The sequence below is a fragment of the Sceloporus occidentalis genome, unplaced genomic scaffold (assembly GCF_023333645.1).
Source record: "Sceloporus occidentalis isolate IW3139 unplaced genomic scaffold, rSceOcc1.0.p SCAF_4, whole genome shotgun sequence".
NCBI classification, from domain to species: domain Eukaryota; kingdom Metazoa; phylum Chordata; class Lepidosauria; order Squamata; family Phrynosomatidae; genus Sceloporus; species Sceloporus occidentalis.
Window position 1 is genome coordinate 186,597,736 of NW_028316984.1, and position 72,089 is coordinate 186,669,824.

Below are 72,089 nucleotides of genomic sequence, written 5' to 3' on the forward strand. Positions count from 1 at the left end.
AAATAAATAAATAAAGTGTTGCACTACAGCACAGGTATTGGAAATCTTATCTTTTGGACTTTAATATGCAAAGGGGTCTTGTAGCACCTTTGAAACTAACTGTGTGAAAGAAGTCGTAGCATCAGTAGGCTTGGTCTATGTCTTCAGCTGTCCGCAACAGCTCACACTACAACTTCTTTCTTTCACTTAAGTCTCAAAGGTGCTACAAGATCCATTTGCATACTGATATTCCAGACTAACACAGCTATGGAGTTTATCATGGAAGGCTAAATGCCTAAATCGCATGGAAAAACGGGATTTAAATCCAGGAAAAATCCCACAAAAGCAGGATCGTTTTCACACTCATGAGGAGCATTGAACATTAATGCAAAAATAAACCGCACAGAAAGTGGACAAAATCGGCCATTTTTTAATTTTATTTTCAAGAAAATCCAGAAAGTAAAAAGCAGCTGATTATGTCCACTTTCATTGCAGTTTATTTTCACATTAATGCTCATTGCCCGCCACATCATGTGAAAACGATCCCTCTTTGGCAGGATTTTTTTCACTGTCTGTATGCAGTCATATGCGATTTAGTGTGAAAATGATCCCGCTTTTGTGGGATTTCCTTGTTCTAAGTCCCATTTCTGCATGGGAAAAGTCCTGTGGGATAAACTCCTATGTCTTCCCTTTAGGGCTTTTGTTGTGAGCCTTCAGGTCCTTTCTGACTTATGGTGACCTAAAGCAACCCTATCCAAGGGCTTTCTTGGCAAGATTTGTTCAGAGGGGGGTTGCTTTTGCCTCCTTCTGAAGCTGAGAGAGTATGACTTGCCCAAGGTCCACCCGTGGGTTTCCATAGCCGAGTGGGGATTCAAACCCTCCTCTCCAGAATCCTAGTCCTACATTCAAACCACACTGGTTCTTACCTTTTGGACTAACCTCCCAGGTTGGAGCATTGGATTTTAACTCTGGAGACCAGGGTTAAAATCCCTGCTTGAACATAAAAACCCAGTGGGTGACCCTGGGCAAGTCACACTCTCTCAGCCTCAGATGATGACCCTTTCAAATGCCCTCTGAAGAAACTTGCCAAGAAAACCCAGCGATAGGTTTGTCTTAGATGCACCATAATGCAGTTTGACACCGCTTTAACTGCCATGGCTCAATGCTATGTAATTATGGGATTTGTAGTTTTGCGAGTGATGTACAAAGGGCAAAACATTGGGAGGACCAGAGTTGGAGAACCACGACAGAAACAGAAACGACTGGAAGGCACACAATCATCACAACAACAGAATCCCCAGCCACTGGCATTTTGTGATGGCTGTGTGCCTTCCAGTCATTTCTATGGTGGTCCTCCAACTCTGGTCCTCCCAATGTTTTGCACTTAGTAAACCAAATTGGGGGGATTAGAGCAGGATGACCAGATGTCCTCACCACAAAGGAGGACCAGGCACTGCAAGAAGGAGGACATCCCCCCAAATGAAGGACATTCCAGAATCAACGCTTAAAAAACCCACTCATATAAATGTAAATCCATGCTCTTTAGTGTTTTAACCTTTTGAAACTGTTTGTTTTTTAAAACTTTGTATTTTTTAGGTTGCATTTTACCTTGGATGGTTTTAAATTTGTTAGCTGTCTTGAGTCCCTATGCCGGGAGGAAGGCTGGATATAAATAAATTGAATAATAATAATAATAATAATAATAATAATAATAATAGTAATATACTCATCCCTCCACATTTGCCGGGGTTTGGGGCACAGGATCCCTGTGAATGTGAGGGGGAAATGCAAATAACTTCCCCAAAGTAAAAAGAAGTGTGTTTTGTTTGCTTTTGGATGAATGTCACATTATTTCTCATTGACACCAAGGTGTCTGAAAAACAACCCACAAACGTGAATTTTAAAATCCCATTTCTGCATGGGAATTAACCAATTTACCTCTGTATGATAAACTCCTTGCTGCTCTCTTGGGGAGAGGGGAGTTACTTTCTTTCAGCCATGCATTATTATCATTACATTTATTTTATAGACCACCATAGGCTTTACATAGCGCTTTACAATGCAAAACAATTTTTAAAAAACCAAAAAAAGCCTGCCTATGTGTACGATCTAACCCTCCATGAGGAGATATAATTTTTTAAAGAAAAATATACTAAAATTACATAATAGTATAAAATAGTGCAAATTAACACAAATCATTGATGATCACATCATAAAATTGTGATGTTAAGAGGAGAGTTGATCAGCTTCCCTGAATGCCTGGGGCTGGCTCATCATCCAGACTTCACAGTGGTCCTCAAAACTCTGGCCCACCAGGGGTTTTGGAGTGAACTGCAACTCCCAGAATCCTCATGGCTGATAATCTGGGATTCTGGGAGCCTAAATCCAAAACACCTGGAAGGCCAGAGGTTGGGAATAGAGCCTGGGCCCCATTCCCATGGAGTTGCTGATGCCCTTCTTTGCAGCCTCGGCTTGGAAATTCCAAGGTGAGAAAACTTCTCTGCAGATCCTCTTTGCTCTCTTGTCAAAATCTGGTGGAGTTTCCAAAAGTAGGCAGGAGAAATGCAGAGGGGGGCAGGCCTGGGCACCCTCCTCCACTTTCTCCTCCTCCTCCTTTTCCTCCCTCCTTCCCTCCCTTCTTTTTCTCCTCCTCCTGCCTGCTATATATCCAAGAGCACCAGCTGAGCAGAATTTCAAACGCACACTTCTTCAAACTGAGACCAGAGAGCAAGACTGTGCGTAAAAGCGCAAAGGCAAGCCTGAGTGCCACCCAGACCTGAGCCAAAGCCAGCCAGATTCTGTAAGTCCTTTTGGGGTTCCCTCTTAACCCTTTCTGGTCCCCAAACAACCCTTCCCTGTCTCGCCAAAAGACCCCAGTGCTCCAGAATGCAGATGTTGCTTGTTGTGGTGGTTGTTGTGTGCCTTCAAGTCCTTTCTGACTTACCTACCCTGGGTTTTTCTATGCTGTGGAAATAATGCAGTCTTACCCCATTTTTGATTGTCATGGCATGAGAAAGGTAAAAGATCTTGCAAAATGGCTGTTGTGTGCCTGCAAATCCTTTCTGACTTATGGTGACCCTAAGAAGAATCCAGTCCTGGGTGTTTCTACACTGTAGATATAATACATCATTTAAACTGCCCATGGCTCCAACTTTCAGGATTCTGGGATTTATAGTTTTGTGAGGCACCAGCACTCTTTGACAGAGAAGGGTAAAGACCTTGTAAAATTGTTGCTGTTGTTGTGTGCCTTCAAGTCTTCTCTGACTTATGGCAATCCTAAGGCAACCCTATAGTGTTTCTTTTCCTTGTTTTTTGGTTCAGAGGGGTTTTTGCCATGGCCATCCTCTGAGGCAGAGAGAGTGTGACTTTTTGCCCAAGGTCACCCAGTGGGTTTCCATGGCCGAGCCAGGATTCAAACCATGGTCTCCAGAGTCATAGTCCAATGTTCAAACCTCAATACTATGCTAGGTCTTGTATGATGCATCTACACTGGAGAAATCATGCAGTTTAACACAAACAAACAAGCTTGATTTATATACCGCTTCATACCACCTAAGCAGGTCTAAGCGGTTTACAACTGTAAGCTAATTTGCCCCAACAATCTGGGTACTCATTTCAGCCACCTCGGAAGGATACAAGTCTGAGTCAAGCTTCAGCCCTTTTGCTGGTCTTGAACTTGCAACCTTGTGGTTTTGAGTGAGTGGCTGCAGTACAGGCATTTAATCACTGCATCACCATCTGATGGAATCCAGGGATTTGTAGTTTGATTAGGTCTTTGGCCTTTTCTACCAAAAAAAAATGCTGGTGTCTCACTAAACTGCAAATCCTGGGATTCTATAGGATGGAGGCATGGCAGTTTATAGGTAAGGACATACAATAGATTATACATCAGTAATATATCAACAGAGAGCCAGCATGGTGTAGTGGGCTTTGAGTGTTGGACTATGACTCTGGAGACTAGGCTCGATTCCTAGCTCAGCCATGAAACCTACTGGGTGACCTTGGGCAAGTCAGCCCCATGGGGAAGGCAATGGCAAACCTCCTCTGAACCAATCTTGCCAAGAAAAGCCCAAGATAGGGTTGCCATACATCAGAAACGACTTGAAGGCATCCAACAACCACAAAATATCGATAGCATTTTTAAAAATCAAAGCATATTTCTAGTCCAGCTACCAGTTGTAGCCCAGCACTCTCTGTAGAGCTCCAATTTAGGGAAAGAGGCAGAGAAGAAAGTTGCAGGGCAGACCTGCTTCAGACACAATCTTCTCTGATCAAACACTTTAGTGACCACCCTTATCAGTGGTGAAAACATGAGAAGCCCAATTGTGGGAAGGTACCAGTTTGAGCAGTGCGAATGGGTTAGGTGTGTGCATGCATGACATGCTTGCTCTGGGGTAATATGAGAATTAACAGAGCCAGAATGTATTGTGTTTCCAATGATACTAGATAATAGGAAAGTTCTGTCACACTTAGGTGCTGAAATATATTATGCCTGCAGAACTGCAGAGTGTGTCTCTGTGTGTAGGCCTGGACATGGGGCGATCATGACCTTGGACAAAGTAGTTTTGAAGCCAAACACTGAATGTGTATTGGGAGCACCTGAACTGCAAGACTGTGTTTATATAGCAGCCTAGCCAAGGCCACATGAGAATGTAAAAAATATAACAAGTTCTTCTCTGTGGTGAGAGAGATTGAGTGTGTGAGAGAGTGTTTTTGGTTTCAGTTTGTTCCATGAGCAATGTAAGTGCTGTACTTAGGGTTGCCATAATGGAGGACCTCCAAACCGGGACAAATGTAGGACCAGGTTTGAAAATGTAGGACTTTTTAAAAAAATTTCCTGGCTAGGAAATTAAAAAAAAAAAGTCCTACATTTTCAAACCCTGTCCTCCTCCTCCCGGCTTCGGAGGACGCCTAGGCCGGCTCCCAAGCCGGGAGGAGGAACGGGGGCCGCTTGGAATCGCGGCGATCGCCGCGGTGCCAAGCAGCCTCATCCTCCTCCCGGCTTGGGAGGAAGCCTAGGCCTGCTCCCAGGCCAGGAAGGAGGCGGGGGCTGCTCCTCATCGTGGCGATCACCGCGATGAGAGCAGTCTCCGCTTCCTCCCCGGCTTAGGAGGAAGCCTGGGCCTGGCTCCCAGGCCGGGAAGGAGGCAGAGGCCGGCTCCCATCGCGGCGATCGCCACGATGAGAGCAGTCTCCACTTCCTCCCCGGCTTAGGTGGAAGCCTGGGCCTGGCTCCCAGGCCGGGAAGGAGGCGGGGGCCGCCCCTCATCGCGGCAATCGCCGCGGTGGGAAGCGGCCTCCTCCTCCTCCCGGTCTGGGAGGAAGCCTCAGCGGGTTCCCAGGCCGGGAAGGAGGCGGGGGCCCGGGAGGGAGCGTCTCCGCGGCTGGAGCTCCAACCGCGGAGACCCTTCCCAGGCCTCAGCAAGGCCTTGGAGCCACCGCGGGGGCTGAGGTGGCCGCGGTGGGCGGGGCCGTCCTGGTTTGGGCGCCAAACCGGACCGGGACCAGGATGGCACTGCCCAAACCAGGATTGTCTCGCCCCCCGGCGGGATATGGCAACCCTAGCTGTACTGTATATACTTATACAGTCGGCCCTTCTTATACACGGATTTTTTATACACAGATTCAAGCATACATGGTTTGAAATGGCTTGGCTCCAGTTTACTTGAAGGAATGCCTCCTCCCATATAATCCTTCCCATACACTCTGTTCTTCCGGGAAAAATGTTTACAACCAAGAAAGACCAAACTGGTGGTGACCTCCCAGAGATCTTTTACTGCTACGGCTCCTAAAGCTTGGAATGACCTGCCAGAAGAGATTTGCTAATTATCCTCATTGGAGGTTTTTTAAAAAGTGACAAAAACCTTTCTCTTCCAGCAGGCCTTCCCTGAGTGATAACTGCCCAGAACCAATTGCACCTGTCCTTCTTACTATATCTCCTCGTCATTCGTGGATTGTAGAATAACCTTGTAGTATTGATATATATTTTAATCATGTTTTATTATGTCAATTTTATAGTTTGGGAGAGAGGGATGGGTCAGGGTTTTGTGGGTTTTATTGTTTTTGTATTGTGTATTGCATAAATTCTATTGTTACCCACATCGATCCCCAAACGGAAGGATCGTTATTTATTTATTTATTCATTTATTTATTTATTTATTTATTATTGAAAATGTTCAAAAATGTATAAATTTCAAATATCAAACCTTGATTTTCCATTTTTTATAAGGGACACCACTTTGCTATGTCATTATATTTAATGGGACCCGAGCATACATGGATTTTGTTATACATGGGGGATCTTGGAACCAAACCACAGCGTATAACAAGGGTCCACTGTATGCTCATGTATAATTAAGTCAAAAGATTATCCCAAAAAACCTGAGTTGACTTATCCATGGGTCAATGTAGGTATTTTACTTTCACTCTCATTTAAAAAGGAACAATCTCTAGGTGAAAGGCAAGAGTGTCATCTGCCCTGGAATCACTGAACCCACTCTATGTTTTCATCCATCCAGCCTTTAGTACGAGCACAAACAGTTTTGCCTGCTAGAATTTAGTAAGTTCTTTGGCATTGTTTTCCTTTGCAACAGCCTGTGTTAGATGGCCCTACGGTTTACTCTTGAGGGCACGTTTTGGGACCAAAATCCATAATTGTGGTCACAAAACCTGCCCTCGACTTATACATGAGGTCAACTTATAGTTGAGTATATACGGTAATGTTTGTCTCCTGCCTTCCTCTGTAAATAAATCCTTTACCGCAGCAGCTGGCTTCCACATTATATAAGTATTCCACATTATACTTAGAGTATCCAGAGGATCTGTTTGGATAGTAAGGACTTTATCGCACAGTTTAAAAAAAACAAATTACTGCTGCCATTCAATTCAAATTCAGGATACATCCAGGTTTGGATCCAGAGCTTCCCAGCTTTGCAAATCAGCCAGCTGAAGTTGGATTCTAGCTGGATGTTACCCAGGAGGCACCTACCTGGCAGCGGCAAAAATGTGTGTGATAAAATCTGGATGTATCCTGAATTTGAATAGAATTAAGCAGCAGTAATTCGGGTTTTTAAACTGTGCGATAAAATCCTAAATCATTCACTCTGTGACAAGTTCTGCCTGTGATGATAATTCAGAAAAAGCAGAACACCACTTAGGCTCCTGTGTCTTGAATCAGCCAACAGTCTAGTTGCTGTACTCCAAAATAAAAATAAAAAACAAACAAACCAATACCCCAAAATAAAAGAAAACCAAAGTAAAATAAATACTGCACCCACAGAGCACTACATGGGTCCTAATTACTGTAATCTTGTAGGATACATGTTTTGATATCCTGTGGATACTGTTGCAGGGCTAAATCAACAGATTCCAGTTTTGAATTTTGCTCAGAGCATAATTGCTCAGTATCATCAAGGGCATATTGCTGTTTTAATGAGTGGAACTATTCCCCTTGCAGCCTCTCATACACTTTGAATGTGATTTTACATTAAACCATGAGATCTTTTCCTTGCAATACTAACAAGTGCTTATGAGCCTATCTCATTGCCCTATCCCCAGCCCCTATCACCAAAAAAGGGGTTCAACTCTGAAGGCACATAACAACTCAACAAATGCACAGTAGGAATGATTACTAATGACACAACTGCCTCTGCATCATGAAAACCCTTATTGAGAACTTTGAACAAATGGTGTGGAAAATAAAATTCATAGCTTGTAGGGGCTCAGATTGTAGCATTTATATCTAGAATCAAGCAACAACTCAGGGTTTGGAAGTGGACACGAGGTTTGCTGGGGGATGGAGGTGACTCAGCAGTTGGATTTCTGTTATTCCCCAGGCTGTAAAAATTATTATCTTGAACACTTACATGCAGTTCCCGGCAGCAAAGTCTTGTTGCTATACTCCAAGCTGGTGGTGTCAATGATGTGCATTTGCAGAGGAGCGGAAACCACATTAGAGGGGTGAAGCTATATAGACAGCTTTCTTTTTTCCAGTTAACAGGTCCCATATCACTGCATGACATCACACATGTGAGATGCTGCGGAGAGTATCAAATTTGTTTCAAGGCATTTAAAAGAGATATTTTTAAGGGTTTGGTTTTTGGGTTGTTGTTGTTGTTGTTTTGTGTGTGGTCCATTCACCTAATAAAAATAAGGGCCAGAATACTTTGCTTGTCTCACAAAAGCAAAACACAGCTGAAATTCAGACACAGTTTAATCAAATGGTTGCCATCCAGGTGTTTGTAGGACTGCATCTGCCATCACTGCTAGACAGCACAACATCTGGAGAGCCACAGAGTGATTTTCCTGCTTCTGCTCCCAAAGTAACCCCCAGAATAAAGGATGCAAGAAACGCAAAACTACACAATGCTCAAGCAAATTAATCAACATGCAAAGCACCCACATAGATTAAATTATTCTGGTAACGTGGCTTTTTAGAAGAACTGTGAACATTTTAAATGCTTGCAAAAAGCTTAAAATAATGTTTTCAAATGTATTTCTTGATGTAAGGGAGGGTTTTCCTCAGGGATATAAATCTGACTGGTTTGTGACCCCAGTTACATCATAATGAAAATGGAAAGAGCTATGTGGAAGATTTCACAACAGCTCTGCATTATGTGCTGTCTTTAGTCACTGATATTTCAAACAATCCCATTGATCTGGTTTGACTAGAAATATTGAAACAGCATAATCCAGTTTAATGACAATCAGTGGGACACTACGGTTAATTTTAACTGGATTGTGTCTTTGGAATGTGTTTTACTTTGGTTTTGTATGTTTTAAAATTTTAATTAAGATTCTTTTCCCCCTTTTTATTTGCATGGCACGTGGTGGGGAAAATAGTGTTTTTCTTTCAGACTTTAAAACAGTGTGGATAAAGGCAGACTTTAAAAGCCCTTACAGCTTTAAAATTGAAGTTTGAATATGGTATTTTAAAAGTATAATTTGTTTATACATTTGTTTAGTTGCATAGTTTTCTTTTCTTTTTTTTTTCAAAAATAGACTGGTTAAAACTCAGTCTGAAGTATGTTACACTTACACTTACAACTTCTTAAAAGTGATTCAATTGCTTATCTTCCAACTGTCCTGAACTGGCAGGGACAGCCAGGATTAATCCTCTGTCATCCCAGTTTTTCAGCTACTTTTAAAACATCCCAATTTCTCTCTCCTCCCCTCACTTACCACCTTTGTCCTCAGCTGATTTCTGTTGCTGCAAACTAGGTTCAAAGTGCAAAAGTGGTTTGCCCTCAATTAACTCAGCAGAGGGAAGAGAAAAGGAGTCTCGTCCTTCCCAGTAGGCTCAGGCAAAAGTAAACTGGTGCAGCTGCTCCCAGTGTGTGCGTTCTTCCTCATTAATAACTTCTGTCACCTTGACCACACTCTGATGCTTTTTGTCCATATGTGTCCTGGTTTTCATCTGTGAAATGTTGAAGGGTATGCAGTGGCCCTTTCTCAAGTTAAAGGTTTTAGTAAAGAACCAGAGGAGGAATTTTTTAAAAATCCCTCTGTAGAAGAAATGTAAATATGGCTATATTATGATCTTTGGTCTGGGGCCTAAGGCACTCATCTCCTCCCAGTCTCTGCCACATAGAAATACTGTCCTCTGTATCATTAGGGCAACAACCCCATGCATATTTGCCAAGGAGACAGAACCTGGGTGATGTAGTGGTTTGAGTGTTGGGCAAGGACTTTGGGAGACCAGGGCCTCATTCCCACTTACAAATAAATTGGTTTGCAATCGATGGATCTGTTTGACAGGGGAGCATGGTTCACACTACATGTGTGAACACACTGTTACACCATTAGTGTACACACTACACAACATTTGCCCTAATTTATAAATAAAAATTAAAAAAAAAACAATGGAGACAACTGCATTGGGAGCCAGACTATCTCTTTTGACAGCCATCTCTCACAGTGCTATACAGATAACTGCAAAATATCTGCACTGTACAAGAGGGTTGAAGGTGATAATTTCCAGGTTTGTGTTGTATCCTCCTATTTTTATGCTCTTCAGTTGTCTTAGACCTGCAGTTAGCTTCGTCCTCACATTATTCAGGTTTGTTGTCATTACTACTGTTGTTCTTCTTGTGTGTCTTCAAGACAATCTGGAGGCAATCCCATTACAGGATTTTCTTGGCCAAATTTATTCAGATGAAGATTGCCATTGGCTTCCTCTAAGGCTGAGATAATGTGACTTGCCCAAGGTCTCTTTCCATGGCTGAACCAGGATTCAAACTCCGGGAGCAGCCAGAGTATCTTGGCCCCAGAGCTGCTGCAATCTCTCCTGTTATCTGGGGCCCTCTGTTGCACTGTTGGGTGGCTATTTGCACATGTATCCCACTGTGTTGTCAAGTGTGGGCAGAGCCATGGCAAGCCACTCACTCGGAAGTCAAAATGAAGCATCCAGCATCAATTACATGGCTGAGCACTAGGAGGAAGGCAGGATATAAATAGTCATCATCAACAACAACAACAATCCAGAGCAAGCAACTCACCACCACAGCAGCAGTGTTGCTGGGCTGCACAGAGAAACTGTTTTAAACAGCTGACTAGTGTTGCAACAGAGGAAGATCCAGAGCAAATGATAAGGTTTTTTACTCCATTACAAGGGGGGGAGTAGCACTGCATAACAGTTGGAGCATTCGACTACAGCTCTGGAGAACAGGGTTCGATTCCCAGCTCAGCCATGAAACTCACTGGGAGACCTTGGACAAATCACAATGGGCAATGGCAACCCTCCTCTGAACAAATCTTGCCAAGATGATATCACCGCCTTAGGGTCGCCATAAGATGGAAATGACTTGAAGGCACACAACAATAGCAATACCCCAGATCCTTTTTGCATTTTCAATTCCCCCTCAGCTGGCTGTTTTTCATCCAGCATGCATTCATCAAATCCTGTACCCAAGTGTATAGATAATCTGACAACTGAAGCAAGACTTCACATATTTCATGGAGTGGTTGCAGTCCATCAAAGTGTGTGCCCAACAAAAATTGTTAGGTCTAGAGGCCAGGGTTCAATTCCCTGCTCAGGCATGAAAACCACTGAGTGATCTTGGACAAGTCACACTCTCTCAGCCTCAGGGGAGGCCAGTGGTAAACCTCTGAACAAATCTTGTCAGGAAAACCCAATGATAGGGTCGCCATAATTTAGAAGTGACTTGAAGGCCAACAACAACAACAAACAGTGCCACAATACATTTTGATGTTTGTTCAACAAGTGTCTGGCATGGCTCTTCCATTCCTGCCTGGAAGTTAATACAAGTCTTTGCTGTGGGAAAGTTCTGTGCTCTCATTTGTCTCTAAATAAAATACAGATGGGTTGCATAAGGAAAACAATTTGGTTTAGGAGGCACTGTGGGATTAAGGCAAAATAGTTATAGGAAAAAAGAAGGAGAAAAAGAGAAACAAAACAGAAAGAAGAAATGAAAAAAATATACCTTCTTACAGGCTTATCACACTTGATGAATCCAGCGCAGAAACAGGATTTTAAAAGTAGAAAAGAAACTGCAAATGCAGGATGTTTTTCAGACGCATTTGCACCAAAGAATAATAATGCAAAAATAAAGTGAATTGAAAGTTCACAAAAACAACACCTTGTTACTTTTGGTGTTGTTTTTGTTGACTTTCTGTTCAGTTTGAGTATTTGCGCCAAAGAGCAATAACACAAAAATAAAGTGAATGGAAAGTTGACAAAAACAACACCTTGTTACTTTTGGGAAGTTCCCAAAAGTAAAAAGGTGTTGTTTTGTTGACTTTCCGTGCATTATTGCTGTTTGGAAGAAAAATCATCTGAAAAAACCTCCCACATTTGCAGTTTTTTCCTACTTTTAAACCCCGTTTCTGCCCGGGATTTGTCTAGTGTGATAAGGTCCTTAGATCATGTTATTCCTGGGATGGTGAACAACTCTGCAGAGAGTCTCACTGGGTTCAGTAGTACTTACTCTCAGGTTACCAGCTATATTAGGCAAAGGAATCATGATGCCATCCAGATGTTGGTGGACTGCATGTCTCAGTAGCCCTAGCTAAGAGTGAGGAATGCTGGGAACTGCAGTCCAACAACACAATTCCTACCTCTAGTTTATATTGAAAATTTACATATTTCGTATGCCTAATAAATAAAGAAATATGCAACATGCTATTGAGATACATTTTAAATCAGCTTTTCCTACTTCTTGCCGTGGTTTGAATCAGCTTTTTACTGCTGGCCATGGTTTAAAGTAAATTGTCATGATTTAAATCACCTCCTCCTGTTTTCCAAGGATGTGTGTGTATTCCTGTAAAATAAACACCAAAATTAGATACTCATCAGATAACACTTCCTAAAAAGTTTGTGTAATGGGGATTCTGGAATGCAGTTTAAAAAAAGACATGTTTCATCCCTTCCCCATAATTCTTTAGTAACATTTTGAACTGAGGGGGGATACAAAACCATTGTTTTGGAAGTGTAATTAGTATGGCATTAAGAGATATATTCTTCCCTTGGGGCCCATGGCTATCAAGATTTCCTGTTTCCTTGTTACCATTAAAATAAAGATACTGAGGTTCTTTTTCCCCACTCACACCCATAAATAAATTATTATCCCAATACATGTCTAGTGACAGTTCAGATGGCAAGGTGGTTGTCACCCACATGTCTCTGAATCATTTATTTCAGTTTTTCCACCTCGCTGAGAGCATTCAAAACAAGAACTGCCATTAAACCTGTGACCAAAGTTCAGCTGACACCAATAAAGTCAACTCCTATCAGTACTTTGTACAGACTGAACAAAATGCAGTCTCCCACACTCTTCTCCCAAACCAGACTGCTGAATTTTGGTGGCACAGGGGAAACCCCTTTAAAACAAGTGTTTCCTAGTTGTTTTGAGACTGGGCAGCCAAATTCTGGAGACCTGAGGACCAGTTTCCTGCCCCCATGATCTACCTCTAACATTTCACAGATGAAAACTGGAACATATGTGACCAAGCAACAGCTGAATGGGTTTAAAATGGCAAGAGTTGTTCATGAAGATGAACCTACAAGGTAAGAGAGGCTGCAGCAGTTTGCTTTTGCCTGAGCCTACTGAGAAGGACATGATTCTAGCCCTCTTGTCCTCTCCTTCCTGCTGAGTTTACAGTGCACTTTGAAAGTCACTTTGCAGCACTTGAAGTAAGCTGAGGACTTAAGGGGGGAAGTGGGAGGAAAAATGAGAAAGTAGGATATTTTAAAAGTAGCTGAAAAAGTGGGTTGACAGAGGATTAATTGGGACTGTTGCTGCCAGAAGGACAGTTGCATCAGCCCTAAAAAGGAGAGGATCAGAAGTGGATGTGGCCAGATATACCCACTTTTGGTGAGCTAGGGCCAAGGCTTAGGAAGGTCCTGTTGTTGTTTGCCTTCAAGTTGTTTCTGATTTACGGCAACCCTATGGCTTTCATGGGGATTTCTTTGCAGATTTCTTCAGATGCGGTTTTCCATTGCCATCCTCTGAGGCTGAGAGCATGTGACTTGCCCATGATGTTCCTGTGTTGTTGTTGTTTCAAATGCTGCAGCAGGGAATTGAACCACCCTGATCTCCAGAGTCATAGTCCCAGCACTCAAACCACTACACCACGCTGCCCCCCCCCCCCCAAGGAAGGTCCTACACCTTGTTTTAATACCAGATTAAAATTGAGGGTTTGAGGGAAGGTGATGGAGGCAGTTTAGGAGTGTCCCAGGTAGTTACAAAAAAAGCCTGTGGCAGGGATAAATCCAACCTACAGGACACACTTTGTGTTCCCCTCTCATAAAATTTTGGTTTCGTTTGCCATTCCATTTTAGCAACAAGTTGGAATGCTGTGCATGTACATGTGTGCAGTCTGGACCTGCTAAAATCACCCATCCCTGCAGCTTTGGTCGATAGACATCTAATCTCACAGATCTATGAATAAACTGTGAAGTGTAGCTGAACAATGAAGGGTTAAGCTAGCTGGCTTATTGTATATATTACCTTAAGCAGCATAAACAGGAGAGCTGAACGATTCAAAAGTCTTTGGTCAAGGACAAAAGTGAATTAACCCTTCAGTTTCCACACAGCCAAATCCTCCTGAAGAACTGTGAGCTGAGGAGTCAAACAAATCAGTCAAATCTTTTGAATACCAGCTAACAGGATTGTTCACATAAAAGAAGGAAGCATATACACAGAGTCTATATGTGGCGCAAGTACTTTGTTTCCTAATCCTTCTCATGTGCCACGACATCAAGTTCTCCAAATCTTATGCCCGCCAGTCACCCTGGAAAGGGGACAATTTGGGATTGATCTTGGCACCGTTTCACACTACTCAGTTATAGCACTATGATTCCGCTTTAACTAACAAGGCTATGGAATTGTAGATCTGTAGTTTGGTGAGGCGCCAGAATTCTCCGTAACCCCCAATATTTCGCGGATGAAAACCAGGATGTGTGCAGACAAGTAACACCAGAGTGTGGTCAATATGACAATAGTTATTAATGAAGAAGAACACATAAGATAGGAAAAGCTGCAGCAGGTTGCTTTTGCCTAAATGAACAGGGAAGAGCAGGATCCCACCCTTTCTTTCCTCTGCCCCAGCTTGAATCAATTCATGCAAACTGCTTTTCCCATTTTTTGCAGCTATGGAAGTAACCTAAGGACAAAGAAGTAAGAGGAGAGAGAATCTGAGACATTTCTAAAACATTTGAAAAAAGTGGGATAGTAAAAGATTAATTTGGACTGTCCCTATCAAATTATTACAATTAGGGGAAATATGTCTCTGTGGCTAAGAATTCTATATGCCTCTCTCTAACTACAAACCCAAGGTTTCTATAGGACACTTCTAGGACAGTTAAAGTGGGATCATGCTATAATTTAGTAGTTGTTGTTGTTAAATCATAAAATAACACAGAAGTCAATCATCACTCACTTATTCCTGTTCCATTTGCAATTCTCTTTCTCAAATCCTTGACTTCCATTCTAGTAGATCCTGATGAATACAATTGTATTATCCCTTGTCACATTTTTACCTTTGACTCTATCATAATTTTAAAGATACTTGCATATGTATACTATATATTCTCTTTTCTGTTACATCTTTTACCTGTAAAACCAGCAATAGCAAGCTCTCCCCACATATTACTTAAATATCTCATGACATGTTCCCAATCATTTACCAATTTGCCGAAGCTTTTCTCCTTCAGAAGATGAGTTAGCTTGTCCATTTCATCCATAGCTATTAGTCTCACTGACCAGTCTTGCTTTGGTGGTATTATGATGTTTTTTCCCGTTGGGAACATGTATCATCCTGGCTGCAGCCATCATGTAAAATATAATTCTTTCATTTTGATTATTGATTTCATTATCAACTATTTCTTTTTGTCTTAGTAGTTAAAGTAAAATTATAATGCTGTAATGTGTAAGGGGCCCTGGATCCATCTTTGCCTGGAGCATCTCTTATCGACTTCCGTTGATGCAACAACTAAACTCATTTTGGAACAGGGATAGCCTAGTCATCATGATTCATGCACTGGCAACGTCACAACGAGATTATTGTTAAGGCATTCTGTATGAGTCCGGCCCTTTTTAGTAAAGTCTTTGGTCAAGGACAGAGTGGAATTAACCCTTCATTTTCCACACTGATTGATACAGCACATAGCAAATTGGGTGCTTGGTGGTGCAACCAGTTATATGCACATTACACCTGTACAGTGGCATAGCTTGGCAGTAGGTGACCCATGTGGAGTAAGAACCATCTCACTGCCCTCCCCAAAAATTGTCAATGCTCTGTTTGACATGTTTGTTGTTGTTGCATGCCTTCAAGTCATTTCCCACTTATGGCAACTTATCATAAGGTTTGCTTGGCAAGTTTCTTCATAAGGGGCTTTGCCATTGCCAACCTCTGAGGCTGAGAAAGCACAACCTGCCCAGGGTCACCTACTGGGTTTCCATGGTCGAGACAAAATTCAAACCTTGGTCTCCCAGTGTCTTAATCCAATGCCTAAACCATTACATTACACTGTTACTCACTTATTTTCTCCCTGCTCCCACTACCACTTTGATTTCTTCTACCTTTCTGTCTATCACACCAGTTCCTGGGGCCATTTCATAGTACAGGTATAGCATTATGATTCCAATTTAACTGCCATGGTTTCATCCTATGGAATTTTGAGATTTAAAATTTGGGGAAGGATTATTTAGAATTCTCATTCAGAGAACTGTAGTGCCTCACCAAACCAAATCAACAACAGGATTCCATAGGATACAGCCATGATAATGAAAGCTGTAACTCAATTCTTAACCATCATGATCCCATCATGCCTAACCATTGGCCATGCAGTCTGAGTGTCATGGAAATTTTTGTCCAAAATCCATTTGGATGGACCCAGTTTTGGGAAGGCTGATGCATTAAAAATCATGTCATATTTTAAAATGAAACATTAATTAGGGCAGCTTTTTAGTGAAATAAAATGTAAAACAACTGGTTCATTCAACTCGTATTGCAGTCTTACAAATGCTTGCTGGGGAGTAAGTCCCACCGAACTCAACGGGGCTTGATTCTGTTTAAACTGTGGTGCTGATTATTGCAATGTGAATATCGGAGTCCTGTTAGAAAAGGGTATCTTTCTGTCAATGATGAATATTATTGGTACACTCTTAAAGCAAAAATAGCCTGGCTTTGACATTGTCTTCTTCAGGAAATTAACTTTTGCTCCTCGTTGGCTGTTCAGTGATATATTTTTCTGCTTACTCAGTGCAAATCCTTCTTAATATAATTTGCAGGACCAAAGAGGAAGATGATAAAAGCAATGCCCTTTTTCTATAGCAGTCCACCAAAACCTGTCAAAAAAAACAAGGCCAGGCAAAACGGGTCAGCATCATCTGAATCAGATCCTGACTCTGTGTCACTAGAATCTTCCACAGAAGAATCTCAGTTCAAAGGCAACATGAAATCGGGAAACCAGAGACGGGATCCAGAAGAGTTTGGGAGCTGTCCGCTGCAAATCACTGGAATAGTCTCCTGTAGCCCTGAAGAAAAGAAGCATAAAGGACTCAGGAAAAAAATTGTCAAGGGTCTACTTCACATAACTGGTGTGAAAAGCAATGAAAAGAACAAATTTAAGGAGCCTCAGAAGGAAGAGAATCATCCCATTACAGGTATAGAAAAATAGCATTTTCAACCATTTTCCAAATATATGTATATATTCTTCACGTCCTTCCTCAAGCTGGGAAAAGTTACTTTGAGGACTGTAACATTTTGGACTACAACTCCCACAATCCCCTGTCAGCATATCTAGGAGTCATGCTGGCTGGTGGATTCTGGGAGTTGTAGCCCAAGAAAGTTTCCAAGCTCTGTTCTGCCTCTCTTATTTATGTTGGAAAACCAGATCTGAAGCGATCTCAGCAGATAACTGTCTGGCTTCTGCTTGACATTCTCTAGTAAGGTGTTCTTACTCCTCTAGGTAAGCAGTTCAATTGTAGGACTCCTCTTATCACCAAAAATCTTCAGAGCTGACTGATAGCTGCCATGGCAAAGTGAATCCACTCTGGGTTCTATTACAAACTGTTAAGGAGCTATCCAGAAGACTAAATCTATTTTGGATTGCTTCTTTAAAGTTTGGGCTAAAACCCAGAGCAGATTCACCACCCCACTGACACGAAAGCCACTAATTACTGCTTCTCTGTATCCACCTTGAAATCCTCCAGCCAGTATGGAGTTGCAGTCCAAAAAGTAGCTTTCCAAAGCTCTGCACATAATGATATAAATAAAGATCTCACTTCAGTTACTAAAGTATACCTGATGAAAAAGCAGATTTCAACCCTGCCTTCCCCGCCAAAAAAAATTGTGCAATACAACTGACTTCAGTGCCATTATCATTCCACTGTATGTTTCCAAACCCCAGAAGCAGCCAAAGATGTAGCAACAAGGCAGAGGAAGTACACAGTATAATAAGATCAGAGCATAGAGCAGGCTACAGACTTGTTTTTAGGGGAAAGGGAAGACTTGAAAAAGAATGGCAGTTTTGATGTGCTCCAATGTACAGTACTTGTATCATGTGCTTTGTTTCTTTCTGTAATTAAACCCAGGCTTGTAGTTATGATGTTTTTGATTATCTCTTGGGTGGCCTGTAATCTGAATAGCAGTGGCTTGCTTTGAAAGAAAGATCCAGCATAGTTGGAGTGCTGGACTAAGACTCTGGGAGACCAGGGTCCAAATCCCTGTGTGGCCACGGAAAACTGCCAGGTGACCGTGAACAATTCACACACTTCAACCTCAGAGGAATACACAGGCAACCCACCACTGAATAAATCTTGCACACATGAAAAAGATAGGTTCACTTTAGGGTCAATTTAAGACACAAAGGCACAATGCTCTGCCCAGTTCAGATTGCAAGCTGCTGATGGATCATCAGTAAAGGAACAATGTGCATGTGATTTTACCTTGTGTAAAATACTTCATAGCTTCCCTTCTCTTATGCAGGGGAATGTATGCAAAAGAGTTCCTTGTGTATCTGAGCCTGAAGAAGAGATGGTGAAGAGGTGATATGATGCCCCTGTTCAAGTATTTGAAGGGATGTCATATTGAGGATGGAACAAGCTTGTTTTCTGCTGTTCCAGACAGAGAATAGGACCAAGAACAGTGGATGCAAGCTACAGGAAAAGAGATTCCACCTCAACATTAGGAAAGCCTTCCTGACAGTACGAGCTGTTCGACAGTGGAAGACACTCCCTCTGAGTGTAGTAGAGTCTCCTTCCCTGGAGGTCTTTAAACAGAGGCTGGATGGCCATCTGTCAAGGGTGCTTTGATTGTGAGTTCCTACAAGGCAGGGAGTTGAACTGGATGTTCCTTGGTCTCTCTTCCAACTCCATGATTATATAATTCTATGTAGCCAGGTTGTGGTGAGGACAGGGGGAAACTGGTGTAATTGGCCCACGTGGACTTGCCCTACGTTAGCAAGGCAATGAATTCACTTGTCGTCCAAAAATGGATGTTTCGTAGCATTCCTTGAAACAAGGGCACAATGCAGATATCACTTATTAATACTTCAAAGAATGACATGACTTCTCCCATGCTGATGGCCTTCCTCATTCATTTAGATCAGTAGAAATATTGAAAATGTTGAAGCAGGCTATATTTTGTTGGGTCTTTTGGCTGCTACATCACACTGTTGACTCAAGTTTAGCTTATGGTCTGCCCCTACATTCTTTTCACATGTACTGCTTTACTATTTTAATAGTAAATGTTAAAATTATGCTTAAAATATAAACTGCTTTGAGAATACTGGTGTGGGAGGCATGGGATATATTGAATGAATGATTGAATTAATGAATAACATTTAGATTAAAAGTCTGTTGGAGGTACCATGATGTCCTTCTTCCCCCTTTTTTTTTTACCAGCTGACCAAATCAGATTGCTGATTAAGGACCAGAAATTCATTGAAGCTAGTGAGCATCTCCTTGTCATAGAGAGAGCAGCCAATGGTGATAATTCAGACGGCACAGCTAAGGAGGAAAAGCTGGATGATCAGGGTGAAATTGAAGATTTGTATGGTCTTTTGAAACAAGAAGTCCTCACCATTATACGCTCTTCTATCAGCATTGCACAGTCTCAGCCAGAATTACTGCAGAATGCAGTAGGAGCCGTAGTAGACCAAGTGAAGGAGGATGAGAGATCCAAGACAGAAGAAAAGATATTGGGAAAAATGATGTGCTCCCGACCCAGAAAATGGAAAGAGGACTGGATGGATTCAATCCAGGCATCTGTAACCGAGCGAATGCAAGCCCCTCTATTTGATGGGGATGCCAGCCTCTCTACCACTGCTCACAGTTTCCTTCACATGGGGAAGACAATGAAAGAGGATCTTATCACAGTGGTGCAAAATATTAAACCTCATTACCCTGAGCATTTTCAAGTGTGTAGCACTTATGCCAAGTTCTACCACCACTGTTTTGCCTCTCAGCTGGAGACGATTGCTCAGTTTGAACTAGGGAAAAAGGACACTTACCTTCTCCTTTCCTGGGTGCAGAACATCTACCCAAAGTAAGTAGTGATTTGCTCTTGTGTACTGCTACAAGTCTTGTCAAAATGACTGTACTCTGTGAATGGAGTCTGAACTAGCCAAGAGCCATCTGAGCTGCCCCTTAGACCAGCCAAAGCTGTGTTGAATCCCAACCCCTCCCAACCTAGAGATGCTGGAAATTATTTACGACTACAGTACATTCATCTTGGCCTAATTTTGGGCCAGCGCTGTGGCTGTGTCCCAGGACTAGAGGAGGTTTGGATTTGGTGTAACTCAGCTCCTCATCACTCACACCTTCTCTTGTCCCTCTGCTTAGCCAGCAAAACAGTTCTGCCAGGTAACAAAACATGATTCTGCCAGCAGGATAGCTTTTCTGCTGACAGGATAAACCTGTACATAAACCTAACCCCCCTATTGCCAACACATTTTTAAATTAGGAATACAGTGCTTTAAAAAAACTGGTGCTGAAGTGGGGCACAGTGCACATGTACTTGCATTGGAGTGAAGTGGTGTGGCATGATGGTTTGTGTGTTGGACTACAAATCTAGGAGGCCAGAGTTTGAATCCCCTCGGCCATGAAAATCCACAGGATGATCTCAGGCAAGTCACATCTCTCAGCCTCAGAGGAAGGCAATGGCAACCCCCTGAATAAATTTTGCTAGGAAAATGCCATGATAAGTTCACTGTTGTTGTTGAGTGCCTCCAAGTCATTTTTGACTTATGGTGATTCTAAGGTGAACCTATCATAGGGTTTTCTTGGTAAGTTTCTTCAGCAGCTTGCCATTGCTATCCTCTGAAGCTGAGAGACTGTGACTTGCCCTGTGTATTTGCACCAGCATGTCAATAAGCATGTGTATCTGCATGCTTCATGATACAACATGTACAGCTTCACTTCTACCGCCTTGAACTGGGTGCAGACATCACTTCCTTAGATCTAAGGCACCAAAAGGATTCTGACCAATGTGTTTAAAAAATGTTATAGGTAATACTAAGCTAGAATGACCAATAGACTAAGCTTGCTATGTTCCATTGTTCAGCATGGTCCAATGCAATATTCTGCTGATTGTTCTAACACTGCTGCACATCTGGATGCCTGACAGTGAAATAGTTCTGTCCATATTGATGTGAAGGGGAATCATTAAGAAAATAACGGTAGTGGCATGATGGCATGTTTAATTTCATGACACCTGAACACAAATGTGCCACATTTCAATGCCTTTTTAGCAAGCAGAACAATAACAGGATGTCAGTATTATACAAAGGGAAGCAATTTTTTTTTTTTTTTTTTTTGCATTGACTTTAAAAAGATCAAATTTACGGTTCCCTTTAGATGAACTCCAATCTTCTATCAGATTTCATGCTTTGCATTTAGCTGTCTTAAAAATTCCCTTTAAATCCCTTTCCCACCACTATTTCAACAACTGAGACAAAACATTGTACTTGAATTCCCACTGAAGAACATGCCAATGTCAACTATTTGTTTTAGAACTGTGAACAAGCCAGAAATGTAAAATATCAAGTATGAAATCTGAGTGGTTTTCATGCTGTATCCAAGAGGTTTTTTTTTTTTTTTGGGGGGGGGGAGTTGGGGGGGTATGATTTTACAGTTAGTCTGTTTCCACATCTGATTTCTATTGGGGATTTTAGGAATGTGGCATAAGAATTTGGTGTTATTGGAAATGGTCCTCTTGAACTAAGTTGCATTTCTTCTTTGGTTATTTCAGTGACATCAGACATCACCCTGTTTTAGTTAAAGAGCTGGAAGGAGCCAATCTTGAAAGCCTTTTACCATCTAGAGAGATCAAACAGCTTGAAAGTACACACCTGGCTAATGAAGTGGTGAGAGAGCTATTTGTTCTTTAAACTAGTGCTTTAAAGTTTGTTAAGTCACATTCACACATGAGCTTATACTTAAATATCCAGATGCCATCAATGTAGCTGATGTTTCTTCTTCTTTTAAAAAGGCGGTTTTGCCATACAGCTTTATGTATATGGAATACATGTAAGGGAAGGGAAAATTATGAAATGTGAGAGGGAACTGGGAAGTAGCTGGCATTGAGCAAGCTCATAGGCAGCTTGTCCAATTTCAGCAGAAGGACATTGTTCATGAGGAGAGATTATTTGCAAAACATTGCACCATCACAATTTGAAAATGCATGGCTGATATTCTCTCGACCACACAGAAAGCAGGGGTGTTTCTAAGGGGTCCAGAGTGTGTGTGAAGGCTGACACTCTCTCAGTGGAGAGTGTCAGCCTTCCAGTGCGAAATATACTTCTGTACCTCTCTGTGGGTAGACAAGACTCCTGGAGACCAAAGGTCTTGGGAGGGACCAGACCACTTACTCACAGGTGGCAAGGAGGGCAGGCAGGATGCTGAATGGCACCTGAACCCTCTCAGGACTTGCAAAGAAGACTGGGACAGTCCCTTCAGGTGCCTTAGTCCACCAGTCAGCAGTGGCAAATAGATCAGAGCCTTTCTCTTCCACAGCGAAAGCCTGATCTACTCCTGTGGGACCCTTGGCCTGGTGGACCCTTAGCCTGGCTGAGTGTGTCCTATGGAACCCTTGGCCTGGCCCCTGAGCCTGCTGAGGGTTACTACACTGCGGTGGCACCTTTCCTAGAGTTATCACTGTCAGAAACTACTCACAAATGAGCTTTTCCCCAGGGCTGAAGAATGTTGAAGTGGTATCCACTACAAATGCTCTTGATTAGAAGCTTTGCACTGACAATGCCATTCTCTCTCTCTTTCAAAACCTTGTCAGAGGGACTTCTGAACTGGTATTTCCAGAACTGGTATACCTTTACCTTCTACTTAAGAAGATAAAATAACAACAGAGAGAGAGAAAGAGACAGAGAGAAGAGAAATAATAGATAAAATTAGATGAAAACACAAACCAGTGTCTAGCCAGCAAATAAAACATCAAAAAGGAGCCATAGCAGCCAAAAAAGAAGGCTCAAACCCATCAATATTGTCCATATGAAAGGCTGAGCAATTAAAACCACATCTCTGGCCTGTTGAAAAGTTTAATAAAGTAGGCTCTGGGCAAGGAACTGTGTGGAGGATGATGTATGGATGGGATGCCACCATGGAGTACAAATCACTGTCCATTTGGCTAAACCCTGAAGATACGGGCATTGAAAGGAGAACCTCTGAAACTGATACAAAATGGACAACTTCAAATAAGAGCAGGTGATACAAATATATCATATTTGATTGTTTACCTGCAAAAGAAGAATGAGGGATCAAAAAATCAAAATTGTATAAAGTTGTAAATAAACCAAGATTGATTGGAATATGATTGGAATATAGAATTAAAATATTATTCTAGTTAGAATTCATTTCAGTATACTAAGAGACTGGGAAAATTAAGGTGTGAGATAGTACTGTAATGGTTAATCAGGAGAGCTTATAAGAAAAAGGAAGAAGGTTTGAACAAAGTCCAGGAAGTATATTTTGTTCATTTATGTTGTGATGTACATTGTGATATGTAGTGTTTATGTTTTGATGTTGTAAAATATTAGGAATGGGGTTAGGTAGTAGATCTGTTGTTATGTGTTAGATGATAGGTGTTACGACTTAGATGTTATGTTATATAACATGTATTGATTTTAATACTACCAATAAAGTTTACTAAAAAAATATGATAGAATCATAATGGGGGTAGGCAACTATGAAGTGGAGACATTCCTTCACAAACATGCACCCTGAATCAGCATGACTGGAGGTGACACAATATCAAGGGTTTTTTTTTTGGGGGGGGGGGGTATTTGTTTGTGTGAGTACTGCAAGCCCTTGGTATCCACCATGGTTTGTTCTAGAAATAAAGAAAAAACCCAGATACCAAAATCTGTGGATGTTCAAATCCTGTTAAATACAATGGCATTGTAATGGTTGAATCCATGGATAAAAAGCCATGGATTTGGAGGGATGGCTCCATTTTGAGTTTGGGTATCGCTGAGTAGTTGATGGCACAGTTACCATTTTTTAGAGTATCCTGGAGGGCTGCAGAAGCTGCAAGACTCATGAGCCACATGCACCTTACAAGCTTCATTTCCTCCACCTCTGAATCACAGAATTAGAACCTAGGTAGTTCTGCATGCATAGAACGTACTCTCCGTGTATGGCTTCTTCAGTGAGTGGGAGAGAGAAAAAGAGAGGAAGCCCAAACAGGGACTTGAACAGTGAGCCTCCAAATTCTTCAGATGGCTTTGACTCATCTTTTGATTGCATTACAGTGATTTAAATGTAACTCCAGCTGCTAATCTACATTTTCGGGTTTTCTCCTTGACCTGTAAAGGAATCTGTTAAACGCTGGTTGACTCAGTGTCTGAAGGTAGAAGTCTTGAGATGGACTCAAGAGGTGGAACCAGTGAAACTGGATGGTTATTTTCATAGTGAACTACCAATAGATGTCATACAGGTAATAAAATATCCTTTATTCTTAAAAACAAACAGATAGCTATACATAGCTTGCTTAGCTTCCAGTTTCTTTTGATTTTTATTTATTTTATATTTTACTTTATTTTGTAAATATGGAAAGCCAAAGGTTAGGCAGTTTGATTTTTGTTTCATTTTTTTTAAAGGACCTTTTAATTTCTCTTTTAATTCACAAATGCATGTGTTTCTGCTTATCTACATGAGTTTTTTTTAGTATGGGGCAACCACTACTTTGAATGTATTTTTTGCTTCCAAACTGATATGTGCTCAACCAATGACTGCAAAAGTTCTAGCTGTGGGATTCAAGGAGCTGTGTTTCCAAAAAATAGCTTTTCAGTCTCTGAACCCAACCGCTTAAGTTTGCTATTAGAAACAGGAGATTGTCAGATGGGGGAGAGAAGTGAATCTCATCCTTAACCTGTCCATGACAGCAATCAACGCGAAAAACATTCACACATTCGCACTGATCATGTCAGTGAAGTGGATTTGTATTAGCGCATTCTTCCATTAATACAAAATGAAGGATAAGGACAGAACTTCAATGATGGGGCAATGACAGGATAATCACAATATCATGTGAAAGTATTTTGTGCAATCACAGTCAATTGCAGTTTAATAACAGGACACTGACGGGAAACGTGTGACATCATATGAAAATCTTGTTGCTATAATCGCGAGAAATAACGGGACAAGGACATCCTGTCCCCTGTCTGATAATCTTTCTGCACTGCAGAAATAACAAAGTTTCATACCACTTTAAAGTTGTAGTTTTGTAAGATATTACACTTTCTCCGTCAGAGAGCTGTAGTGCCAAAAACAAACTACAAATCCCAGCATTCCATACTATTGAGCCACGGCAGTTAAAGCAGTGTTAAACTGCATTATTTCTGCAATGCAGAAGCAGTCAATGATAATTGTAATGTTTATGGAATAATAATAATAATTTTTTTTATTTGTATACCGCTATTCCAAAGATCATAGCGGTGAACAGCAAGTAAGCTAATTAGCAAGTAAGCTAATTTGCCCCCAACAGTCTGGGTACTCATTTTAGCGACCTCGGAAGGATGCAAGCCTGAGTCGAGCTTGGGCCCTTTTGCTGGTCTTGAACTCGCAACCTTGTTGTTTTGAGTGAATGGCTGCAGTACAGGCATTTACCCACTGCGCCACCAGGGCTTTTGAGTCTTTTGCTTTCAGGATGATATAATGCTGATTCTTTCATATATTTTTTTATTATTATTTTAGGCCATCTATGGTGCACGAAAGCGTGCTGAAGACATTACCCCAGAGCTTGGCACAAGCATTTCAGCCTCACTTTTGTTTGAGCTCCTGGGTTTTCTGCAAAGGTGGGACAGTAGGTTGTTGCATTTCCTATCATGACATGTTCTGACTGTAAGGCAAACTTAATATTTTTTCTTACCCACCTCTCTCTGTCTATCCCTCTTTCTCTCTAGCTACAAGAAGGATCTGGATATCTTTATTAAGGAAAACAAACAGCACCCCTATTATGAGGCTACCATCATGGCAAACATTAATAATTCCTTGTGTTTTCGGTAAGGATAGAGCAATGGCGACTTTTTTTTCAAGTACTTAGAAGGCTAGATAATGTATGTACATAATCATTTTATATGGGCTAAGCAAACGTCCTCTGAACAAATCTTGCCAAGAAAACCCAGTGATAGAGTCGCCGTAAGTCAGAAATGACTTGAAGGCTCACAACAACAACAAAGCAACCTGGGGTCCACTCACATCATATGGATCAAAACTCTCATAAGCCCCAGCCATCATAGGAGTTGTGGCAAAAATATTTGCCGGGGTGGGGGGGCACAATGTTTTCCAATCCCTTACCAGGTTTCTTGCTAATGAGAGTGCCGTAACTGTCTTCCAATGTGAATGTACAAAAGAAGCAAAACTTAATTCAGTGTAATAATAAAAAGTAAGGAAAACATAAGAAGCATCCTACTGGATGAAACCAAAGGCCTTCCTGTATGGCAGGGGATTGGACTAGATGCCAGCTCTAAGATTTTATTATTATACCTGGTCTCATGCTCTCATCACACAGTGCCCAACCAGTTGCTCTCTGGGAAGCTCACAATCAGCACATAAGAGTCAGTCCCATATTTCTCATGGAGAGTATCTCAACCAAGCCAATTTTTCTGATTAATGATGGCCACTGCCTGTACATAAATAAATGAGTGTGGTAGCCAAATACAAGACATGGGAAGTTTTGAGTTTGTTCCCAGCATAAATTTAATTTGAGACCAGGTATACACAATCCATGAGCCAGTGTGGTATAGTGGTTTGAGCATTGGACTATGACTCTGGAGAGCAGAGTTCAAATCCCTGCCATAAAAACTCACTAAGTGATCTTGAGCAAGTCATCATCTCTCAGACACTGAGGATGGCAATGGCAAACCCCTCTGAAGAAATTTGCCAAGGAAACCCTGTCATAGGTTTGCCTTAGGGTCTCTCTGCATAGGAAACAATTTTAAGGCAAAACAACACACACAACATACACAATTTCTGCTGTTCCACAGGTCAGGTCTCAGTTGACATGGCTATAACAAAAACATGTGTTGTTGTTATTGACCTGTGCCTTCAGATTGACTATAGCTTATAGCAACTCTTTCATAGGGTATCTTGGTGAGATTTATTCAGAGGAAGTTTGCTATTGCCTTCCTCTGAGGGTTGAGAGAGTGTGAAGATCAACCTGTAGGTTTCCACAGCTGAGTGGGAATTTAAATCCTCATCTCTTGGATTCCTAGTCCAACACTCAATTCACTGCACCTCACTGACTCCCCCCAAAAAGAATACTAAGTAATAAAATGGTGGGGTAGCCATGTTGAACATAAGACAAAACACAACATCCAGAGTCATTGTTGTGTTGTGATAAGGGATGGAAACAAATTCAGTTGATGAAAGCACCCAGCCATCTTAAAATCATTTGGAGCAAGGGAGATGTGGCTTGAACTTTCTGTCTGCATAAATCAAGGATGGGCACCCATAGGAAACTAAAGGCCACATTAATCTTTCTAGGGCCTGTTACAGACTGCCAAAATAAAGCTGCTTTGGAGGTATGCTATTTAAATGATGCATGGGTCCTAAGAGTCCGGAGGTCGCACCAAAGCCACACTCTATTCCTAAGCACTGGAGTGCTGCTTTGGTGCAGCTTCCGGATTCTTAGGCTGCATGCATCATTTAAACAGCATACCTCCAAAGAGACCCGAAGCAGCTTTATTTTGGCAGTCTGTAACAGGCCTAGGAGATCTTGGAAAGCAGCACAAATTGTTTTCCTCCAAAATACCTCCAAATGCCCTCTAGGGAAGTGGAGGGTATTTCTGCCATTTACTTTTTTTTATGGGAGGGACATTTTAGATTCAAGAGAGACCTTGTTTAACAACAGGACCTAGTGAAAGTCACCTCTTGTTCCTGATTTTCTAATGGCCTGGGGACTGTTTTAATGGGGTTTTTTTTTTCATTTTAATTCTTTAAAATGTTTTAATTTTTTTTAATGGCCTGGGGCGGGGAGGGGGGGGAAAACATGGCAAAAATGACTCCTAAGCACCCTGAGGACATTTGGAGGGGAGAATTGGCAGTCTCTCTCTGTGTCATCTGAAACAAGCACGATGCAGACTTGTGACTACCGTAATTACCCTTACTCTTCTTCCCTTACATGATATTCCTTTATACAACAATTTTGCCTCATGAAGAATCCAATAGACTTCAAAAGCTAGCACCTTCCACTTGATCCAATAAAAGTATCATCACATTGGGTTTGTGATACAAAGCAATGGGTTTTTATTATTTTTTTACTTTAGCATTGCAGACATTTTGCATTTTGTAAGCTGCTGCAAGCAGAGTGTGGAAGGCATTTTAAAGTAATTTTACATGGGCGGGAAACCCACCATCTCTTTTTTGTTTGTTTGCATTTTTTAGGACTCATGCTGAAGAAAGCACAACATCAGCACAAAATGACATCAAAATGAAAATTTTTAACACACTTAATGAAATCCAGAATGCTGGGTTCACTGTGCTCCTTCAAGACTTATTTCAGGAGATAGAGGTAATAATCTTCCTAATGTGCCACATACCTCATTTCAAGACATTTTGTTACCTGAGGCTAAGGACAAAGTACAATACCTGTTCTTCTGCTCCTTTGACCTACTGACACTAATCGGACTGATAATCTAATTGTACTTCAGTCCTGCTAAAAGGAAAACATTTTCTGAATTGCAGTTTAAGGGCAGTATGCTATGCATAGGTTAACAGACATTTGACAGTTATTTTCCAGCAGAGGGGAATTGCTGGATGGTGGGTTCAGGAGAATAACAGGGGTTGGTGGTGACTCTGATGTTTCCACTGTTCATCCAACACACTCTTGGATCTGTGTCATACTGCCTACTTGTAGGATTGGCCTGTTTTTATGTTTACTTTGGCCAAGAGCCTATATCAGGGTCAGGTAGCATAAATGGTCACATGTGGAATTATGCATTAATTGTGTTATACCATCCTTGTGTTGAATAGCAACATCGCACAACTGAACTGAGACACCAAATGTGGAATTGAATGCACAACCAAATGTGCATGCACATCTGTGCACAATGCATATAATCATAGAGTCGGAAGGGGCCTAATGGGCCATGAATCCCAACTCCCCACGCAATGTTGGATCTCCATTATTCCCAAACTCTGGTCCTCCAGGTGTTTTGGACTTCAGATCCCAGAAGCCTCATACATCTTGGCCAATGGTTTGGGTTTCTGGGAGCCGAAGTCCAAAACACCTAGAAGACCAGAGTTTGGGAATCACTGAGCTAAAACTCAGGAAGTGAGTATCCAGCCTCTTTTTGAAGACATCCAGAGAAGGAGATCCCACTACCTCTCTAGGCAACTGGTTCCATTACCAAATAGATAGCACTAGTATCTATCCTCCTGTAATTAAGACCATTAGATCTGGTTTAACCTGTAGTACATATGGCACCCACAATCAATATTTAATAGGGGAATTTTATTAGCTCAGTGAAAGCTACTGAGAGGGCTTGGACAATTAAAAGCAGGGATCAAGCCTGTGTATACCAGTACTGAGAAACAGAACGCCAGAATGCAGGGTCCAAATGTAGTTTTATTTGCAAAAAGAAATCACCACTCATACAAAAACACACCCATAAGAACTAAAAGGTGGTAACAGTTAGCAACTTTAGGGGTTATAGAGGGTAATAATGTACCAATTCTAGAATTGCAAAGACTGGACAATCAGTGCAAATGTCTCTGGGCAATGGAATAATTCCTCCAGAGGGAAATATGCTCAGACCTTTGTTCTTGTGCAAATACCAGGTCTATCACTCACTATCACTCCTATTAATGAAGGGATTGTGCAGATTCCAATCTTGATTGATACATACTGGCCATGTGCTCTTGATCTTCCCCCATGCTGAGTCAGTCAGATCTCCTTATGTGGTCACAGATATCCTTATATGGTATGGCTAGCTTCCTGCATTGGGGGTGCTTTCCTGGCTACAAGCCTAAAACATCCCTTTTGATATCAACTTGATATTAAAAAAGAAGAGGTGGGGCTAGACCTTGGTTTAATAATGTACATACATATTAATATGCAATGTATATCTATATTTCACTTTGCATGCTTAAACTGGATGTAGGTATCCCATTCCTGTAAGGGATATATCCACTTTTGTATATCCACATCTGTAGGGGAACTTATGACACCCCATCCGATTCCAGCCTGTGTTTTCAGCATGACAAAACTGTAACTGAGATTCCATCTGATGCTAATGGAATGTAAATTCCACAAGCATAGGACAACGGTTGCTAGCCAAGCAAGTAACCATGAGGCAGTTCTCCAATTAATGTCTCTTTGAGCTAAAGGGCAGAACTGAGTCTAGGTGTCTTGTGGCAGCCATTGCAAAGGGGGTATGTGGGAATTTACCTTCAAAAAGCTTAACAGTTTAATAAAACTTTCCTCAGCCTCTTTTTAAAACGTTTACCCAGAAGAAATGGGTCTCCTGTGCAGAGATTATGCCTGAGATCATAGCAACCACCAGCCACTACATTTCTACATTCAAGTCTCTCAAAGACCCTCTCTACCAGGTAAGCTGAATCAGTAACCCTTCAATTTTAGCTTGGGGTGGGCATGTGTGCAGAATCCAAAATCCCAATGATCACCTCATCCCCTTGCAAGCGGGCCATGGTGTGCCTTTTTACATTTGAAAATTGCCTTGGAATCACAACCCGAAGTCATTGCCAATTGTGACTTCCCAGTTTATCTAGGGGAGGGCTATTTGACATATCATTCCTGGCAGCCTCCAGATGTGGCAGTTGAAGCAAAAAACAAAACAAAACCCAATGTTGTTGTTTTGTTGTTCTGTGCCTGCAAGTAGTTTCCATATTGCAGCCCTAAGGCAACCCTATCATAGGGTTTACGGAGGTTGGAAATGTGTGACTCACTCACGGTCACCCAGTGGTTTCCATGGCTGAGCGGGGAATTGAACTCTGATTTCCAGAATTGTGGCCCAACACTCAAACCACCACATCAAGCTGGCTCTGAAAACAAAAACAAAAAAACAAGTTTGGGGAGCGATTCTAGAGATTTTGAAGGGAATCTGGCCAAAGCCTCTGGACAATCAAAAAGGACCTGGAGATCTCTGTACGTCATATGGTTTCCAACTCAGCGGTAACGAAAGCTTAGCGCTAGCCCATGTACCCTAAAGCTGAAGAAAGACAGTTTGTTTATAAGAGCTGAAATGGTGTAAGAAAAGTGTTCATCTCCATAGTGTACCCATGCACACAAACATTCCTTCTTTGTCCATATAACCCCTGGTCAGACAGGTTTCACTTAGTTATGAAATATTAACAAAGGCTGCACAACCTGATTACCAGAGTATATACACCACGTACATGCCTACAGTATTCTAAAATAACCAGTTATCTTTGTCAGTGCCTGAAGGATCACTGGCCATGGAGGCTGGGGGATCTGGGCAGTTGTGATATTAAAAAGTAACTTTTCCAAACTGGCTCCAGTATTAGGGCCAGTTCAAATGCCAAAACCTTGATGTGCAAATGACACAGAAAATTTTACTACCATATGGTTGTACTTTCTATGAAGTTGGTTGTGGGGGGTGAAGTATAATTTGTAATATACATGTTGTAGCACATGTACCAGCTTAGAGAAGCTCTAATCCAGCCCTATATGTTCTTGAGTTTGCTAAGCAGACCACAGCATGGGAAGCAATGTTGGGTTTGATGACATCAAAGATCTAAACTGTTTATGTAACACCTTGCCTTTCTCCCAGTATGGGAACCAAGGCCATTATTAGAGCCTTGTTGTGTTGTGTAAATCTACCTTTGTATAGTTAAATGGTGATTGCACTACACCACTCTTCTGCTGAATACCACCACTGTGCAATCAACTGTGTATCTACCCATGTGTCTCTTTATTGTCCCCCTGTGCAATGAGGAAAACATAGTGCCCATTTGTGCAATCCCAGTGAATAAAGTTGTACATTGACTTTTTTATTTATTTTGCACCATCCAAGAATATTGGACTGCGTGGCTGGGATCCTGTTGGTTAGTCCCAATTAGAGCAGATTCACTGAATCCATCGCTGAGTGATTCAATGAGTAAATCCTGTTAATCCAGTGTCTTTTCTTTAGTTGGAATTAACACTAAAATTTAGGCCCATTTGTGGATCTTTAACAATGAACTGAATACATCCATTGTCCATCAGTCACAAAAAGTAGAACTGCATGTGTAAGGGAACTTTCAGAGATGTGTGTCAACCAACAGGATTCCAGTCTAGATTTTTGGCTCATGTCTGTGGAGAGAAGAATGTGATTTGGAGGGCAGAAGTATGACATTAACTTTCCCCCCTACCCATCACTTGTTCCTGGTGTTTTCCTCCCACTAAGCTAGTGCACCAAACTCATATCTGAGAGGCTTAAGAAGAAGTGTCAAGTACTACACAGAGGTCCAGTGGAACAGCTGCTTCTCTTACTTAAATCACTGCCCCCACATGTTTTGATGGTTTGCAGCTGGTTTCCCAGATCTAGATCTTCTCCTGAACTTCTAGTCTGGCTCAAAGAACAGAGCTCTTCAACATCTCTCCCTTGGCCTCCCAAACCAACTGAACCAAATTATCTTTCTTTTCCATCTCTTGTTTTTGACCTTTTCAGTTTCAAAGTCTATGCAAAGACTGGGCTGAATCTCTTTCACTCCCCTTTCAATTGCTGGAGCCAATTCTTTTCTTCTGGAAGCCTACTACTTTGCGTTTGTTCCAAAACAGCCAATGTAAACTCACAAGAGAAGGGCTTTTGCTTGAATTTCCTACTTTTATGTTCTTAAAATAATCCACTGAGCTAACTAGGTTACTTACTTGAACTGACTGGTGAAAAGCAGGAACTTGCTCATGGGGCCAGTTTATTATTTCCCTCTGACATTCCTCATTGCTTATGATCATAATCATCATAATCCTCTTAATGTTTATTATTTGTTTCACTTCCAAAACAATATATCATATAGTAAGCTAGTTTATCATATCATGAGGCTTTCTCCTTCTTTTATCCTAATGGGAGGAGGCTAAACCAGGACAGGTCTCATTTCATACACCTTAGTGATAACACAAGGAGCTCAAAACAGGAAATCTGAAGAGGATTTTCCCCCTATTAACCTTGGGAAAAAATATGCTGAGAAAAATAAATCGAAGATCCAGCTTTATGAAATGCATGCATCTTGTCTCACATTCAGACAGTCTGCTGTACAAAATGGGAGCCCTGAACCAGAGGTCTGCACAATCTACAGTAATATAGGCCCAGTCCAGACTGGCGCTTTGCACTGACCTGGCCACATACTAGGGTTGTGCAGGGGCGGAGTGTCCACACGCCCCGCAACCCTAGTATGTGGCGGCATCATTGTGGTGGCCTCTCATCCACATGGGGGCTGCCATGATGATGTCATGCATGCACCGTGTCCAAACGGCACGGCATGTGTGTGACATCTCCATGCCGCCCCAGACCACTTACGGCAGCCTGGTTGTGGCATGGCAAGGAGCTCCGAAATGGAGCTCCTTTTGGGCGCAACATTGTTCCTGCAGCAACCAAACGGCTGCGGGAACAATGCCGGGGAGAAAGGGGTGGATGCAGAACCTCTCCGTCTAGTTGAGGTTTGCAGAAGCAGAGTTGTACATGCATTGCAACTGTATATGCAAATGTTGGCTTTTGCATTGTCTTGCACATTCATTTACACATTTGGATGTGCATTCAGTGGTGCAATATTGCCTTTAACACCAGGGTTGTATAGCACAAGTAACTACACATTCAGAGGTTTATGATGCACAATGTTTATGTGGGATCTTGGCCCAGTTGTGGAGAACCTGCAGTCCAGGTTCCACAGTCCAGCCTCACCTTACTTGCATGCATTCTCAATTTCATGAGGCCTGCTGAGATGGGATGACAAAGATGTTTCATCTGCACTGTAGAAATAACACAGGGTGACTCCACTTTAACTGCCATGCTATGGAATTCCAGGATTTGTAGTTCTGTGATATATTTAGCTTTCTCTATCAGAGAGCTCTGGTTCCACAATAAACTAGATCCCGGGATCCCATAGCATTGAGCCATAGCACCAGAGCTCTCTGACAGACCAGAATACCTCACCAAACCACAAATCCCAGGATTGTGCATGATGGAGCCAAGATAGTTAGAGTGGTGTCAAACTGCTTTCTCAGCAATGTGAGTTAGCTCACAGACTCCATGACTCTGTAGCCTGGGTATGACACACGTCTGACCTTCCTGCTGCCTCAAAAGATTATTCTGAAAGAATAACCCTCACCAGAAGAAAGTTTATTTGCTCTTTCTCTAGTCTAGATCATCTTGCTATAGAATCCACTAAGAAAAACCTGTTGGGTATCATAGGAAGGTCTTTAAGATGGCATTTTTACAACTCTGATGTGTATGTTTTTCTCTCCTTTTCTTCACCATTTGATCTGAGAGGATTAACTGCTTGCTTCTTCTGCAGGCTATCATGGAAAAAATACACTTCCACCTGGTCCGAGAACACATTACAAGGCTTCTGAAAAAGAAAGTCAGCTTGAGGTCACCGGAACAGCAAAACAGTTTGTCCGACCTGGTCCAGAAAAACGCCTCCATTCTGCACATGTTTTGCACACAGAACGTAAGTCTGATTGCTCACCTCAGAGCTGTTGACATTTGAAGCAGTATATCTGCATGCTTCATTAGGGTGTTATGAAGCATTTCTATATACAGCGTGCTGCAGTTCTAGGCATATTGCAGTAACTGAGAACAGGACAAAGCTAAGCACTTAAGTTTGATGCTTCATGGATTTAATTTAACAGTACAGAGTACAGGAATTACATGCTGAAGGGTCCTGGTTTAATCCTTGGCATCTCCAATGGAAAAGGTCAGGTACCAGGTGATGTAAAAGAATCTCCTTTAAAATGCTGCCAGTCAGGGTAGACAGTGCCATGCTGTAAGGACATAAGGTAGCAGTGATGATTTCAAGCCTTTTACTCCAAGTCCCAAGTCAAGTCTCAAGTCCTTCCAAGATAAAGTCAAATCAAGTCAAGTCTCATGTCTGGTAGCTAGTTTTAGCCGAAAAAAAAGAAGTGGTGGTGATGTGTATGTGTAGTGGGATGGAGTTTCAATAATGAGAAAATCAAGAATGTGTGCACAAAGTTAAGTTTAAAAAATTCTCAGAAGGCAACAGCAAATGTGTTAAGCAATGGGCTTGATACAGAAAAATCTCCCCCCCCCCCATTTTATTATATTATTATTATTATTAGCCTTTATTTATAAAGCGCTGTAAATTTACACAGCGCTGTACATACAATCTTTTAGTTAGACAGTTCCCTGCCCTCAGGCTTACAATCTAGGAAGACACGACACAAAAAGAGAAGGGAGTGGTGGTGGGGAATGGGATCAGGTCCAGAAGTTCTTCTCCACCTCCGAGGCCTGGACCAAGGCAGATGGACTGAAGGAAGGGCTTGGCTCCTTAATGGATGGTTAAAAGGAGGCTTCCTGGGTCAGAGAGGGGCTTGCCTCTGGGAATGCTTCTCTAAACAATATATTGAGTGAAAGACTCAAATACAGCAAATATTTACATACTCATACATATCATCAATATTGCAACCTATTATTTCCAAGTATGTTATATAACATCTTGTTCTCTTATCTTTCTATTTTTATTTCATCTTGTATCTTTCTCATTTCTTTCTCTTCATTTCACATGCTTCTCTTCGTTTCAAATCCTAGCATTTCCTTCCCTTACCATTCCTTTCCATTCTTCATCATCCTTTATCCATTAAGTCTCATTTTTACATTCCAGCCATTCTGTCCTATCACTTCTTCATACCCCCGTAACATATTCATGTACCTTCCTATGACTTTCTCATAACTTCTTAACACTTGCACATTCCTTCAGTGACTTGCTTCATCATTCAGTCTCCCTTTCTATTTACCAATTTTATTAATATTAAGAGTCAGCTAATGCTATATTACCTTGTATGTAATAGTTATACCTTATAGTAATAATGTTTCTGCCCAAAGTCAAATGTTTGGTGTCACACACACACACCCTTAGGGTGTCACCTGGTGCAGCCTATACCCCCTCACCCCCTAGTGATGCTCCTGAGTAAGAGCTGTTTGACAGTGGAATATGCTGCCTCAGAGTGTAGTGGAGTCTCCTTTCGAGGTTTTCAAACAGAGGCTGGATAGCCATCTGCCAGGGGTTTTGATTGTGTGTTCCTGCATGGCAGGGGTTGGACTGGATGGCCCTTGGGGTCTCTTCCAACTCTAGGATTCTCTGAATCTCACAGTTTGTTGCAGAGCTGATTGATTGCAAACATTCCTTTTCAAGGAGGCGGGGTGACATAAACACTATAGTTTTCCAGCTACTTAAGTTTATAGAGTATTTCCCACAAAGGCTTGTATGCCAAGGAATCTTCCTCGCACATCACAGACAATGCCAGGACGTGTCCTAGCACGCAGATATGTTACAAGCAGGATGCTGGCCAAATGTCTGTGGCTTCCTTGTTGTTTTTCATGACCTAGGAATGAACTTGACAACCCATTCAGTATTCCTCTGTGGTGGAAGATTGGTAATGAAAAGCAAACTGTCTCAAAGGTTGGCCCAAGAAATTGTTTCAAATGAAAGCAAGAAAAAAATATTTTTGTAAGACTTACTGGTCTTGTAGAACCACACCAAACCCCAGCATAAACTATTATGGACTACCTGCCTTGAACCAGATCTTAGGAAAGCTTCTTGTTTGGACTCCAGAATATATTTTCTTACAGGCAGCATGGCCACCAAAGATGGCCATATTTTGAATCAAATTGTTTTGTCGAGAAGTGGAAAACAGTGGCCCTCTACATGTTTTGTGCCACATCTCCCATAATCCACCACTGGCTATGCTGGCTAGGGCGTAAAATAGCAGTTGTAAGCCAAAAACAGAACCAGTGTGGTTTAGTGGTTTGAGAGTTGGACTAGGATTTTGGAGACAAAGGTTCAAATCCCCAGTTGGGCATGGAAGCCCATTGGGCAAGTCATATTATCTCAGGTGCAGAAAAAGGCAATGGAAAACCCCTTCTGAATAAATCTTGTGAAGAAAACCCTGTCACTATAAGCTGGAAATGACTTGAAGGCACAAGGCAAAGCAAAGCCAAAAACATCTAAAAGGCCACCTTTGCTTTAGCCTATCAGATGTTTACTGAAGGCAGTTCACATCTTTATATCATCAGACACACCACCTTATTAGAGTGCTATGATCCCACTTAATCTGTCATGGCTTCTTCTTATGGATTCCTGGGATTTGCGTTTTGTGGTACATTTAGAATTCTCAGCCAGGGATCTCTAGTGCCTCACCATACTACAGACCCCAGGATTGCACTGGGTGCAGCCATGGTAGTTAAATTGGAATCACAGAGCTATAACTGTGGAATGTGAAAAGACTCCCAGTAAAGCCTAGGGATTGAACTTGAGTCCATCTGCCTGCAAAGCATGGGCTGTGTCTTGGGATGTGTGAGCAATACTGTCTTCAGACATTATTTTTTAAAATATATTTTTGATTGATAAAGCATAAATAATCATAAACTTAATCATGAAACCGAGACTTATATACTCATATATACATAATTTGTTGATACTTTGTTTTTCATTTTGCTTGACATATAATTAGAATACATTTTAAACATTTTGCAGTTTACCTACTTCTCTCCTGATATCTTTTGATATTTTTCTTTATGGCCCATATGCTTGTATTTTGTATTAACTCCCATTTTGTTTCTCTTCTATCATGTCTATTCTATCGTATAATTTTTGTATTCAAGAATTCTTCACTCATTCTAAGTTTTGTTTTGTTCCATTTTAATTTCTGTTAATGGTTAATTTTAATTGTTCAGTGTTATGAAATTATGATGCAAACTGATCTGATATGCACCACTCAAATGAATGTAAAGATTGAATGTAATTATCCATCAGCGTTTGCAGTCTCCTGAATTTTGCAGTACAGTTCTTGGCTGGAAAATTGTGCCAAATACATTTCATAGTACACATTATTATCCAAAACACATTTAGAAAAGTAAACAATGAGACAGAGCATATGTTAATGTGTACTGGTTTTATTTGTTCTTTTAAATCAATGTGTACTTTTAACTGATGTGTGTTTTTAACTGATGTTGTGTGTTGTATGTTAATTTGTTGTTGTTCCCTGTCTCAGTCCATGGGAAGAGGCAGGTATGAAAAAATCATCATCATCGCTATCATTATATATAAAAGCATATTCTGAGGAAAATAAGTTCAAAAACATATACCGTATATACTCGACTATAAGTCGACCTCATGTATAAGTCGAGGGAAAGTTTTGGGGCCAAAATTATGGATTTTGCTATGACCCATGGATAAGTCAAGGATAAAATTTAGGGGCATATAGCAAAGGATCTCAAGGATGAAGCAAAGCAAAACAATATCAAAGTACTTATAAAATTCCAGCAGACATAATAACTCTTTGGGCTTACTCTTAAGACTGGATGGATGAGAGAGTAGAAGGGATTGGTGCTTACCATATTATACTCTTGCTTTTCACTGGGAGATAGTTCCTTCTTTTAAATAAGAGTTAAGATACAGTACTTATATTGACCCATGGATAAGTCGACTTGGTTTTTGGGGGTCAGTTTTTGACCTAAATTTCTAGACTTATACATGAGTATATACAGTATGCATTTCAATAAATATTTATGTGGTTCTTTACAAACATGTGCAGATTGATGCAGCAATGGGACAAAACCAAGTTTTGTAAAAAATAAATAATGGGTAAATTAATGTAGAAATCGGGGCAGAACTGAATTTTGAATGAACACATGTCAAAGTGACATGGATCATGGACAAACTGGTCCAGATGTTTGTTGCTGCAATACTGAATTATGGGCCTTACCCAGACTATTAAAAGTCCAGCCAAGGAAATCTGAGTTCAAATTATGCTACCTGGCCAAGGGTGACATTGAGTATGTCATGTTCTCTCAGCATAAGATGGAAAAGGCTTTGAGGAAAGGAATTTAACTCAATAGCATTTGAACGTATTCCAGTTCTGTGATTCCATCTTTGGAGTACTTGTTTAGTATATACAGAGGAGAGTATATACTTTTTGAATATTCAGAGATCTGCATGATATATGATTAAATTTTGTCATTGCAGGGGTCCAAAGCCACCTGGCTGAATTCTGCACTCCCAAGTCTGGCTGAAATCATCAAGCTCCAAGATACAAATGCCATCATGGTTGAAGTTGGTGTACTTGCAAACAAATATCCTGATATCAGGTAAGGGGGAAAAGAAGACAAAATAAAGTTACTTGCAAGCACAAAGCTAGTCCTGGAACACTGGCTGTGAGCCAATGATCTATCACCTGCACCAGGGACAGAAGTCATGTACCCCTCCAAATGTTCTTGGACTGCACCTCCCAACATTCCTCCCCATCAGCTATGCTAGCTAGGAATTGTGGGGCTTGCAGTCCAACAGCCTTGGGAGGGTTGCATGGTTCTCATCTCTGATCTATGCCATTGTATATACCGTACAATGTGGGGTGCTACACCTTAGCGCTGCAATTCAGCCAAAAAATGCAGGCACTGGGCAGCCTCAGTCAACCTGCACTTCCTGTTTTCATAGCCCTCCACTTCCTTCTTAATTGGCAGACAAGAAGGCACAGCCCCTTTCCCCCAAAAAAAGACTAAGGGTTCTGCCACACTGCAGGATTAATGCAGATGGACACATCTTGAACTGCCATGGTTCCATCCTATGAATTTTTAGTTTGTTGTGGCACCAGGGCGCTCTGACATAGAACGCTAAATAGCTCACAAAACTATAAGTCCCAGAATTCCATATCATTGGGCCATGGCAGTTAAAGCAGTGTCAAACTGTATTAATTCCACAGTGTAAATGCTGGCTAAATTGGTCACTATGGGTTTGTGTTTCTTTGAGGTGCTCCCAGGATTGACTGAGCTCTTGCATTTCTGCCATTCTACTCACAGAAGAGGATGGTTCCTTTTTTAAAAAATTAGAGTTAAAGTACAGTACTTATATTGACCCATGGAAAAGTTGACCCAGGTTTTTTAGGTCAGTTTTTTGACTAAAATTTCTAGACTTATACATGAGTATACACAGTAAGTTTTTGAAATTTGTGTTAAGCATGTTATACCCTGGATCTGATGCTGAATGTGCTGGACATTGTCTGGGCTGTTCACACCAAAACTGGGATTTGGGCTGTGTATTGTCCAAACAAGACACTTCCAAAATGGGGAGAAGTGGGACTTTTGGCCCCTGCAGACAAAGCTTTATTCTCAAGCAAAATAGTAGAAGGCTAAGACTCCCAGATTTGCCTTCTGTTTTCTTGGCCTGGCACCTTTTTGTCTCTCCATTTTATCATTATATTTCTGACACTCCGTTCTTCCTCCCCCACCCTTCCTCTTTTACAGCAAGAAACATCTGTCTGCCATCTTGTACATCAAGAGCAACTTGTCCAGCAGTGAACTGAGAAGCATCTTGAATGTGCTGAACATTGGTGTACATGCCACACTCCCTCCAGCATCATTGTTTTCAACAATCAGGGTGTCATAGACTTGGACTATAAGCATGCTTGTTGCTGTTGCTTATGTCAAACAGTTCCCTTTCATGGCAAAGCCAATTTCCACACTGCGCCACTGCCAGACATAGTGACTTAGTTAAAAAACAACAACACAACTTTGGATCTCTGTTTTTCAGCTGGCTCTAGTAATGAGAAAGAGACTTGTTCTTTATGTCACTACAAAATGTTCAGAGTGGAATGGAGCAAAAGTGTGGTTCATTACCTTGAACACAGAGTGATCCATCCAGCAATGGGTCCTGGAAAGTCTCCAACATTTCCATTGCTGCCTCGAGTCTTCCCATCAAGAAAGTGGGGCAAATGCCCAACACATTATCACTTATGGGTGGTATTGGTACGATGCTGAAGGACTCCTTCATTTTCTACTATTTATTAAAGCACTTAACATTTAAATAAATAGTGGCACTTTGCATATGGTTTCTCTGGAAGGTGGGGAAAGGGTTAAATTGGAGAAGGAAATTAAAAAAGCAATCTGAAGAGGAAGAGGGATTCAGATGTTATCTTGATTAAATTTCAAGAGGAAACACTCAAGAATTGTTTCTTTTAGTAAAACATCCTCCTGGATTCATTATGAATGTTTATATGAAAATGGTATCATTTGGCAGGGGGCTTCCCTCACTTTGTTTATAGAGAAGTAATTGTACTTAGTAATTGGCAAGCAGTGTAATATAAGAGTGCACTGAGATGTTTGACTAGTCATAATCTCCAACCCAACCTTGTGAAGAAGGTTAAGCATCCTGACAAGAATGTTGTGAGAAACTATGTGGGATTAACCTACTTATTTTGTCTTAGCCTACTTAGAGGATGAGCAGAATACCACATGTTAATAATAGTATTGTGCCTCTATAGAACAGTTGTAAATGTGAGCATGCCACAGTATATAGTGTGCTTGAATGTTGGCTTTTCAGCCATTGGATCTATAATGATCATGGAAATGTTTTCATATCCTGTTTTTTCTAATTAAATACATTTTCATTAAATACACATGTTCTCATAATATGTAGCAAAGATGTAATTTATATACTGACCTGAGATATTCGCCACCTTGGCCCCTTCTTGAAAGAGCATCCTTTGAATGCAGAAGGCTTGACTGGTTTGTATACAGGCAGGAATTGATAGGTGGTAATGGCAGATTCTACCAGTTTCAATAGATATTGCATATTAGGTAAAACTAATCTGGAACTCTGTTCATTATCTCCAGCACCAGATTCAAAACAGACTATATCTTTTGGCAAAGTGATGCAATAAATGTGGATTGTCAGAACAGCTGCCCTTTAAATTGGGGATAAGGCAATGGCAAACCTCCTTTGAACAAATCTTGCCAAGAAAACCCCATGATAAATTCATTTGAGGGCTACCATAAAGTGGAATAGACTTGAAGGCACACAACACACACATGACCTATGGTCCTCCAAATATAATTGGACTGCACTTCCCATCATTAGCTAAGCTGGCTAGTGAGAGCTGTAGTTCAATAACATCTGGAAGACAAAATCTCCACCCACTCCATTTGAATTTTTATAACTCAGTATGGCAAACCACCTCTGAGTATTCCTTACCTTTGAAAATGCTGAAATTAATGGGATTGCCATAATTGAATATGCAGCTTGAAGACATGCACACACACACACGTTAGCTGTTGCTCAAGCAATTGATGGTAGCATGCTGCACTTGCAAATTGATATTCCACCCTGGAGCTACAGCCCCATGGCCTTCCCTTGAATTTCCAGTAGCATTATAACAAATCAGAAAAATCTTCTAAGCCTCCTTCATCCTTGCCCTCCTCACCCACAAAACACCCACACAGTAAATAAAATGGCTAGAAACCTATTGAGTAAACCTATTGAAATAATTGTTGAAGGGTCAGTGAACACATAGGTAAATCCATTGTTTTGGTGGGTTTGTTCAAATTGGGATTAACAACATTGATCTTGTATAAAGAAAAAGGCAGAATATAGATTAAATAAAACAAAGTAAGTATAGGAGTAAGGCCAGAACCTTCTCCATTTACCATCATAGTCAAACTACATACTCAATGAGACATCTAAAGTCCTGCAAAGGCTCATGTTAAAATACTCCACAAGGAAAAAATCAACATATTTGAAATGTGCTGGAGAAGAATTCTGTGGATACAATGGACTCCTAAAAGAACAAGTGAATGGGTCCTAGAGCAAATCATGCCTGAATTACCCCTTATAAAGTAGATTTGTAGTACATATCACATACCTCATTAGTGTGCTTTTGTACTTTGGCCATATCATGAGATGACATGATTCATTGGGAAGGAAGGGACTTTTGTTTACTTGGTAAATTAATAAAATGGAAGACAGTAGAAAAGGGAGGAACTATCCTACTGGTAGATTGATACAATCAAGGAAGCCACAGCCTTGAATCTGCAAAACCTGATGACCAGGACTCCTAGAAGTCTCTCATTCATAGGATCACCATAAGTCAAAGCCAGCTTGATGGTAAATAACCATAACAAAAGTGTACCTAAGAACATATCCAGGCTGGATCAAAGCAAAGGCCTTTCTGATCCATCTTTCTGTTCACATGACAGTAGCCAACCAGGTGCCAATTAAAAGCCCTCCTGCAAGATGTGTGCAACTGCACCTCTGCCTTGCTTTCCCCAACATGTTATCTTTAATACCAGAATGACAGATAGACATCCTGACTAGTAGCCACTGATGACCCAAATTTCCAGTTTCCTCAGGACCCCTAACTCGGTATAGTTCTGGGTTGTGTGCAGATTGCCAACAAGTTCTCCAAAGCTTTCAAAGCAATGTGAGGGAAAGATATGATCTGGCCGTTTGTGGAAGTTTAGTTTTAGATGTCTGGAAACAAAGAGGGTGGAGCCAAAAGGAAACAAAGTTTAAAAAAACCATAGAAGATCCCAGAGTCCGAAGAAACAAAGAGATCTGTATCTTATCCTCAGTTCTATGTAACATACACCACACAGTTGTATAAAATGTAAAGCTAGAATGAAAACACCAAATTATGCCTATCTGTCAGATTCCATAAATCCCCATGTTTAAGAAATGTGAAGATGGCTTCCATGCATGATTTGTGTTTTGTACACACACTTTATGCCTGTCCATGTTTAAGATCCCACTTTTGTATTTTCCGAAGAGTGTGTCCGTACCTCTACTCCATAAGGATTACAGCAGCAAACAATTTGGGACTTCAGTGAGCCTACATGTGGTGTAGTAGTTTGAGTGTTGGACTATGACTCTAGAGACCAGAGTTTGAATCCTCACTGGGCCATGGAAACCCCCAGGGTGATCTTGGACACTCTCTCAGCCTAAGAGGAAGGCAATGGCAACCACCACTACCCCCTGTGAAGAAACTTACCAAGAAAACCCCATGATAGGCTTATCTTAGTGCTTAAATTTACACAACAAACCTGCCAATTAATTATAAACTGTTGTCTACACATTTCTTAAAAAGATAATTGACTAGCCTTTTGAAGCACTGATGACCTTCAAGTAGACAATGTATAGAATTGAACTGTGCTTTGCATGCCTGGGAGCTGTTGCATTAACACTTGCTCCTGAACTGACATACTGTACATAGAAACAGGCTGTGCTTTGGAGGGCAAATATCCAAACTGTAAGAATGCACTTTGCTTTGACTTTACTCCTTCCACAGCTAGAGCATAGTTTCCCAAACTGGAAATCGTCTCCCTGACTGAAAAGGGCTCTTCCAACCCTGCTACAGGTGATAAAATTGAACTCTTTATATCCCATCTTCCCTTCTCTTGGTAGGCATAGCTAGCATTCCAAAACATTCAGCAGTTGCATCTAAAAGAAAAGCCATATGTGCCTCAGGTAGCCCAATTTCTTCCACTGCCACACATTCAAAATACTCCAAAGAGGTAGAGATGGCTCTTCACATAGCTGCTTTAAGAAAGGATGAGGCAAATCCAGAGAGGGCAGGTCTATCAAGAGTTCCCAGTCATTTTAACTGAATGTCAGCTCCCGCTCCATGTTTTGAAGTCAGGGCTGCCACAAGACATTTTTCTGCTTCAGACAAAAGACAAAATGGTGCCATGCTCAATACTATATATAAATACTAATGGATAGGCAGTAGAATCTCACTGCAACACTGGCAATGCATACTTCCCCCTCTATATGGTGCCTGAGATCCTACTTCTCCAGGTATAACATAAAAGTTCAGCAGACCATTCTACAGCAATCTGTCACCAGCCCCAGGACACGCTATTTTGCTGCAATAGCCCCAAAGTATACGGCTTTTCAAAAGTAGATGGAAAGTAGGAAAGATCAGAGAAGCGTCTGGCTATGTTTCCAAGGCCAGATGCAAACGGATGACATTATCTGCCAGGATCTGTTGCAGGGGACTCCAAAGGTGATAGTGGGTGATGCATCTAGCTATGGGACATAGCCAAAGACTCCTCCAATTCCACCCCACACACCTGCCACATTCTCCACTAGGCACTGATGGCTATGATGGGAGGGCTAACACAGTGATGCTGGATAACAGCGTGAAAAAGACACACACACTACCAAAAAAAAAACCAACCCTAGCGCAAATAAGGCCTGAATTCTCATTAAGAGGATGACTGAACTGAGACTGTTGTACTTTGAACATATCATGAGATAATGTGACTCACTGGTAAAGACAATAATGCTGTGTAAAGTAGAAGGCACTAGGAAAAGAGGAAGACTGCTCAGCAGGTGGATTGATTCAATGAAAGAAGCCACAGAACAAAGTTAACAAAACCTGAGAAGGGGGGTTGATGATAGGGTGACTTGGACTAGGGTTGACCTCTCATCCCTAGGATCACTATAAATTAATCTTGATAGCAAATAACAACAACTGTTATATAGCCCAAATGCAGAATTTCAGCCATAAGTATACAAAGGAAGAGCAGCAATGGGACCAAGCAGCTCTTAAATGAGTCGAGGATGGCCCTTTACTGGGGCACTGGCATTGACAGATGCCCAGTAATAATGGCTGTTATCAATATCCCAGTTTTATGGTAGTATATCTTTGAAATAAATAAATAAAGCTGGGATCCAGACAAGTATTTCTAAAATGTTTTGAAGATGATAATTGTACCTTGGTGGCAAGTCATGGCAGCTGGCCCCATGGAAATGTTTGCCCATCGCCCTTAAATTGCTTCTACAGAGTTCAAGAGCTGTACCTCTTTTTTGTTTTTCCGTCACATTTTGGAAGTTGTGCTCAACAGTAACAAGCTCTGTGCTCTTTTCTGACCTTTTCCCAGCATCCTTACAATTGTTCATTGTGTCTCCAAGAAAAGGAGCATGTCAAATCACAGAGGGAAAAGTACAGCTTTAGAGAGAACTCATACTGTTGGGTCAGATAATATTTGTGTAACTCAACCAGAACTTGAATAAGATCTTGCCAGGATCTAACATGGCAGCTGGTCTTATGTGAGAAAAAAAGAACTTCCTGCAGAATGAACGAGCTCTTAAAAGTGCTGCTTATGAGCTTATCAAGAGTATTCAGTGACAAAGGAAGTGGAAATCTAACATATTCAAAACAATGGCTAGAAAAATAGTGGTTTTGGAGAGGCTCTAGATGCCTTGGCATTCTTTTGGAACCTAAGTCCAAACATTAGATATGTGAGAAAGCTGGAGCACTTTGATAATATCTAGGTTATCAATCACAAGTTTGAGAAAGTAACTTTTTTGGACTACAGTTCCCAGTATGCCTACTCAGAAATTGGAAATATGCAAATGTTACTTTTCTGGATTGCAACATCTGAAGTAATAGTTGGTATCCTTTTGGTGCCTTACACATGCATACGTTCCCTTACACATGCAGTTCTACTGTTTTGGCTAATATGAAAGTATGTATTCCGCTGAAGGTTACAAAAGAGGAGTTGCACATGTGCTACCATTGCCCTTTGTTTCACATTGCTGTACATTGCGCCTTGATTGCATTGTTTCATGTTCAAAGGCATAGCCATGCTAGTCTGGAAAATCAGTATGCAAAGGGATCTTGTAGCACCTTTGAGACTAACTGAAAGAGCGAAGTTGGTAGCCTGAGCTTTCATAGACTAGTGTCTACTTCCTCAGATGCATGGGGTGGAGTGGAAAGTCTATGAAAGCTCATGCTACGAACTCTCTTTCAGTTAGTCTTAAAAGTGCTACAAAGATCCCTTTGGATGATGATTTCACATGATTACTTATTTGGTTCTGCAGTGTCATGATTCTATAACAATGTGGTGTAGTGCAACCAGGGCAAAATTCTGAGCATAAGGTTAAGCTATGTCTCTTCAGTACAAAATCTTGGCCAGGCCTTGTCAAGTCCAGACCAGCAACAATATATATTCCATCACTGCACAATCTGACTAGTGGAAGCAGCTATTAGTGGACACTCAGATCCAGCTGAAAGTGAGAGAGACAGAAAATTATAATGAGGAAGCATAAACAAGAAACAATGTTTGTTGCAGGCTGGAAATTGATGTTTTAGCTAGAACTTGGTAAGTTTTTAAACTAGAGTTTCTAGAATGCCCTAAACAAATGGCTGAAGATGAAGTGAGTTGTAATCCAAAACATCTGGATGACTAAACTGGGAATGGGTGGGTGAAGCCATTTTGGCACAGCGCATCAGGTGGACTGCAAAGTCTGTATTCTCAAGTCTGGTACCCCAACAATAGGGCTGCTGAGTCAGGACTATTTCAAGCCCTGAGTTTTGTAGGCCAAAAATAAGACCTACAGATGACCCCTCATTGATGTCACAGGCCCTGCTACAGGTATGACGTCACAACAAGCAATCCCTGCTGATGTCATTAAGCAGATACATCAACCACAGCTGCACAGAGTGCAACATTCCTCAAGTCTAGCAAATGAGGAAAATATCTATGTCCACACCCTTTTTGTCCAAGGTGCTCTCACTCTCAGATTTCTCCCCTTAGCCCCAAGAACTGGAGATGAGGGACCAGGCTCTGAAACTCAAAGACAGTCACTAAAGTCTGTAAAGCCTCTTTGCACCATATTGCCTCCCAGTTAGTTCACTACCAATGTATTGACTGCATTATCCAACAGGCACAGAAGAGGATAAGATCTGGTTTTATTTCAATGTGGTGACCTTGAATTTAATGGGAGCCACACAGAACCTGACTTTAGCAAAATGTTGGATTGTGTTTCTAGCAATAAGCATAAAGCAGCCATTAGTATGAAGTCTTAACCAGAATGAAAAACATAGGAGTTGCCCTACAGAAAGAGAGCTGTTTAAATAGATATCATGCTACAGGAAGAACTGTATTTGCAGTGAGCTGTGTGTTTAATTTTTTAAAAACTTGTCGTTCTTTGTTCAGCTGCCTAATGAGGGATCAATTCTTCATCCACTTAAATTAAAATAGCAAGAGGGTTAAATTAATATTAGGGAATGCATGAATCCCATAGTTGTGTTTTCCACCCTTGGCTGCTGTTCTAAGATTTTATTTTATTGGCAACCCTTATGAATTCTTTCAATAAACTTAGATTGCATTTCCGTGGGCAGCTTGCTCCTTTGCACCAGCACATTCCATAAAAATCCAGTGGTAGAATACATTTGACTCCATTCTTAGAAGCAAAAAGAGGTTACTTCTCAGAGCCTCACTGGAATCAGGGCCCAAACTTGCAAGAGGTTTTGAGTCTCTATCAAGGATTCAACTTAGATGCCGTCACCAAGCTCTGGTGAAATAATAGAACTCAAGGAATGATCCAGACACACCTTCCAAGGAAGCCCCATTACATTAAAGTGTAAAATAGGTTAGAGTCCATGAACCTTTCCAGGATGGGCTTGCTATTGTTGACAATAGATCAGTTTTGTACCTCCACCCAGCTTGATGAAGATCTGGCTTGTGAAGAATTGATCCTGGGAATACAGGTTTTATTTGTTCAAGGTCTTTACCCAAAGGTCTTCACAAGACCAAAAAAAATGAATGTTACACATTCTAATGGATTAACCCACATGGGTGGATTAATCCACATAGGCAGCTGAGATAGTGTCATCTTTGCTTTCTGATGTACACAACTTTGTTTCATGGCCAACATTATTAAAAATATTCTATATAAAATTACTTTCAGGCTATGAGTATAAGGTACCGTATATATGAAAAATAAATGAATTTCCTGTTTACGCTTGGGCCCTGGCTCCAAGATTATGTATATGTAATTGGTTGACTGACCAAACCCAAAGGGTACTCACCAGAGGCTCCTCTTCATCCTGGAGAGAAGTAAATAGTAGGGTTCCAAAGGGTTCTATCCTGGGCCCGATGCTATTCAACATCTGATGAAGAACATCAGATGAAGAAATAGAAGGAATGTTTATCAAATTTGCAGAGGACACCAAACTATGAGGAGTAGTTAATACCCCAAAGGACAGGATCATAATTCAAAGTGACCTTAATAGATTAGAAAGCTAGGCCAAAACTAACAAAATGAACTTCAAAGGGGAAAATGTAGGATACTACACTTGGGACTACTCAATGAAATGCAGGATGGGCAACAAATGAAATATAGGATGGGCAACACCTGGCTTGACGGCAGTAAATGCAAAAGGGATCTAGGAGACCCAGTACAGAAAAGGTCATTTTATTTTGCCCAGGCAGACTTGGCTCTGGAGGTACACACTTGTGATTGTTACGTATTTACAATTTTTTTGAGCCCCTATTTTAGCAGCTACATAGGAACCAGGAAAGTCTCCCAATCCCCACTTACCAGGCAGCAGCCGCTGCAATCAACTGAGTTCTGTTTCCCCTGTCAAGTGGGAAGCAACTGTCTGATATTTCCACACACACCCATTCCCACGCAGGTGATTTTAGGCTGAAGGAGGAACAAGGACTTCTGCTTCTGCCTGACACACTGGAGAGCCCATTGCTTCCTGGGTGACAGGGGAACAGACTCAATTGCAGAGACTGCTTCCTAATAAATGGTGATAGGAGGGTGGGGTTCACCACATAGCACTGAACTATGGTGATTATGCTTATGTATCTTTGAAACAGGTTTCTGGCACAACAATTTGTATTATGGCACAGACTATTGGCCCTCCGAGTGCTCTAAACCACAGTTTCCACACTCCTCCTCCATTACTTAAGCCTAATGGGACTGATGAGAATCATAAGCCAAAGATTCTTCCACCTGACATTAAATTTTATGAATCTGGCAAAGTAGAGCTGCAAACAATATGCAAAAGTATATAGCCATATAAATATGGGCACCACACTCCCCTTTGTTTTTTTCTACTGCATTAGACTGACAAGGTACTTCTCAGGAAACAGTATGTATGACGATGGCAAACTTGAGAAAGAAATCCAAACAAATGCACCATAGACACAGAGAATAAGGTTAAAAAGAGACAAGGCACATACTCTCTTTTGTTACAACAAGAACATGAACTCAGTTTCTGTTGCCTGGAATTCTAAAATCTATCCCATTAGTTAGTCCCCCCAGCTGGAAAGGTTGCCTGGGAAATGTACCATGAATCATTTTGGCTACAGAAATTCCTTGTTGCAACCAAGGGAGTTTTCACAAACCAAGAGGCCTGGCTTAAAATGAAACAAACTACTTAAAAACGACAGCAGTGACCATTCCAAACCCTGCAAAAGAGAGACCAATTAAGAGCAAACAAGTTGCTTGCTGGAGAAACCTTCTTCTCTCTTGGAGAGAATAAGCTTGCTTTGTTTATTCAGTATAACTCTGGGAACACAACAGATTGATGACCATTTGGCTGAGCCACTGTTGTTTGCAGTTTTGGAATGTGGGGATTTTTTCCTCACATTCCAAGATCACACAGTGATCACACAGAGTCACACAGTGGTCTCCTATGTCACGTACACTAAGGGATTTTCTATCAAAATGCTTATTACACTGCTCCTAGAATAGGGTGAGCTCCCCGTATGCCTCCAGATGTTTTGGATTTCATTGCTCGTAATCCTTCACCATTACCCATGCTGGGTGGGGCTGATGGGAAGTCCAAAATATCTGAAGAGTATACTCTACCCCTATCCTACATATTGCTCAGAGATGGCTTCATATCCAGCAGCCCTGAATTCCATAGGTCAATTATATTGCCCCTGGGGGGATGGATGGCAATCAAGGAAAGTCCATGGCTAAAAGAGTCATTCATCTTGAAATGTAGTACTGGAGGAAAGTGGTAGGAACACCATGGGCTGTCAAAAGCAAAAATAAGCAGCTCCCAGATCAAATCAAGGGAGCCAGTGTCGTGTAGTGGCTTGAGCTAGGAGACTGGAGGAGACCAGGTTTTGAGTCCCCACTTGGCCATGGAAATGCACTGAGTGACCTAAGGCCAGTCATACACTCTCAGCCTCAAAGGAAGGTAAAGGCAAACCCCCTTTAGACAAATCTTGCCAAGAAACCCCTGTGATAGGTTCACCGTAGGTTGCTATAAGTCAAAACGTGAAGGTACATAACAACAACTTGAAAGTACACAGCAACAACTTGAAGGTACACAGCAACAAGATCAAATCACACCTGAACTTTCACCAGAAACCAAAATGATTCAATTAGGGTTATCGTACCTTGGGCATATCATGAGATGACATGGCTAACTGGAAAAGACAAGTATGCTGGGAAAAGTGAAAGGCAGTAGAAAAAGAGGAAGACCACGTTACAGGCCCCAGGAAAAAAATGGTTACCTGTTAAATTCTTCACAACCCTTACAAAATATCTTTTTAATAATGTAACAATTATACTAAGTCAAGAAGCATCAAAGAAAAATTCTTTATCTGTATCTGGATTCAATGGCAAATTTGAAAAGGGGAGGTAGGCCAGTGTCTGGAACTACAGATAAAGAGTTTCAGACTCATTAATTGCCAGAAACACAATTTTTTTGCTAGGATGACTAAAAGTTCAAGCCAAAAACTCTGACTGGGCATGCGTAATGAAATTGATACATAATTATGTACCTCCCTTGCATAAATTATCCCTATTTTACATGGTCATGGGATGTATGATGAGATATGTTATGGGTGGAGTTTTTACATGCATGAAAATGTGGTCTTAAAATTGATCACATGTCTTGATCTGGCCAATAAAAACTGAGATAAAGAAAATTGGAACAGAAAATGGCTCATAAATATTGTGTAGAACATAAGACAGTGTGCCTACTTGCCGCCCCAACTTGCAAGATTGTAATTAATAAATTGGAAATTGCTGCTTCACTTGTTTTGTCCTGCTTACTTTGATTTAGTACTTTGGTACTTAGAAAAATCTATACCTCACAACACTCAAGATCCCTAGAGAGGACGTTCCCTGGGACCAATCCCACGGGGAGATACACATAGGCACTCTTTGGGTCTGAAATGCTGGAAAGTAACTGAATGGTGAGGGTGGAAGGTCCAGCCACACAAGAGCAGGAAAGCAATGTAGAATTTTTGGGTGGACTGCTGGATCCCTTGCTGGGAAAGCTTGGTCACTTTGGCCCTTCTGCAGCTTGGAGCCACTAGGCCAATAGTCTGTAATAATAATAATAATAATAATAATAATAATAATAATAATATGATTTATTTGTATACCGCTTTTCCTACGATCAAAGCGGTTTACAGCATACATATGCATATACAACAACAAAGCAAGTAACAAAGTTCAATACAACCATAACAGTAATGCAAAATACAATATTACAATAATACAGATAAAACACAGTTAATAAAAATAAAAAACCCATAGTACTAGCTGATACATGCATACACATACATCCAATATCCAACTCTCCCCCCCCTCAGCACACAACACAGTAGCAGAGAAGGATACAAACAATCAATCACTACAACTGTACAGCTAGCAGGAACCCAACCCATCTACCTCCAAGATGTTACACAACTGCGCAGTTGTGCAGACGCCGAGATATTAATGTCCGTAGGCGGCATCTCTGGGACGGTGCGCAGTTGCGCAAGCAGATACCCGAGCCCAGAGAGCCGCCCGGCCGTAGCAGCAGCCCCAACCACACAGTCCTTGGAGGAAAAAGGGGGCTGGACCTCCAATGATGGCATTGGCCCACCCTTCTCTCCCCCTCAGAGGCCAAGATGGAGTTGGATGCCTTCGGAGAGGGCGCAGTTCCTTTAAGGGAGGCCTGATGGCATTGGCCCACCCTTCTCTCCCCCTCAGAGGCCAAGATGGAGTTGGATGCCTTCAGGGAGGGCGCAGTTCCTTTAAGGGAGGCCTGATGGCATTGGCCCACCCTTCTCTCCCCCTCAGAGGCCAAGATGGAGTTGGATGCCTTCAGGGAGTAGTTGATCCTGGCACTGAGGAAGAGAGGCCGGATTCCTTGCCACCAACAGAGAGGTGGACCAGGACACCCGAAGGGACCATCCATGTCCCAGGCTATTTCGGTCTACCCATCTCGTTTGCAATTTCCAAAGGAGTCCAGGCAATGGGAATGGCCTCCAGGTGTTCATTGTGGCACGTTGACAGTGTCCTGGCTGGTCAGGTCTGGGCAGGTGGACCTATGGAGAGGCATAGCAGTATACATAGAGTCATAGACCTAGAAGGTGCCTCAAGGGCCATCCAGTCCAACCCCCTGCCATGCAGGATCACACAAGCAAAGTATCCCCAAGAAAGGCCATTCTGTTTAAAAACTTTCACCACCCTCTGAAGTAACATGTTCCACTGTTGAACAGCTCTTACTGTCTGGAAGTTTTTCCTAATGGTTAGGTGGAATCTCTGTTTCTGTAGTTTGCATCTTCAGTATGACATTCCATCAAATATTTAAACAGGGCTATCATATAATCTCTTAACCTGCTCTTCTCCAGTCTAAACACACCCAGATCCCTAAGTGATTTCTCATTAAGAACTTTGATAATTTTGGTCAACCTCCTCTGGACACGCTCCAACTTGTCAACATCCTTTTTTAATTGTGGCGCCCAGAACTGGACACAATATTCCAGGTGAGGCCTGACCAAAGCAGACACACCAGAAGGCAGTCCCTTCATACAAGCACACCAACTGACACACACAACTTTTGTGTTGTCTCCCGGTGTTCATGCTCTCATCCTCAGATCCACAGCCTTCAGGTGCAGTCCATAGACCCATAGAAATGCCCTTGTTCTGCAAGACCTGAGCAGAGTTGGTGATGACTGCGATTCATGGAGATCTCTCATTCATAGGTTGCCATAAGTCAAAGCTGACTTGACAACAACAACAAGATAATAGTCATGCACATATCAAGCACAAAGATAGAGAACAAGTTTGCTAGGAAGAGCTATTGAGCTGTGAGTAATGGCAACTGGGGCCTGCAAATCATTGGTTCCCCAACCAGTGTCGATACAAGTGTCTCTCACATATTTTGGCAAGCATGCAGAGACCAAATCCCAGCTTATTACAGCTTTCATTCAAAGCAGCAAGAACAGACCAAAGGCTAGCATTGCTATGATCAAAAAAATTTTTACAATCCTGTGTGAGTACTTTAAGCTCTGTAGTTAAAATATATGTGATTGTTTTTATCAGCCAATTAACACAAATGTGTTAGACTTGTTTTGAGAGGGCAGGGAAAATGGGGTGAGGGGAAACTCTTTTCAATGGCTGCTTTTTAAAAATAATGTTATGCCATTTTTTGTTTGTTTTTAGTTTGATAAATGTTATTATTAAAACAAACAGGTATTAAAAAAACCAACATACACCCCAACCCCGACACCTGGAACAATAAACAAAACATCACAACACAACAATACAAAAAACAAAAACAAAATAAACTTCCTTGTCTTTCACGTCTTCTTATCTTTGTTATCACAATTCTTGCTTCAAACAATATATGTAAGTTCTTCCCTTATACTTGTTTACTTGTTGTTAACTTACACCATATATATTCAAAGGTTTATCTCCTACTCACTCTGATGTCTAATATATTTAAAATATATAGTATCCTTCATTCAATTATTCCAGTCATATTACAAAACTTATTCCCCAGTCATGTTGCAGATATGAAACCAAAGGTTTCCGTTCTTCTTTTCCATGGCTACTGAACTAAAACATAACCACTGGAATAAATGTATTGTCACAGTGGGTAACAAAATGGCAAAGTGTACATCTGTCAGGTTGGGATGCCACAAATTCATGCCTTGGGTCCTGGAAACCTGAAGGACCATCCTTCCCGGAGCCTGAGAACTGAGATTTGCTAGAGGGCTGTTCCTCTGTGTCCCACTAGTGGGAGGGATGCATCGTGTGTCATCCTGTTTGTGGAATGCCGCCACCTTAGAAGCCCAATTGGCAAAATGTGGAAGCTTGTAATTTGGGCCACCTAAATGGCAGTCATAATGGATGGAGGCTGGTGAAAGAAAATAATCACATTACACAGTGGGTTCTTTTAGGCGACAAGATTAAATATGGCTTTTTGCTAAGGCTTTTGGGGCTTAATCTCTTAATTAGCCTTTCCTGCTGTTTTAACTTGATGATAGATTTGATAAACCTTTATTCCTTTAAAAATATTGTTTTTATTTGGAATTTTTAAAAGTTGCTTATATTGTTTAAATTGTATGCCGCCCTTAAATTTAACAAAGGAGGGTGGCACAGAAATATTTGAATAAATAAAATAAATCTGGCTACCACCACCAAAAAGGGCCTGTCTCTTCTACTCCCTTGTCAGCATTGCATCTATCATATACCCTTGACTGAAGAACAGTACATTCCTTCCATCTGGGATGGTTGTTCTCTTCCACCAAGCACACAACTTCAGGTGGAGCATACATGGAGAAGTGAGCAAGAGGATGTCCAGCTTGCCAACCAAACCAGCCTAATCGACCTTGGTGATAAATGGAAGACAGATGTCGCAGCCAGATTGCCCTCACATCCAGTCAGCATTGCATGAGAGGTATAGAGATGAGGACATCATGTAAAGCAAAATTCCTGATCCTATTCTATGGGCTGGCTGGCTCATTACTGCCTCCACTTCCTCTTCCTCCTCCTGTTGAGGAATAAAGTACCCTGTAACCATTTCCCTGAGGTGGGTTGCATCTGCATCTGCACTGCAGAACTAATGCAGTTTGACACCAGTTTAACTGCCATGTCTCCATCCTATGAAATTGTATTTGTAGTTCTGTGAGATATTTAGCCTTCTCCATCAGATTGCTCTGGTGCCACAACAAACTACAAATCCCAGGATTCCATAGGAATTGCAGACAAAGCTGGAATCTCAGTTCAGAGCTAAAGAAGGTTAATGGATGGATGAAACTTCTAAAAAATCCCCTTTGTCAAGATGGCTGGGGGATTCTGGAGTTGTAATCCAAAAACACAGTGTTCCCAAACTCTGTAATGGCCTGCATTTCTTTCTTTCCTAGCAGGAAAAGACAATACATTAACCTCAGTTAATGATAGATGAGTTCTTCAACAGAAAGAAATTGGTACCAGGGGCAGAAACAGAGACAGAAACAACATGGAAAGAATACCGTTAGGTTCCAACATCCTTAAAAAGAAGAACTGTTCAACATGTTTCATCAGACTTTTTAACCAAACTTAACAGTATGCATGTGTGAGATGAAACAACCTGGTCACTTTCTAGAGACCACCTGAAGAAATGACATTTTCAGAAATGACATTTTCTTTCACCACCCTTCACCCTTGTTTTGACCTCCATTTGGGTAGTCAAAATTATAGCCCTTCATATTTTTGACATGCTAAGCAGGCTTATCTGCTCTCCTTTTTACTTTCTGTTTGATTATTGACACGTGCTCAGTAAGGGATTCTGGAAGCAACTACCTTGCCTGTTGTAGGAGGGCACACCAAGCAACAGTAGGATTGGCAAAAGCAGAATCCCATTCTTCCCCAGCACAGGCTATGTGATACTGCTTATCAAAAGTTAATTTAACAAATGAAAGCTTATTATGTTTAGAAGGAAATAGTATAAGATACGGGTGGCATGCTTTCATGTGGTACAACAAATTAAAAGACAACAGAGACTTCGACTATCACTTTATTAGAAGAGCTTTATTAAAGTTTGGATAAAGATTAAGAACATATTTATAGAGGCATCCTGATGCGGGTATCATCGCAAGAAGCTTTTTTCTCTAGGAACAAAAATAAATAAGAACTGTGGATTAGATATAAGGTCATATTGATATAAGAAAAGAACAATTACTATAAAATGAAATCGATAGAACAACTGGGAAAAGAAGAAATAAACATTTTTATATATATAAACAACTAATGGAAAGGTTCAAAATGGTTAAGAAAACTGTAGGATTGATAACAGAAAAGAATGATATAGACAAGATAATAGTAGATGAAGGGGAACACCATATAGCAAAATACTATAGGTTTTTGAAGGAGAGAGATCAAGAACAAGAAATAATCAAGCACTCTATGATAAGATGGGTGCAAGACATCGGAGAGAACATTGAACTAAGGAAGTGGGAAAAGACATGGCAACAAACAAATAAATTTACTCAGTGTCCAAAATATAAAGAAAATTTCTTAAAGATGATGTATCGATGGTACATGTCGCCACATAAATTGAATGCCATGTATAAAACAGGAAAAATAAATTGTTGGAAGTGCCAGGAACCAGTGTAGAGAAGAGGCTTTGTTATCTAAGATGTGCCCATAATAGCAAAAGGCAGACCAGGCAGGAACCTGTTCATGCACTTGCCTGCTTCTTTTTCTTGCCAGGAAAGAAATGCCCTGCAGGTGAGTGCCTGAGATGTAAATGGCCCATTTCAGAGAACCTCTTTGGATCACGTCATTTCCCACTGCAGACCGCAGACTGCAAAGGAATGGTCTGCCAATAGCTGATGCATATGCATTAGATTGTCAGATATGCTGCTAGGATATGAAACATTAAAGCACAGTAAGCTTCTTTTTAGTGTCCTTCTATCTGTCTCTTCTTGCTTTTTCTTGTTCTTCTGAAGGTTTGTGTCAGATAGAGGGTTTCCCAACACATACAGATTCTTCAGCCTTCAGAAAGAACTGGTTTCTCTAAAGCTCCCAGGCCTTCACTCAGGCATTAAAGAGCATTTTCAACTGTAAAGAGAAAAAAGCAGATGGTAACTTAACTGGCGACTTGAAGGCACACATACACACACCGATGAAGCCAATGTTGTCGTTCATCAAGGCAGCAAGGTCTCCCTTTGAAAATGAATGTTTTTCCTTGATTCCAAACAGAAATTAATTATAGCTTAACACTAGCTGCAGCCATGGCCTCTGAAGCCAACATGTTTCTCATGTTGAGAGAATCTATGTGTGATAACATTTTACGGGGAAAGAAAACAAGAATGAAGTTCACTTCTGAGGGTAAGGGGAAAGTGTTAGCTCTTTGCTTTGCATACAAAAGGTGCCAAGTTCAATTCTCTAAGTATAGGAGGGAACTACTCCTGTCTGAAACTGTGCGACAGCCTTCTCCAACCTGGGCTGAATCAGCACAGGGAAAATTGTAGAATCATAGAGTTGGAAGAGACCACAAGGGCCATCCAGTCATATCATAAATGTGGGATATCCCCCATCTGTCCCACTTGGGCAGATATAGTCCCAATTAATCCTCTGTGTTCCCACTTTTTTCACTTGCTTTTCAAATGTCCCAGTTTTTCTCTCTTCCTCCCACTTTGCTCATTTTCCTCCACTTATTCCCAGTGCTGCAAACTGAATTAAAAGTGCAAAAGTAGTGTGCACTTAGTTAACTCAGCAAGGATGAGCAGAGGAGGGTGCAGAATCTTTCCCTTCCCAGTTGGCTCAGGAAAAAAACAAACTGCTACAGCTTTTCCTACTTTGTGTGTTCTTCTTTACTAATAACTTTTGCCATCTTGGCCATACTCTGATGTTCCTTGGCCACATATATTGCCCAGTTTTCACCTGTGAAATGTTGGAGGGCATAATGCACATCTATGTACACAACAGTACCACATGCACAAATCTTCTACAACTTGAACTGAATGCACGTGTTGTGCATGGGGCAAAAATGTCCCACCGCTTCTATAGGGAAACTTATACAAGTGCAAGACACCAATAGGATTCTGCCTAATGTGGTTGTCTTTGGTTTTGCTAACCCTTTGGTTTTGCCTCTCATTTCCCTGCCCTCTGCTCTACTAGCCACAGTGGGTATTATGGAATCAGAATTGGAAGAGACCCCAAGGGCCATCCAGACTAGGCTTGCCATATCCCACCTGGGGGCGGGACTTTCCCAGTTTGGGGCGGGTCCGCATGGTCCCGCCCCGGTTTGCCCCCGCCCCCAGGCTGAGGGGAGGATTCCTTCCCCGCCTGGGCTCCGAGGCCCGCCACTGCAGCGAAAACAGGGCCCAAGCAGCAAAGGAAAGCCTCCCCTCAGCGAGGCTCCTTTTCAAATGTAGGACACAAAAAATGTGTCCTACATTTGAAAATTTTGTCCTACATTTGTCCCGGTTTGGAGGTCCTGACTTATGGCAACCCTAATCCAGACCAACCCTTGCAGAAATACACAATCAAAGCACCCGTGACAGATGGCCATCCAAACTCTGTTTAAAATCCTCCAAAGAAGGAGACCCACAATTCTCCAGCAGAGTGTGTTCTACTTTCAAACAGTTCTTACTTTCAGGAAGTTCTTCCTAATACTCAGATGGAATCTCTTTTCATCTATATCCCACTGAATGCAAGCAACTGTCTATCTCATTGCTGCTTTTGTTCAGAATATGAGAAAGAAACTCCTGTTTATTTTCATGTTACTGTAAGAGCAAGAGGAAGGGTTTTCCCCTGCAATGGCATTTCATCAGTGCATCTGTCTCCACAAAGGTCAGGGGCCTCTAATGTTTCCAGGCTCTTGAAGAGTGATAAAAATCTTTTCAATCTTTCAAAAGCAGAGAGAGAAAGAGGAACAGATGGCAAACAATAAGAGACATTAGGAAGGGAGGACCCATAGAGCAAACTAAAAAAGAATGCATTGCTCACTCTTTGTCACACTGGCCTGAATTATAGTCTGACACAGAGGCCCAGGGGGGAAGTGCTTGTTGAAACAAGATGCTTCTTACACTCAGAACCTGTCAGGCTTGCACAACTTGTGATCCGCCAAAGGATTTTGGGTGGTGTGAAGTCAAAGGCTTTCACAGATGGCATCCATAGTTTTTTGGGGGGGCTATGAGGCCATGTTCTATAAGAATTTCTTCCTTACATTTCACCAGCACCTGTGGCTGGCATTTTCAGAGATTTTGGGTGGCCAGCAAGGATGTGGAATAACTTCAAGGCTCCTCCAGTGCTTGGCCTTCTCCTGAGGAGACGGCCATGTGGAGGAGATGGAGGAAAGGTAAACATTTGCCCTGGAAGGGGCTGTGCAAGCTGCCCCTGAAGGAGCTGCCTGAAGCTGCCTCCATCTTCACCAGATCAGGGCTGCAGCAACCACACGCTGCAGCCCCAATCTGACCTTTCCACAGTGCAAAAACGAGCTGCTACTTTTTGCACCCTGGAAAGCATTCTGTAGCCACCAGTGCCACAGATTTATAGCATTCCTTTGGCGCTGCATCCTCTAGATGCAGTTGCAGAGAAGTGCTGTGACACCACGCGCCGTGTGGTGTGGCGTGCAGTGTCACGCTGGCCTGGGAGCAGAACTGGGGTGTGCATCATGTGGACGCCATGCTCCAACTCCACACCTGCCATCCAAGCAAGCCTTTCCCACCAGTCTCCACAGCCCCTGTGTCTCCTCCACTGCTTGGCTTTCTCCCAAGGAGAAGGCCAGGTGGAGAAGGAGGAGGTGGACAAACGCTTGCCAATGATGCTCCTTCTCTGCCTGGCTTTCTACTGAGGAGAAGACAAGGTAGAGGAGGAGGAGGAGGACAGGCAAACACTCACCCTGCAGGGCTCCTCCTCCACCTGGCTTTCTCCTGAAAAGGCTGGGCAATGGAGGAGGAAGAAGGTAAAACACTCACCCTTCAAGTCTCCTCTGTCACTTGGCTTTCTCCCAAGGAGAAGCCTGGGCAGATGATGAGCAAGGGTCCTCCACCTCTTGACTTTCTTCTGAGGAGAGTGGGACAGAGGAGGAAGAGGACTGAATTAATATCAATAATATTTATTATTAATTAATAACAATTAATTATTAATTAATATTTAATTTAAATGTATCTGCAGCCCAAGGAAGTTTAGCCTATTTTACTTTTGGCCCCTACCTACTGCCAAGTTGTGCAAGTTTGGCCCATGGAAAAGCAGTTGTTTGTTTTGATTTGATCTGAAATACTGACATGCTCCACCTCAATAAAAGGCAGCTGACACATAGGGCAACAGTTTGAAACACTATCTGGAATCCTGTTGATGAATTGTAATGACACTAGATCCCTTCTGATCTTGGAAGCTAAGCAGGGTCAGCTCTGGTTAGTAATTAGATGGGAGACTGCCAAATAACAAGCAAGTGCTGTAGTTTATATTTCAGAACTGGCCAAATCACCTCTAAGTATTGTTGAAAATCTTCAACACAATCGCATTATTTTCACAGGATAATTTCCATTTAAACCCCAAATTTTCCCTGTGTGATAAAGTAGGCCCTGAAATGTTTTAGGCCAGCCCTAGCTATTAACACCGTCTTTACCTGAACTGAAGATTCACTTAACCCCATAAATTCTGGTAAGATGGACAAGGAGACTTCATATCAAAGGAAATTTGGGAAAAGCAGCAAGACTTGGTTGACAGAAGCATCTGCATATAGAAGTGGATGTTTCCTCCCACAGGCAGATCATTGAAAAGTTTGGCTCAGGTTGAAAAGCCTGAAGAACAAGAGAGAGACCAATAAGAATGTGAATACATCCAGAGGGAAAACCCATCTCCCAAATGGGGATGACTCAAAGCGGCTTTTCCTCTATCTATGTAGCTGTATACAGTAATTTGTGGCTTGCATCACAGCTCAGAAAAGCAACAGATGTCAGGAAACCACGTGACTTGCTAGAAAGTTTACTTGAATATGATATAGAAGGCTGCCTGCTTTTTTTTCCTAGCCCCAGACCACAGTAGCAACATATCTTCTCTATTCTCTCTCATGTCCTCCAATGGAATACATCAAACTTTCCATTGTGAAAGGGATTAAAACAAATCCTTTTAGATTTACAACAACCCAATATGCTCAAAAGAAAAAATATCTTGAAGGAGAGCTAGGTTCGCACTTGAATGGGAAACCACTATGCCATTGCCTACAAAAACCAGGTGCTGTAGGCTACATTGCAAAGGAAGGAATTGGCAAGACCACCTCTGGGTATTTGTTGCTTAAGAAAATCCTATGAAATTCATGGGGCCACCATAAATTGACAGATGACTTGAAGGCATCTACACACACAGTGTCCTACCAATTTCTCCTCTGCTGCTGCTGGAACCTGAACTCTCTGGTGGTCTGGAAGACCTTATGTAGCATTAAGTCAGTGGGCTGTTGAAGGAGGGGGAAGTGTCCCATATTGGACCTCAGCTGATTTCATTTAGGGAAATTAAGTTGACATTTCCTGTCCCTCCTTACTGTCCAGGATCTTCCTAATTCTCTGGATAAATTGCCATACCCTCCAACAAACACACACCCATTAGTGTTTCACAGATGAAAAAATGGGATGCACAACACACTCTCCAACCTTTGACAGGTGAAAACCTGGGCACCTGTGGACAAATAACATCAGAGTGTGGCCAAGACAGTAAATGCTATTATTGAGATATATTATAAGCTAGGAGAAAGTGCAGCAGTGTGGTTTTGTCTAAACCTACCGAGAAGGGTAACATTTTGCTCCATCCTCTCCTCTATCTCCACTTAGGAATTTATCACACGAAGGAGATTGGGAGTTTATCCCGTGAATATCCCAGAAAAATCACGTAATTACATGAAGCGATTTCACGCAACATCACACAAAACCCGTCATTAAAGTGGTCACAAAGAAGCATTTATGCACATCTTTTTACTTTTGGAATTTCAGCGACAATGCATTTTTAATAGCACTTTATTTGTGCAATTGCATGTGATAATCATTCGCGCAATTACTTGCCATTTTCACTTTATTTGTGGGATGCTTTAAATGTGCTTTAATCTCTCTTTAATGCCAAAATTAGCCCCAGTGTGATAAACAACTTAGTTAATTGAATGCAAACTATGTTTGCGCTTTGAATTCAGTTTGCAGCACTTGAAGTAAGCTGAGGACAAAGGGGGAAAGTGAGAGAAGAGAAAAACTGAGACATTTTAAAAGCAGCTGAAAATGTTGGGACTGTCTCTGCCAAATCAGGACAATTAGAAGGTACTCAAGCCCTGGAAACTCAGGTCTTGCAAATTTAGGGCCTAGCAAAGATTACTGCAATTATCTGTAGAAGGATAATTACAGGATGGTGGACTGGAACCTAACCAGCTCCAAGATATTTTTTTTAAAAAAATCTGCCTCTAAATCTTCAAATGTTGAAGCTGCTGGTGTTGAAAATCAGGCCAAAAGAGATTTGTGGCCATCCTAGACCACCACCTAGTGGGAATGTGTGAAATTACAGTTTATTATGTAAACAGAGGGTGGAGGTGGGAATCCCAAAGTCATAGGAGTTTATCACGTGTGCACAAGCTGAATTTAAGCTAGAAAAAAACCTGCAAAAGCAGGTAGATTTTAAAACGACATTGGGGGTTAACCTAAACAAAAAGTGGGGGGGAAACCTGCAAAACTGGGTAGATTTTCAGACATAAGTGTGAAGGTGAAATAATACGACATTAACCCGAACCTTTGTTTTCGAGAACTTCCGAAAGTAAAAAGGAGTGCGTTTTGGTGACTTTCCAGTCGGGTTAATGTCACGTTATTTAGCCTTTACACAAATGTTGTCTAAAAATCTACCCATTTTTGCAAGGTTTTTTTTTTCAGACTTTTAAATCTTGTTTCTGCATGGGATTTCAGCAATTTGCCTCCATGTGATAAACTCCATAGTTGTACAATATGTATACATGGGGAGTATTCAAGTTTTCAAACTGTCCAGAATTCCTTATGCTGCCAGTTGGTCCAACTAGCAAGAGACAGAGCTCAGTATCCATTTTGCACACAAAGAGTTCCCCTTACTGGAAGTTGCTTACCTATCATTTGAAGGGTTTTCAGCCCAAGTTGTTGTTGTTGTTGTTAATTATCTTTAGAAATGCTCTCAGAACAGCTTACAGTTTGTTAATTAGGCAATTCCCTGCCCTCAGGCTTACATTCTAAAAAGACATGACACAAAAGGAGAAGCGGAAGGGGATCAATTCCAGCAGTTCTTCTCTCCCTCTGAGGTCAGGGCAATGGCAATTGTAATGCAGGAGGGCCTTTCTTCTGTCTCTGGGCAAAGCCTGATGGAGCTGAGCCTTCCCCTTCTCTCCCTCTTCTTGCCTCTCTTTCTTTCTTGGAGAGGCATTCACCACCTTTGATCCATATACCCAACACTGTTCTTCTTCTTTTACATCAGGATCTGTGCTGGGCTTAACTGGTTGCTTTTGTTGCCAGTCCCAAGCTGCCTGTAAGTGTTAGCTCTCCAGCATAGAGTAAGCCTTCATCTGTTAGATTCAGACTGAAGGAAAGGTGAAAGGGGCAGCAGCGTGTGGCTGTTATTTATGTGTCTGTGAAAGTCAATTTCTGTTTAGACTATGCATTCAAATTTCAGGTTTTTATTGTTGGTAACTGCCATCAAGACTTATGGTGACCCTATGAGAGATGTCTGTCAACCTGCCATCAATAGCCCTGCTTAGGTATTGCATATTCAGGACTAAGGCTTACTTTACTGAATCTATCTATCTGCAATGTGGTCTTCTTCTTTTCCTATTGCCTTCTACCTTACCAAGTATTCCCGGTAATTATATTATTATATTAGTATTATATTTTTTCTAGTGAATCAGGTCTTCTCATGACATGTCCACAGTATGACAGTCTCAGTTTAATCATCTTGGCTCCTAGGGAGAGTTCAGGCTTCTTTTACTCTAGGATCCATTTATTTGTTTGTATCTGCAGAACTCTCCTCCAGCACCTCATTTCAAATCACTTGATTTTCTTCTTATGAGATTTCTTCACTGTCCAACTTTCACAGCTATACATAGAAACTGGAATTATGATGGTATGGACCATCTTAACGTTAGAATACAGTTCACCCATGTTATACGCAGCTTTGAGCATATGTTCAAAGCTGTGCGGGAGCATGTGGGGCCCAAGGGGTGGTGCGTCCCATTCGCATGAGTGGGACGCGCTCCCGTGGCATGTGCTCCATGCGCTGCTACCACGCTGCTGCAGGCACAAGCCCTATTCATTTGAATGGGGCTTGAACATCCGAGTTTTTTCTCTTATGCAAAGGGGTCCGGAATGGATCCCCCATGTAAGAGAAGAGCAGACTGTATATCTTCAGTGCAGTTCCTTCATAGCTGCCCTTCCAAAGCCTAGTTTTCTTATTTCTTCAGTGCAGTATTCATTCTGATGAATTATTGAGCCAAGATGTGCAAAGTCCTTGCCTGTTTTAATGTCTTCCTTGTCTACTTTAAAGTTATGTAAAGCATCTGTGGATATTATTTTTGCTTTCCTAACATTCAGCTGTAAACCTGCCTTTGCACTTTCTTCACTGACTTTCTTCAGGAATCATTCCACATCTTTGCTATTCTCTGATAGTAGTATGGTGTCATCTGCATCTTAAATTGTTGATGTTCCTACCTTCAATTTTCATGGTTCCTTCTTCTAATCCTGTTTTACATATTATATGTTCAGTGTACAAATTAAAACAGAGAGGGTGATTACATGCAGACTACCTGTCCCCCTTGCAAATTGGAAAGCATTCCATTTCTTCATATTCTGTCCTGACAGTAGCCTCTTATCCTGAGTATAGGTTGTGCATCAGGACAATCAAATGCTGTGGTACACTCATTCCTTGAAGAGCAATCCAAAATTTTTCATAATCTATTCTACACAATCAAAAGTTTTGCTATAATCTATAAAGCACAGTCTGATTTTTTTCTGAAATTCCTTGGTGTGCTCCATTGTCCAACGTATGTTTGCAATATGATCCCTAGTGCCTCTACCTTTCCTGAACTCTACATGGACATCTGGTATTTCTTGCTCCTTGATTCAATAAAGGAAGCCATGGCCCTGAGTTTAAAAGGGCAAAATTCTTTGTTGCAGAATTTTGAAGATCACTTTGTTTGTATGGGTGTGTGGTTACTGCAATCCCTGGTGTCCCCTTTCTTGAGGACTGGAATGTAGATTGTACATTTCCTCTGCCCTTAACTGCTTGAAAGGTTGCATCTGTCATCCATTGAGGCTTCTCTTTCACCTTTATCAGACAAGGGAAATTGGAAGTATAATCCAATGGCAATCTGAAGGCAATCATGGGGCTTAACATTATTGCATGATAGACTACCACACACAATTTCGGGCAATGGGAAGTCAGTCCGAACGCAATTATGGAGTTTCCCGTTATTGCGTGAGAGGTGATCACATGCAATTTCGGGCAATGGCAAGCTATTTTTGGGCAATGGGAAGTCAGTTTGAATGCAATTTGAATTCACATAAATTCACTGAACTCTGACTTGTGGCATCCCTAAGGTGAACTTATCACAGGGGTTTCTTGGCAAGATTTGATCCAAGAGGATTTGCCTTTGACTTCCTTTGAGGCTGAGAGAGTGTGACTTTCCCAAAGTCACCCAGTGGATTTCCAAGACTGAGCAGCAGTTCAAACCCTGGTCTCCAGAGTCATAGTCCAACAGTCTAAGCACTACACCATGCTGGCTCTATAGTCTCCAATGTGGTTAATGACTGAGCTAAGATGTAGAAAATCATAGACTATTTTAATGTCTTTGTTATTCCCCTTCAAAGCTACATATCATTTTTTGCTGTTATTTTCCAAGTCTGTTATTTTCTATAAGTAATATGTCACTGCAGTTTCTAAAAAAGACTCACTACACACACACACACACACTTATCATTTCTTCACATATATGATATGATTTCTGGGAATCAAAACTGAAAATAATCGGTTACAGAATGTGCTAGCAACCGTCTTTCCTAATTGTGGAAATCCTACACAGACTGAAATGACAAATCCCAGATGTGGTGCAGCTGTAAATAAAACTCTTTAATAGGGCTTGAACTGTAAATCTCACCATTCTAGAAGTAACCTCATCTTTTCCCAAGACAGTTGGTTTGTTTAAGCTGCAAGGCAATGTTCATTTTAAAACATACACACAACTACCAACAACTAATGGAAGATGTAGGAGGGATTTTCTACTACAATTATTTCCGTACTGAGCCAAATGTTCTCCATCCTTTTAGTTTCAGATGTGGAAATCTGTGGTCGCAAATGTGTCCATCCAGAAAAGCCTTATACATAGTTGTTTTGGAAAAGTCTGATGTCCTAAAAGATTGTTCTTGGTTCAATGATCAGAGTGCAAATGGCAGAAGGAGTTGCATAGAAGGGGCACCATTTTGGAATTTGGTATGGAGTCAAGGTGTGGGGAGACAAGATTCTCAGCAAGGCATAATGGAGGGATTCTGGAGTTTTTGTCATTGTAGGATGCCCCACCAAGGGAAATGAGCTTACAGAAGTCAGATCTTTGGGCTATATTTCACAGAACCCACTTATGGGGATTCTGGGAGGTGTAGTCCAAAATGTGTCTTTTCCAAGCTCTGTTCAGTCAATCATCTATTAGAGCTGCATGGAGGTGGTTCTTTCTCCCTCTATCTTTGTAACCCTTTCTTCTCTTCCGCTGTTCTTTTCTCCTCTTCCTCCCACCCAGTGGGTTGATGGAGGGAGATGTTGGAATAGTAACAAGCTCTACACTTGAGTCATTATAAGATTGGTAACCACTATAGGGTTAATGCAGAGTTCCTGAGTGCAGATGACTTTCACCTGTGTGTGCATAGCTCTAATCAAGTTCTGACCCTTAATAAGGCTAGCCTTGTAGTGAGCTCCCTCTCTCTCCCGTTTTGCTCACTCTATTCTTAGCCTTTCTTTCTGTTGCATTATGCTTATGTTATTTGCTTATATTATGTAGTTTATATTATTTGCTATTTGTTATTGTGTCTGCCATTACTATTATGCTTTGTTTAGTATCTTTTGTATATATGGGTTTTGTGTGATTCTGTTGCATATATTCTTTTGTTACCCTTTTAAGTATTTAGATAAAAACATTTTATAGTACCTTGTCTTATTAGTCTCTTTTCAAATCCATTGTTCCAACAGAAGAGACTTATCAATTTTTCTGAAATGTAGTACTGGAGGAGAATTACAAAGGATTGCTAAAAAGACAAATAAACGGATTCCTGATCAAATCAGGCCTGCACACTCACTAGAATTCAAGATGATGAAACTGAGGCTGCTGTACTTTGGACATATCAGAAGGCAACATGAATCACTGGAAAAGACAATAACGCTAGGTAAAATGGAAGGCAGTAAGAAAAAAAGGACTGCAGTACAGGTGATTGATTTGGTCAAGAAAGCTACAGCCCTGAGTTTGCAAAACCTAAGCAGGGCTGCTGACAACCAGGACAGTTAGAGGCCTCTCATTTATAAGATTTCCATAAGTTGAAATTGACTTGACAGCAAATAACAAGAACAAGCCTGTTCCTCTGTGCTCTTTCTCTCATCCAGTAGGTTGATGGAGGGACAGACAGAGCAACCTTGCCAGAGGTGTGAAATAATCATTTGCAGAAGATTTTAGCTTCCTATTTGTACTGAAGATGGACACAATGTGGCCACTGGGTCATATGCAGCAGCTCCAGGTCATTTTTGGACCCCATAAGCTGCCATGATCCCCTCCCAATCTGCACCGCGTGTAAGGAATATTTTTAAAGGAAAGGGGTGTCCTGCTGAAAAGTGGTCAAGGGATGCCTAGGTCCATCCCACCCACCTCCATAAAAATGGACGTGGATTTCTGGCCATCTCTTGGGGGTGAGATGTTAGCATCATCTCAGCATTTTACCATTTCCAGGACTGGTTCAGCCTCTGATGAGTGCCAGATGGAGGAAAATTTGGCACACAGCTCTAGCAATTCTTCTCACTGCTACCCAAGGGGAACAAGTTTCCCAGCACTGCTTCAATGGCTTTCCCTTGAATGTGGTTTCAGATCCAGTGCTTGGGGGAGACTAATGTTTGCTCAGTGACAGAGTGCATGCAGTGGCTTCCGTTCTCAGTGGGGCAGTGAATGCACCCTCCATTTCAGTCTGTACAGTGGTCCCCCGGGTTACGAAATTAATTCGTTCCGCTGCCCTTTTCGTAACCCGGAAACTTTCGCTAGCCGAAATGCCCATAGGCGCTAATAGCGAAAGCCGCTTTTTGGTGCGAAATCGCGCCGAAAAGCACCAAAAGTTTTTTCGTAACCCGAAAAAACTTTCGTAACGCGGAACAGTTTTTTTAAATAAATTTATTTCGTAACCCGGAAATTTCGTATCCTGGCGCATTCGTATCCCGGGGTACCACTGTACTGCAAAGGAGGTGTCCAGGGTGCTGAAACCCAGAACCATTATAGGCTCGGCACCTTGGTTAGCTCTGTTAAAGTTCAAGCCAAAAAATCAGGATGTATTTATTGCCTCACTGACATGAAGCCACCTACTGATACTGCGGTAATGGAAATACCCTAAAAGCACCAGATCTTGTCTGGTCTTGGAAACTAACTAGAGTTGGTCCTGATGAATACTTGGATGGGAGATTGTCAACAAACCTTGGGTGCTTTAGGCTATATAATACAACCCCCATCTCCACAGGACCAGTACCTGCAGTTTCACTTACTCACATCCAAAAAAATATGCTTTCTCTAGGCATTTTTTAGTTCTTCCAATGCAATGCTATGGTATGCTTCCAGCAAAAAATAACCACAGAGTCATGCTGGAGGACCTACAGTTATGCTGGTGATCTCTCTAGGAATCTCTAGGTCCTCCAGCACAACTCTATGGTCAATTTCCAATGGAAGTCATTCCTTTCAATAGGATCTGCTATTATCCATGGCTTCCTGTTTTCACAGTAAATCTGAGAAGGTATCCCATCCAGATACAGAGATTATATTATACTTCAGAGGAAGGAACTGGCAAAATCACCTCTGAGCATTTCTTACCTAAAAAGACCCTATGAAATTCATGAGGTTGCCAACGGTCTATAGGCAACTTGAATGCACATGCACATACAGGTACTGATACTGAACAGGTTTTGCCTGCAACAGATCCTCCTGGAGAGAATTGTTATCAGTTGGTACTAATGGAAGTGAGATAGCTGGACCTATGCTCAAGCTGCTGCTGCTGCTGCTACTGTTATCATTGTTGTTTGTTAACTTTAAAGCCAGCCCTCCACATTTACAGCTTTCACTTTTACAGATTTGATTATTCAAATATTTGATTACCGCATGCTCGTGTCATATGTGGGCGCACCATATGTGGCTTTCAGCATATGTTGAAAGCCATATGCTGGAAGAGGCTATAGCATGTGCACCCCATTGTTTTCAATTTCTGGAATGGATCCCCTGCGTAAGGGAAGGGTGCACTGTAATGTGTTCTCTCTAGGAATCTCTAGGTCATCTATGGCCAAATTCTGCTACAAGGTGTGCTGTAGAAACAAGAAATTTATAGAAAGAACATTTCTCTAGGCATTTGTAAGTCTTACAGCACAACGCTGTAGTCAATGTCTGGTGGATGTTGACCCCAGAATTGTATTGGAAGACAGACATTCCTAGAAAGGTATTCTGTAAGGTAAAACAACAGTGTTTTTTTATTTGCAGATTTTCCACTTTCATGGGGGCCCTGCATCCCTAACCCCAGTGAATATGGAGGACTCACTGTATTTATATGCTGCCTTTTCCACAAGACTGAGACTCAAGGCAGTTTACATATGACAATAATCACAAAACAGTTAAAAACAAAAGGCCAATTAATTAATCTAGAATTAGACTATCAACAATATTTTAAAAACATACATTTAAATGTCTTAAGACAGTGCAATTTAAAATAATATAGCATCATATTTCTCACACCCTTTCCTTAAAAACCCTTCTGTTCTAAAAGCCTGTTGAATTGACTTTTTAAAGTCTTTTCTGTCAGAAAGACAGCAAGGAAGAGGCCATTCTAGCTCCCTAGAGTCAGTGCTCCAGAGCCTAGGGGCAGCCACTGAGAAAGCCCTACCTTGTATCCTTACCAATTATACCTGTGAATGTAGCAGGCTTCTTCTGGGGTCCTTGGGGTCCAAACAAGCTCAAGGAGATATGGTTTGACTTGGTTCAAACAGGTTCTTATGGCCTGTCTCATATGTGGAAATACTGTCTGTGTTACCCCAAAGATCACCCCTCCATGCAGGGTCCCTCCATTCAATATAAACATGATATTAAAGGGGCTGTCACAAGGCTTGGAGCCTAGAGGGAAGCCACTGACTATATAAGGAAATCTGGAACCATGTAAGGAGATCCTTTAAGCTCAGTGTGGGAGTGCTTAGCATGTAGCCCAGGGGAATCTGCCAACGATTAGAATCTGTGTAAGCCCCTCACCAATGGAAACAATTGTGTGCATAATATCTGTTTTTGCAAGTACAACAGAGGTTCAAGAGTATTTATTTCCCTCTAGAAGAGATGTGTTTTTGTCTAGGGACATCTGCATGGATGACTGGGTGATTCTCAACCTCCTTGCTCATTCTCGCACCTGTAAAATCTATTCAAGTCCCAAAATTGCCCTGGTATAGGTTTTGCCCTATATATGTGCCCACTTGGGCAGTCCCAATTTGGTCTCAGCTGAAGCCAGACAGACACTATGTTCATATCTCCTTTGACTCTTCGACCCACGATCCTAAGGCAGCATGCTGAGCCAGACTCACTCACCTTGTCCCCCCTATCGGAGCTCCATACCTGAACCTGGTAGAAGATTACCCTGTGCTAAAACCTCTAAGTTGTTATCATTAGTTCTTGACCATGTCCATGAGTGAATGTTCTTGCATAAACAACGATTTCTTTATTTTTAAATAAAAACCATTTGGAATTTGCACTCTGTAAGTTCCGTTTTTTGGAACCATTATACACAGGTCTAACCCTGGCTTTAATTACCTGAAGTCCTCTCACAGCCATCATTTCAGCTAATTAAATCCCCCCTTTTTATATTGATTGATGATGCCCTCTTGGAATCCTTGCTTTTTGGGTAATATCTGTATGTTCAAGTTTAAATTGCAAACCAGTAAATGTTGTGCATTTTTAAAGCATTTGATATATTTACTTTTCTAGCAATGTCTGCATAGATCCAAAGAGATTTGTAATAACCATGAGTGAGGTTATTTGCAGAACAATGGGCTTGTTATTCACACCATGGGCTTGTTATTCACACCATGGAACCATATCTCTACACATCTCTGCAAGTTGCTGCTCACATGGGTCAGCACTTGAATAAATATGGAGCCCACGATGCAAATGTATTCAAAATTCATTCAAGGCACAACAAAGTTTAATCTCAGGTCTATTTGCATCGGTTATTCACACTGCCAACAAAGCAAATCTTTTTTAAAAACTTGGGAAAAAATACGATATCAATTATCCCTGGTTAAGTGGGGGGTTTGGCAGTCCACCGCCAAACTGAATCAAGTGCATTTGGGATGCATGTGAACAATGGAGATTCAACCCAGATCTTTTCTGGGTTATTTTCTCCATCTGAATAACCCCTGAGATTTCCAGCAAAACCCCCCTGATAAACCTCCAGGGAACTT

The 72,089-nt window shown here is 41.5% G+C and overlaps 1 protein-coding gene across 4 annotated transcripts; it reads left to right on the top strand.

The window, feature by feature from the left end:
• Positions 1–2,659: 2,659 nt before the first annotated feature.
• Positions 2,660–41,554, top strand: TNFAIP2 (TNF alpha induced protein 2). 4 transcript variants are annotated; one of them, XM_089522597.1, is made up of 12 exons: positions 2,660–2,779; positions 16,731–17,105; positions 19,347–19,989; positions 21,694–21,808; positions 24,268–24,390; positions 25,650–25,750; positions 25,859–25,957; positions 28,341–28,467; positions 30,384–30,506; positions 34,428–34,583; positions 39,117–39,238; positions 40,391–41,554. In XM_089522597.1, exons 2-12 carry the CDS (start codon positions 16,745–16,747, stop codon positions 40,530–40,532), a joined length of 2,112 nt encoding a protein of 703 aa, XP_089378723.1. In that variant the 5' UTR covers positions 2,660–2,779; positions 16,731–16,744; the 3' UTR covers positions 40,533–41,554. The 4 variants fall into 4 exon arrangements, with proteins under 4 accessions (XP_089378723.1, XP_089378724.1, XP_089378721.1 ...); XM_089522598.1 differs by lacking the exon at positions 2,660–2,779 and adding an exon at positions 6,516–6,538; XM_089522595.1 differs by lacking the exon at positions 2,660–2,779 and adding an exon at positions 12,985–13,003.
• Positions 41,555–72,089: the final 30,535 nt, after the last annotated feature.

Coding starts and splice junctions, on each gene's coding strand:
- TNFAIP2 (XM_089522595.1), top strand. Junction 24,391..25,649: donor TACCAATAGATGTCATACAG/GTAATAAAATAT, acceptor TTATTATTTTAG/GCCATCTATGGTGCACGAAA. Junction 28,468..30,383: donor ACTTATTTCAGGAGATAGAG/GTAATAATCTTC, acceptor AACTTTCCTCAG/CCTCTTTTTAAAACGTTTAC.